At 43.2% G+C, this 72,089-nt stretch overlaps 2 protein-coding genes across 6 annotated transcripts in view; both read right to left on the bottom strand.

Moving 5' to 3' along the window:
- Positions 1–11,756, bottom strand: part of GORASP2 (golgi reassembly stacking protein 2) — a 15,679-nt gene extending 3,923 nt beyond the window's left edge. For both annotated transcript variants that reach the window (XM_086465431.1, XM_086465432.1), the window contains exons 1-8: positions 11,693–11,756; positions 3,499–3,579; positions 2,519–2,722; positions 2,020–2,106; positions 1,429–1,559; positions 701–833; positions 454–577; positions 1–87 (exon numbers count right to left, since the gene is read on the bottom strand). In XM_086465431.1, the coding sequence (XP_086321557.1) occupies positions 1–87; positions 454–577; positions 701–833; positions 1,429–1,559; positions 2,020–2,106; positions 2,519–2,722; positions 3,499–3,579; positions 11,693–11,755 (910 nt within the window). In that variant the 5' untranslated portion in view covers position 11,756. The remainder of the gene's footprint in view (positions 88–453; positions 578–700; positions 834–1,428; positions 1,560–2,019; positions 2,107–2,518; positions 2,723–3,498; positions 3,580–11,692) is intronic.
- Positions 11,757–32,139: 20,383 nt separating this feature from the next.
- On the bottom strand, positions 32,140–61,722 carry GAD1 (glutamate decarboxylase 1). Of its 4 annotated transcripts, XM_086466257.1 has the most exons (16): positions 61,653–61,722; positions 59,702–59,764; positions 54,262–54,420; positions 53,240–53,482; positions 50,399–50,489; positions 45,774–45,886; positions 44,319–44,434; positions 44,152–44,231; positions 43,897–43,951; positions 42,716–42,832; positions 42,491–42,555; positions 39,007–39,085; positions 37,255–37,404; positions 34,784–34,891; positions 33,973–34,062; positions 32,140–32,313 (listed from the first exon to the last, which is right to left on the bottom strand). In XM_086466257.1, exons 1-16 carry the CDS (start codon positions 61,720–61,722, stop codon positions 32,140–32,142), a joined length of 1,773 nt encoding a protein of 590 aa, XP_086322383.1. The 4 variants fall into 4 exon arrangements, with proteins under 4 accessions (XP_086322383.1, XP_086322385.1, XP_086322386.1 ...); XM_086466259.1 differs by lacking the exon at positions 34,784–34,891; XM_086466260.1 differs by lacking the exon at positions 42,716–42,832.
- Between the last annotated feature and the right edge of the window lie 10,367 nt (positions 61,723–72,089).

The following is a 72,089-nucleotide window of genomic DNA, read 5'->3' as shown; positions in this document are numbered from 1 at the left end:
CTGGCAATGTAGTTGCTGGGTTAACTGGTGGCACAGAGGTAAGGGACTGACTGACTTGTGGCGGTAATAACGGAACTGTTGGAACACCTGGTGGAACACACAGGAAAACAACCTTGGTTTTAAGCAGACACCACTTCAGCTCCCATCCTCAAGGAGTACAAATAAATAATGGCTTACAGGAGAATTACAATTTGCCTCAACCATAAAATGTCAATGAAGAAAAATAGTATTCTAAATAATACACACCGTATTTCTGACAGGGGTTGTTTGCAATTACTTTGTAAGCAAGTAGGGCACAACTACAGTACCCTAGTCTTTGCTGTTGAGAAAAGTCTGGGGAAGAGAAAATTTTATTGTCTCCTCTGCCTTCTATTAAATTGACAGAAACATCTGTGAATGCAAAACAAGTCATAAATCCCATCCATTTCAGAAGGCAGCTACTTCCATACTAACCTGTACTGAGAACATTACTGACAGTAGTTGAGGGTGAACTAATAGAAAGTCCTGAAAGACTCTGTTCAAGGCCTGCTGACCCAGGGGGTAACGTGACTGAGGGATTAACTGATGACAGCTGAACCTTATTGAAAGGAAAAAAAGAAAGTTACATCATTAGGGTTTGTTTCCACAGGAACCGATAGAAGCAGAAAGGCGATATAATATCATAATCCATTTTTACCAAGCCAAAGAAGTGACAACTCACCTCTGTGAAGCCATCTTTGAGGGGACTGAGAGATGGACTAGGCAACTGTCCCGGGAGAGAAATTTTTTTTCCTTCTTCAAACGGGCGTGTAGGTATCCTATGTAAATATCCATAACCAATGCCACATCCTAGGCTTTTAAAATACGAACATTTAGAAGTCAGCAAAGTGACTTTACAACTACAGACTCCACAGCAACCAACGCTTGAACGACTCAAGATGCCAACAAGTTTCAAGGTAAGTTCTGTACATCTTTCCCCTCCCCCCTCAAATGTTGCCTCATTTTCTGTGGAGAAATAATCAATACGAGACAACTGAAAGGAAATTCTGTAGCTCTTAGCAATAAACATTTAGCACAAAATAAATTTCATTGTTATTTAAACCAAGCAGTGCTATCAGCTACATAGCTTGGAATTCAACTCACAGCTGTTACCCGCGGCCACTGCGCCGTGCTTCAGGAGCACAGTACAGCCCAATGACTATCCGAAGCCGAATTCAGAAAGAGACTGTTGCACTTTGTGCATTTTTGCACTAGGTAATTTACTGGGTAAACACACACCCCCCATCAGCAAGTAAACCTGAGTTTCAAGTAAATATGTAATTTATTATAGCAGAAACACCTTTGACATAACAACTCTCTTCCTGTTTTTGCAGAAAACTTAAGCAAGCAGCTCTTGGGCTAGTGCTTAAGAAAGTTGTCCCATGCTCCTGTAACACATTGTGTCCTTACCTGCCTTCTCCACCCCAGGCAGAATTTGGAGTAATAACCACTTCTCGACAATTATCTGTGTCTGTGTTGTACACAAAAAGTTTTAATGGCTTTGCTTCATGCGTTTCAATAAGGGAAAAGAGGTCTTCAGACTGCAAAAAGATAAAAATGAATAAGGGCTTTCTTGTCCTTATTTTAGCATTTGACATTAGAATTATTATCTTCCTAGTCCTAACTTTCTGTAACAGAACCTGGTAACTGCTACATGATGCAGTGCTGCTCTTTTATCACAAGGTTGACTTTAAAACGTGCTTTGCTAGCACAACTCAGAAGACATGTGGCATAACCCAGATTTCAAATCTGCTACTTGAAATACTAATATTAAGAGTACAAAAAAGTTTTTATCTGACTTCACGAAGGTATTTAAGAGCAGTTTTTATTTCCACAAAGAAAAGGGACCATGTCAGAGCTCCTTCCTCTGCATTAACTCACTTCCATTAGCACTGAACACAGACAGAACTGTGCATGTTTCAAACTGCCCTGGTACAATCGTTTGGTTTGTTTTTTTTTTTTAGTTTAAGAAATATAAAAATCTTATTTTTATATACTTACCTCATTCATGACAGCATCTGCTCCAATGATATAGTCACTATGAGGTCTAAGTCCAGCTAGTGCAGCAGGTGAATTTGGTTCCACCTCCTAGTTTTAAGATAGAAAGTTACAAAACACTACGTAACTGCCAGGGTGTACCACAACAGTTAGATGGGCACTTCACACACGTTTTCAGTCAGACAGACAAACTGGTCAAGTTTTCAACTCAATTAGTAGAACAGTCACTGAACTATTGAAACAGTCGCCAGGTGACATTCTCTTTGACACTGTTACAAGGAGCTCTAAGTATTGTACAAACCCACTGCTTTAAATACAAGATTTGATAATATACTCAGACACACAGTTCTAGTCTAAAAGTCCTTCCAAGCCCAAAATCAATGAAGAGAAAACACACCAATTTTATCTCATGGCTTGTGTACCCCCTTGCAAGTTACTTTTCAGTAAAAAGGTAAGTTTTAAAAAGCAACAGCAAGAAAAACACTGCGAAGTCCGTACGTACCAAAACATGCCACACATTTTCATTGGCCCCATCAAAGCTGCAGAAACGAATGCTGACGCCCAGCAGGCCCTGCCCACCCCACATGTTGCTGGGGGTCACTGACGTTTCTCTCAGTTCCAGTGTTTTGCTACTGTACACCAGCATTTTTACAGGCTTTTCAACATTTGCTTTCAACAGGTCCTTGAGGGTGTCATTGTCTTTATTCTGTGAATGTTCAAACAAGACCTTGGTTTAGCGTTTAACACAGCAAGCATCCAGTCCTATAGCACTACTTTTGCATTTCAAAGGTCCTATAAACGCTGTCCATCATCAGAATATGTACCCACAGCTATTTTACAGCAAGCTTTCAGTCCCTTCACAATTCCAGAATACAGCTCTAGCGAAAACCTGGGGCTTCAGAGCAACAGGTCATGCCTTCCAAACACAAAAGGACTTTAATTAAACCTGTGGTACGATGCACCTTGCAGCTTTTCAGAGGCTTTCCTGAATCCAGCTGTACTGGTGGTAGAGCTTGCCCACAGCTGTTCTTTTCCACTGCTACGATGTCTTGTTGTCTCACTACAGCTCTGCATGAAAATGTTCTCCCGTGATTCCTGCCCAGCTAACAGCTTTGACAACAGCTCTTCCCATCAGCCTGTTTTGTCCAAAATGAGTTTGCAGGTTCTCACACAAGCAGTTTTATGGACAGAACGAGGGGGGCACTAACGCGAGCAGCTAGCGGTGGATCAGTGGGTAGTACTATCCTCTGCTGGCGCAGGTGTCTGCAGAGAGCATGCCTGTCTGTCTGCATCCTTATTCTCTGGCTAAATTTTTGATAGAGATGAAGGAAATTAATTTCTGATGCAGTTAGTCTTTCTCATTTTAAACTAAGGATAAATACATTATATACTTTTAAATAAAACAAATGCATTGGTCTACCTATAAAAATAAGATTCTCAACATATCGTTTATATTCAGAGTTATAAAACAGCAACACTTACCAATCTTGAACCGTTAATGGACACGATAAAATCAAAGAACGGCTCCAATCCAGCTCTATGCCCCGGTGAGTTTTCTTGTACCTAACAAAGTTAAACAAGAATTTAGCAAAAGCGTACCAATGCCGATTCATAGATTAGACCTATATTTCTACTTGTGTAAACTGTAGTTCTAAAAGCTACTGATGTTTATATGTATGATTTTTAATGTTCAAATAGAAACTTTTAGAACAAAAAAAATATCTCCCTTGGGAAAAAAAAAAAAAAAAGAAACCTTTAAAAAGAATCAGTAATTTATAAATTATTGAGGAAGACACACCAGTAGCCACTCCCTGGGACAAGCACTGCTCAACAGTTGCAGCAGACAAATTGTAGATATTTATTTCAATACAGGAGATTATGGTCAAAGGACAAGCTTAAATTCTGAAAAATTTGGTTAAAACGCAGTATCTTTCCACAGAAGTACCAACGTTAGACCTTGCTATTTATCTTACACTTACTAGAGGAAAAGAAGAGTCACATCTGTGTAAACATGGGGTGCTCTCTCATGATTAAACATCACCTGTTGACATTCATGAGACATAGAGGGCATCTGTACAACCAATGACTCACTAACATATCAACAAGCTGCAAGAAGAGGGACACAGTGTGATTTTGCAGCCATGACAGCTCAAATAATTCAAGCACTCCACTAGGACAAGGCCTAAGTATTGGATACGTATTGCTCCCAGAAGCTTAAAGCATGCTTTTAATTCCAAATTAAACTGTAATTTGTAACTGAGAGACATTTTGCCAGCGTTGTTTTTTCACTATTACACACGTTGTTGACAGACAAAAGTAACTCCAATATGGCTACCAGATTTTTCCTACAGCCTTTGTAGTAACGACTACCTACCTTTATTTGCAAGTTGATTCATTTTACCCACTGGCTTTTTCTTTTATGTGCTACATTCATCTTCCAAAAAGATCTAGAAAGCATTACCCTTTACAGTGTGGCTTCTTACATGACGTGTTATTCCATCTGACAGAACTGGTACAAATCTGCCAGTTTATTCAATACTTGTCTGATTCTGCAGGAATTGAGTTTTCTTAATATGACTCATCTAGAACAAAATATTCTAATATGGAAAAAAATAATCTTTATTACTACTAAAACTGTCCTCTTAGAGTCTACTTATCTCTGACCAATACACTCACAAAATCAGAGCTTGGAAAAAATTCAGATTACTTGTGGGCAGCTTTCTCTAATAGATGCCAGTAGCTTGGAACATTAGTGTCACATAACCTAAACATTCATTAAAGAAAAAATAATCTGGAATCAGTAATTCCAGAGTCACATCACACACAGAGATTGCTGTCCAAGATTTGTGAAGCACTAAAAAAGTATGAAACCACCATCATCCCAAAGTAACAGAAAACAGAGGCAGCAATAACATCCCCAAATGCCACATTTATCATTTCCAACTAGAACTGGAAGTGTGTCTCCAGAAGTGTCTCTTCAAGATGCCTGCATGCTCCTTGGAAACAATTTCCTACAACTGTGGGTACAGACACTTGGCAGAGAGGGAGAGTATTAACTGCACAGAACCACAGCTCCCAGTCACCAAAGTAACCTGCAGTCCCACTAACTAGACCCAAACTACTGCCTCTGTGTTACTTACTCAATCTGTCAGTTCAAGATGCCTCTCGCCAAGAATAACTAGAGATCAGACAGCAAGCTGCGCACCAGGTAATGGGGCAGAAGGACAAGCTAAGCTCCACGTACCAGACCCTCTGACACTAGCCGCACAGGAACTCCGGGATACGTCGTGGATGCTGCTTTGACATTAGTGGACTGTCCCTAGAGCTCATTTTCAACTGCAGGTATTAAAACTTTCAATAATGTAGAGCCACCTCAGAACAGCCTCCACAAACAGAAAGTTTAGCTTATGAGAAAAGCCAAAGAGAGGCTGAAATGCACTATATGAATTATTCTTCTCACAGGTAGAAAGCATTTACTTACTAGGTTGGGTACTTGGGGCCTTCCTGCCAAAGAAAGGTTAAACAAAGCTTCATGAAAGCAGAATTAAAGAACTCTGGTTTCCTATAGATATGCTTCATAATTGCACTCTCAGGCTTGAAATTTCTCTTGTAATTAAGTCATTCAAAACATCCTCTCCTCTGATGTGGTTTTTCTAGTAGCAAACATAGGATGAGCTTGTGCTGTTTGTTGCTCTGCCCTCTAGGGAGGTGACATGAAAAGACTTTAATAGCCTCTCTCTCTCATTCCACCACCTATTGCATGTGACATATAAGAACTTTTATTCTGTGTTTTTAATGAGCACAACATAAAGGCTTTGTACCAAAATGAAATCAGCAGATGGTTTCAGAAGTTATGGGGAAAACAAGAATTTTAAAGACAACGCACCTTTCTAAACCTCATCACTAAATATCAGTAAATCCAGCAAACTGATAGATTTATTTGGATAACACAACAGATTGTTAGGACTGGATATATGTCATGGCCTTGAATTTATGAAAGGCCAGGCTTCATTCCGCCAGTAGGACAGCTGCAAAAGCAGTCCTGACATGGTCCACTTCAGAGATTTTCCTCCATTTCCAAACAAACTTATTAAAAAAACCTCACAAACAACAAAACCCCTGCACCCTGACACAATATACCTCCCCCACGACCTTCAATAGATTACATCCTGAACACTGTGAACCAATAGTGATCAGTATTTAATACGGTAATCTTTTCAAATGAGAATAAGCACCTACAATAAATGAGAATTACATGTGTTCAGCATCCACCAATGTCATGCTTGCTGACACCTGGGATGTATAGATTTGGTATTCTAAGTAAATTATTTAGAGTCTGCCCCAAACTGATGAAAGGACTGTAAGTTTCCAAGTTTCAAATGACTAGTTTGCAGAAAGTATCTTCAGATGTTGCACACCTTTCCCCAAATCCATCACAACCCTGAACATCTCTGCATGGTTCGTTTCTAAGCGGGCATGTAAAAACTACCAGGAAGCTGTATCTAAAAGAAATCAAGCTCTTACAGTTGCATCTATCATGCACACACATCAGAAGCATGCAGCTGCACCTCTTCTGTCATCATGTTTCCCCAAGCTGCCATGCACAGGTTCAGTCACAAAAAGGTTCCTATTTCCCCAGCTTGTTTGTCCCAGTGTCACTGACGGAAAAGCATTTTTATGCCTGGCATCCCAGAAATGCAAAACAGAAGTTCTGAGTTGATCCCAGATTAAAAGTCTCCTCTCTTAGCGAAGCGACACACTCAGCCCTGCACCACAATCACACTGACCCCACACAGTTTTTATGTCACACCACCTTATTTTCAGCCAGCTACCTGCACAACTCATCACCATCACACAGCGCCAAATGCACAAGACAGCGCTCTGCTCAAAGCTCCGTGGCCATGGCTCTCTTCCGGGAACTACAGCAACAAAGGGTAACCGAGGACCTTAGGAAATACAAAGGCACAAAAACCTTCTCATTAATGATGGAAATAAAGATTCCCTGTATATGTACATAAACTTCAGGCCTCCTGAGCAATCTGTCACTGTGCAGCTTTGCCATATGCCCCAAGTAGGTATCCAGTAACTTGCCTCTGTAATTGAATACGGACTCAGAAATAATCAAGTAACACCATTTACAACAGATGCCACTACAGGCAAGATACCATCCATGGCAGCTTGGGAAGCCTAATTCTCAAAGCCAGCTGTTACTTCAGCCATCTAAGTTACAGACACCTGTGGGTAAATGCCATGACTTGCCAACAGTAGAGAAAAACAGCGGGACAGACTACCCAGAAAAGCTGTAGGACTGCCACCACTGGAGCTTTTTAGGAGCAAGCAAAGAAAACGTCTATCAAGAATGATGAATGTCAGGAGGCAGAAAAGGGCTGTATGACTCTTTCAGCCTCGTACAGTGCTGCAGGACTTCAGTTTCTCACAGAGATGACAGCAGGGCTGCTGAGTACATAGATTACACACTAATTATTTCACTTTTAATTCACTGTCAAGAATTAAACAGGGAAAAGGTTTCAAGGTCAAGACAATAATTTTAATCTGCATTACTAAAAAGACTTTTTCAGTAAATATATAAACTTTCTCTTTGCTGAACACCTTTCCCAACACTATCACCATGCCTACACATTATAATAAGGCTGCTCAGCAACACAATGGTCACAAATTTAAGCCCCAAGTGAGCAGTGCTACCGTAAATGGAATTAGCCATGGAAACCCTGATGTCCTGAGGCAGATGAAGGCTCTCACCACTTTTCAAAGTCAGATAACATACTAGCATCCACTTAAACACCCAGAAGCTTAGCTTCAAGCACTAAACACACAGCTTCAAGGAGCAGAAGTTCTGCAGCTTTTTTTCTTTCCTCACATAAAGTAAATATTAGGAAGCGTTTCTTATTACCAACAAAGTGCTGAAAGAAGCTTTTTTGTAGTTCTTCCACCCACTCTGTAATTGGCAATAATATTTCATTATGTATCACATATAAGCAATTCCTGTTAGGTCTGACAGAAACTATTTTATTTCTGTCAGCTATTAACGCATTACACTGTAACTATATTGAATTTCCTTATGAAACACCCAGTTTTCAAGAGAAAAAGCTTTATAAGCTTTTTGTAAGAAAATAGATGCCCTATACATAGCATCAAATTTTATTTTAGCACAGAGAATTTAACTCAGGCTTTTAAAACGTGAGCCTGCCTTAAAAATAAGTCATCTCTTTACGGCAATGTGTTTGTATCTCTACTACAACAAACCGAAGCACTCAAGTAAAAGTTAGAAATTTAAAGTTTGGGCACTGCTGTTCAGTATCTTTTAAGGAGAACAGCATATAACACACTAGCATACACATCTCTTGTAGATAAAAATTCTTACATAGAATCGTTTAGGTTGCAAAAGACCTTTAAGATCATTGAGTCCAACCATTAACCTCGCACTGCCAAATGCAACACTAAACCATCTCCCTAAGCACCACATCTACACCTCTTTTAAATACCTGCAACGCTGGTGACTCCAAAAGCACGTATGATGAATAAAAATGTATTCCAAAGAATTGTTTCAAACAAATGACTAATTATCAGGCCTACCTATGAAGAGACTAGGGCAACAAAAGTTTGTAACTTTCTCTCCCTCTTAAAAAAATAAAGGCTAGATTTCAAAGTCTAGAAACCCCAACAGTGAAAACCACAGCAACTTTCCCTGTCAAGTATGCACATGACAAAATCACTTTCCTTCCACGGCGCTTCTGGAGCATTCCTATTTCCTGTTACAAGTGCACTGATAATAAAGCTCACAATGAAAGCAATATTGCACTGAGTGTTATCAGAAGTAGCCAAAAAGGTTTAAGTAATCTGCAAAAATTATGTCAGAAATTAATGATGGTATTGTTCACTTGTTGTATATACTTCTGCTCCTGTTTCAAGCGAGCAGAGCAAGAAACTCACTATCAGTTTTGCAGGAAGACAATGTGTACAGTCTAAAAGTCACTGTAAGACACCCGTGACTTGCAACAGTCTCAGTTTGTGCACCGCTCTGCAACTTGTACTTGGCTCCTACCATCATTCTGAACAGCGTTAACTTGTTTGTTTCATGGCCTTCTAATACATATTTTTCATTTATCTGCCCTACCCAAACAAATTCTTCCAATAATTGAGAAGATTTTCTGACATTTCTCTAGTTTTCCAACAACTAATGAAATCTTAAAAATGACCACTATATACTATTTACAGAAGTTTGGCATTATAAAGAAATCTTACCTTATCTGAATCAGATCTGTAACACAAAGACTATTGCAGTTTTCCTTTCACCATTCTCATTTATCTAAAACACTGAGCTCAGAAAGTCTTCTTGAGAATAAATCAGAACAAAACACCAGCATTGCTCGACCCCAAGTTCTACCAAAGGTCAGTCCATGTAGAGAGAGCATTTGTGGAGAGCTCCTCTAACAGCGCGAGCCGAACACGCCTGTCTGTAACAAATACTACAGAATACCAACCGGAAAATTCCACCAAGTGGAAAAAATACAGAGGAAAATTCTAGTCACTTGTATGCCACATGCATTTCAATATAAACATCCCAAATTGTAACTGTAAAACTTCAGAATTTTTCTCTACTCTGAATCTACACTCCCAACCACATATAAGCACAGGTCTAATTCCTGTTAGACTGGGATCACGATGCTATTTAAGACGCCTGTTCACATAAAAAAAAATAAAATTGCTAATTGTTGTGGCATCTAAAGATACCAGCAAGAAGGTAAGGCAGTGAAAAATAGACACATCAGTCTGTTCAGGACAACAGGCAGGTCCTTTCCTGCATTTAATGTAAACATCGCTGTCCTCTCAGAAATCAACTTCCTTAATGTGCACCTACCAATTACATTTACAAGGACTGGTACTCAAACGCTGCCACTTCCAGTGAGAGCAAAAACATTACAACCAAATGATGCCTAAATGGAAACAAAAGGTGCTATTTTCAAGTGAGATTACAAAAAAAAACCCCGAGTAGACTATACTTCATAGAAGAGATGCATCTCAGTTTACTAACATGCTTTAATCAAACGGTATAAACTAACAAATTTGACATAACTGATATTCTAACTCCATAGTACTTCCTGATTTTACAACCCTCAAAAGTAAAAACCACATAATATTTACACTATAGCAGGCTAAGAAAAAGTCTGTCACTTCTACCAAACTGCAAAACTGTTTTTTTGGGGGGTAGGGGAAGGAAAAGACAAAATAGATTGTCATGTATTAGTAACATTAAAAGGGAGAAACAAAGACCACTATGACTTCAGCCTATATGTAAATTTTATCAGACGATCGTTTGGATTTTATCAGTGTCAACATTTGCTTCTCAAAAGCATTACAGCAGCATTTTTTAACACTTGAAAGATGATCTCATCTTTTTTCACCACGGTATTCTACACATAGTTGTAGCTCACTGCTAGCAAGCTAGACCAACTAAGGAAGTACTACTTCATTCGAGTTGAGGTCTTGTGCTCTTTCGCAGGTTTAAAACGCGGGGCTAGCTCTAGATAGAGAGCTGATCCAAGGAGGTCTGATGCCAACAAAAAACTAGCCTGGCACGGTGTCTGCAGTAAGCGTACCCATGCTCTAGCTACTGTGGCAAAAGTGCTATGGTGTGGGCAAGGCTCTTAGTAACTCCAGCAAAGTTACTTGTACCACCCAGTGCGTCAGATTCAAGGACACAACCAGGCACCATTCTGCTCACTGAACGTGAAACACACGCTAAAGAAAGGACTTCCAAAAGGCTGCTCACAAGACCTTTATGCAGCCTACCAAAACATTTTGCTGCACACAAAACCAAGTTTTTGTGGCCGCAGCGTGAACAAAAAGCTAGGTAACTACGAAAAATAGCAGCATTGCCTTCACTATGAATGCAGCTCTAGCAGGCATGACGCCTGTCATTTAAATACCTTGATCCAACACCCCTGGAACCACTGTCGAGGGGTGAAGCAGCTGTAGTTCAGACCATGATGCAACGACCGAGACCGAGCCTGACACGTTACCCAAGGCAGGCACCGGCAGGGTTGCAGCGCTTACCCTGCAGCTCGGTCGGACGGGCGCAAGCCAGCGTGCCGACCGCGCTTCCCAGAGGAGAAGCAGCCTTGCCCTCAAAGGCTGCGCGAACAGCAGCATCACCTCCCACGCACCGTCCCTCCCGGCCTGCCTACACACCGAGGCGCAGACAGCGCAACCTCACGGCACAGCCCAGGCCGCCCGGAGCCCTCCAGGCGGGGAGAGGCGGCCGGGAGCCCGCCCGCGCTGCCGCCGCCGGGACCGGGCGCAGGCCGCGGGCAGCCCCGGGCGGCGAGGCCGAGCCCCGGGCGGCGGCGGCAGCGCGGAGCCCAGCCCGACTGGCGGGGCGCCCGACGAGCCCCAAGCGGAGGGCAGCGCGGCAGCCCGCCTCCCCGCTCCGCCAGGAAAAGCAGCCCGCACCGCGGACCCCGCCGTGGATTTCACCGCTGCCACGAGCCGCCCCGGCGGCCAGGACGCGGGCAACGGGAGCCCCGGCCGCCGCCGGCCCGGGGAGCTCCTCGGGCCACTCAAGCGCGGACCCACGGAGGGAGAGGCCGCCGGGCCCGAGGGCCGCTGCCGACCTTATGGCCACCGGGGCAGACGCCCGCCTCCCCGCCGCCCTTACCCGCAGGACGTGGTAGCCCTCGGTGCCCCCGCCGGGGATCTCGACGCTCTGCGAGGCGCCCATGGCTGGGGCGGGCGGCGGCGGCGCTGTTCCCGCACAAAGCCCCACACACCAGGGACGTGGCACTCGCCCTCCCCCTCCCGCCCGGCTCGGGAAGGGCGGGCGAAAGCCGCGCGCGGGGCATGCCGGGAGGCCGCGCCGCAGCGCCCCCTGCCGGGCACCCCCCGACGCCGGGAGGAGGCGAGATCGTACGGTGGCCGCCGTGGCCCACGAGCCTCCCGCTCGTCTCTGGCGCGGCGGCGCCCCCTGGCGGCTGAGGGCGTGCGTCTGCCCGCCCCGGCTCCCCGGCCCGGGAAGCGGCGGCGGTGCTAGAGAGGAACAGCTAATTAACGTGTGTTAGTGTTAATTATATTAATAACGTACAGTACATGGGTGCACAGAACAGGAAGGAGGGCAGGCTGGGGCAGGTCATACCTTCTGCTGGCCTCCCTAATGCTACCGCTCCCCGTGGAGCGCCAGGTAAACCGAAATTTCGGCCAGCCCCGAACGCCGGGCTTGTCCGTGCGACGGAGCTGATCAGGTGCTTCCAACCCAGACAGAAGCTTCGGGATTGCCGAGGGCGCGGGAAACCCCCCGGCAGCCGCAGCTGAAGCGAGAGGCTTCGCGCGCCGGTGCGGAGCAGCCCGGGGGGCGTTAGGAGCTCACCCGTTTCGCGGCGTGCGCCCCCTCGCGGGCGTTAGAAGGATAGCGGGGTCGGTTCTCACTGCGGATGCGCCGCCTGTCGGGACAGATGTCCGTTCTCGGGATTGTTCCTGCGGGGAGAGCCTCCAGCTGGGGAAACGCTCCACACACCCAGCGCTAAAAGCCAGCCCGGAGCCAACCTGACGCCGCGGCGTAGCTGGAGGAAGGTGGACGGTGGTTTATCAGGGAGCGTTATGGATCTGAGGTTTAGACAATCTCTTTCTCCCTGAGAGTCCTTTGTGCCCGGAAGGCTCCGCGTGAAGCTTTTGGGCAGCCTGCCCGTGCGAACCTGTGGCTCCTGGTTCTGGTACCACAGGTCTCAGAGAGGGGTGACCTCTTTGACGAGTGCTGCCGTCGTTGGCCGCTTCCGGCAACACAGGAACGCCGTTTGTTACTGAACTGGAGCACAGCGTTAAAGACCCTCAGCTGAGCACAGAGAGGAAATTCAGATTAGCGTACCTCACTTCTTTTGGACTCATTTCCCTCTGTCTTATCACAGTGTCCTAGTGTTAAAATTAAAATAATGCACTGTGCTTGGGATATACCCCAGCGCTGCCTGCAGAGACAACTGACCCCTCCCGTCCTTGGCCACCCCTCTGTGCCCAGATGTTTCCACCAAAGCAGACAGCCAGTGTTCCTCCAGGCACTCTGGTCAGGCGTGGTCAGTTATGGATCATGCCTGCACACCAGTTCAGGTGTGCTCACACCACTGCTCACCTGCAGTGCCTCTGCTCATCATTACAAGAAGAAATCAACTCCCAGAGGCAGCAATACAAAGTAATCAGGCAAAGTGAATAATACATAAGCAAAATATACCTTACAAGAATTTCTCTGCTCTTAATACAGTACAAGAAACTTGTTACAGTGAGCTGATAAAGTAAAAGTCACACAAAAAAGGCTAAAAGCTATGCCAGCTTGAGCAGATCTTATGCTTCCATGCACATGCCATTTAGATTTGGGAAGAAAATCCCAGCCATATTCACCTCTCTCCTGCTATTAGAGGTTAGTGATAGACAGCAGTATAACACAGTGTGACCCAGGGACAGCAGCTGTGATTCACCACCCTGCATCCAAAGCTTCCTAAAGAATCCATAGCTGATGGCAAACTACCATCCACAGCCATTCTTTTGCTCTCTTCTGGGAGAGTGGCTCCTGCATGACACCACTCCTGCTGCTGCTAGGTAGGTGCTGTCAGTTTTGTGGATTGCTTGTAGGTTTTCTGTGGCCATGAGGCAGATGCTAGCCAGATGTTGTCCTGCTGGCTGACTGGCTCTGTGATGCCAGCCCCTCCTTTGTTGAGAACAGATCTATGGGTGAAAACCTTCATTTGGTCAAGACTTCTCCATGGTATATTCAGTTTCATTACCTTGCCTCCGGACTAGAAGACTCTTGAATTACTATTCTTATGTTAAGAAATAACCCACGACTCCAGCAACACTGCAACAGGTTGCTTCTCTCCCCAGCCAAAGCCCCATAAATTCCAGAGCATTTTTAGACCACACAGTAAATTTCAGTGACAATTCTGTTTCCCCACAGATTATGAAGAGGTGGGTGGCTCTGGAGCTGATAAACATGTCATTAATGGTAGGCATTTCCTACTCAGACTTTATGTTGCATCAGGTGTAATAATGGCTTGTGTGCCACATTGAAGATACTAAATCCTCACTTCAGCGTGTTGCATACCTCATCCTTAACAAGTTATCTCTCAGCAGAAGTTACCGTAACATGAGTACTATATGACAGTGAAACACCCTGTAAAATACCTCTTAAAGGCTCTTTCCCATGTCATTAAAGATTGTAAGGAAAATACCTGAACTTTGGTTTCATTGTGAAAAAAAGGTGACTGTTACCCCAAATTTGATACTTCTGTCCACCACCACTGGAAACAAAGAGTAACTGTGTTTTGCTGTTTTGATGAATATGTGCTTGAAAATCCCTGATGTGAATACCAGTCTTTCACACAATTCCATCTGGCCTCTAAACATGTAAACAGCCTTAAAGCTGGGATTGGCCAAATTGCACAGTGCTGATTTTATGAGTCTAACTTCTAATTGTCCAGTTCCCGGTAGAGTCAAAGCCAAAACCACCATGTACAAAGTAGAAGGTGAAGAAAACCTGTGTCACTGGCAGTAACATTTCTGTGTCTGAATTCCGCTCCTGTGACCACTGAGAGGCATGTGAGGGGCCAAAGAGGAGGCAGAAGTACCCTGGCAATTTGCAGCAGCTATTGCATCCAGCTGTTTGTGAAAGGGAATATGAATTATATCTATTCTGACTGCGGTTGCAAGAGCGAAACGTTATCAAAGGAGGAATGCTCTTCATGTTTCCTCAAGGTGCTAGTGGGGAAACAGGGTGACAGAGATTTTGCAACTCCACGAGTCTGCTCAGGCACTACACCCTCTGAGAGGCAGTCAGTACCATTGCATCAGTAGTCAGTTTGTCTTATTCTCACAGAACCAAAGAAATCCTTTTCCCTCTTCCTCAGGAAATGTGTAAAACTTTCATGCCTGTGTGTGGTGAATCCAGAAATGGGTAGTCATATTTTGTTCTTCTTGATCACTCAATTCAACCCCTCCAGAGAAACATAAACCTGACCCCTCTCTGGTGGTATAAACTACATGCACTGCTGCAAGACCTGAGGTGCTTTCTATTAGGAACATTTACCTTACCACAGCATCTCAGCTTTCCATCAAAATGCTGTCACTCTTTTTGGGCTGGTTCCACCTCAGTGAAGAAAGCTGTTCTCTGCCAATGTCCACCAATTCCCATTAAGGGCTGAACGAAAACACCAGGTTTGTCTGAGGAAATATCTTTGAACTTGGTCCAATGTTCTATAGCAAAAGGCTAGTCTGTAAAGAAAATGAAACATTTAGAGAACCCTCTTAAGTGAAAAAGACACAAAACTTACCTGGGAAATAGGGAACAAGATTGCCTGGAAGTATCACTTAAGACCTAATGACAACAAACTCCATTTGCAGAAATTAACTAACAAATATAACCTACCTGTTCCCTTCTGTGTGTATCTCAGCAGCTGCATTTCAAAAGTAATTAAAGTTAACAAGCTGTGCTTTGTGGTAGAATCATGAAAACTTAATTCGCATAATTAGTTGTGAGATAGCAAGTGCATCTTCTTGGATAACAACATGTCACCATTTGATAAGAATAATAGTGAATTTAATAAATAAATCAGGGCCCTTCTAATATGTTAATAAAATAATGAAGTAGAAGGCACACATGTGCAAATGATGAATTATTAGTTTGGAGACTGCACACAATTGTCTGAGCAAGATGGATGGGGAAGTGGCCTTCTTGAAACTGTCAGCTATGGCTGTTGGCTAAAATCCAGTTTGCAATAGATGAAACAGCCACACTGCCCTTCGCAGAGAAAGTGCTGCAAACGCTTTCAGCAGGGACCAGCATCCCTCCGCACAACAGGATATACAGTGGCTGAAGAAAAGCAGCTGCTTTCCCCCACTCCCTGCCCCTCCTTAAACCCTTCTGTATTGTTGGTATTGGGCAAACAGGAATAAAGACGGGCAGAGAAACCCAGGCATGTGTAGCAGGAAGGGAGCTACTGAGATAGTGTACAAACCTGTTTGAGTCAAATCATTTAGAGGCTAAGACAGGCAGAAAATGATGATTTATTGCAGAAACAACCTTAAGCTCAAACATAGACAAATACACCAGAACAAAAGCTTCTGAGGCATTATTAAGAATCAGTAAATAGAATCATTTTAATTAATGGGTGCCTTTAAAATTTGATTAAGCGAATTCTGCCAGAGTTAAGGGAAGGCCTGCATCTCCAGTAGGTAAAGTAATAAAAGGGATTTCCCAGTAAGCAAACACTGAAGGAGATAGTTTTAGGCAGAAAGAGAGCAACAGTATCCAGTGACTGAGAAAAGGATGGGTCATAAGATAGCTCTTGATCGTAACATTTTTTATCCCCTAATCAATGTATAACCTCATTCATTCCTGCTCTTAATATATGGCCCAAGATGAGGAGTTGCAGGTCAGCATATCTACCTACTGAGTCTGGTCCCAGCAGAGCAGGACTGTGGTTGGAAGGACCCATAAAGTGTCTGATGTATGTCTAAGAACAACTCATCTGTTAGCGCTGCCCAAGGAGATTTTCTCTCCTTTGCAAGCATACAGGGAACAAACTACAGCAACTTGGAAGGCATCCACCTGGCTGTGCACCCTCCTCAATACTTACAACTCCACATTAGTAGAAGGCATAAAGCACAGATCCTTCAGCTCTACAAAAAAAGTAGCTATAACTTGCCAAATGGCTGGTAAAAGCCTGCTGACACAGAAGAGCCTTACACCCATCCATCAGGTTGTAGGAGTACTCACATATATGCCCCAGAGCCTGTTTAGGAGCAGTTGGTGTTTTGGATCTGAGGTTGTCTAATAAAAAAAGGTAGCAATGGCCAGCATGTGTGCAGATGTGAGACGTGTGAGACTGAACCTGTTCTTGACCTGCTGCTGGGAACAGCTGTGGAAAGACCACACCATGTCTGAAATGTAAAGAGAAGTTAACAGTGAAGCACTTTGAATGGAAGCCAAGCATTAGTGAGCCTCAGACCAAATAACCCCCCCCGAAACTCGGCAGGCTGTGATTGAATACTATGGTCTGATGCTCTACAAGTTAATTAAGTACAGGAGTAATGTGGGGCTTTTGTAAAGCTGGTTTTATGGCCATTAGTTGCTATGCAGCTGAAAAGGGAATTAAATGCAAGGGAGGAAGGTGCTAGCTGGGCAGGTTGCTCTCAGGCATAGTCTTCCCAGTGAGAATGCTGCAGGGCTGGTTCTCCCCTTGTGCTCCACAAGGCACAAAAAGACCCTGCCGCACTCAGAAAGCCTAGTCTTGACCGCTTGCCAATTTTTACCACTATAAAAATCCATCAATTTTCATTGCATTGTCACTGATTTACACTAATGCACAAGGGAGGGGAAGCAGCTCCAGGGGGATAATTAGGAGTGACTTGTATCCAGCAGAGAAACAGCCGGGCTAATAAGCCTTTGGATTTAAAACTCTAACCTGATAACATTACGACACGCAGCAGCTTCCTTATATCAGAGAGAGGGAAGGGCCACGGTGTCAGCAGGATCAGACCTAGCACACCGTATCTCTGTAAGGGGAACGCTCAAGTGGCAGGTAGCTGGCAGAATCGCTCTCTGCTCCTCCCCCAGAGCTCCTAGCATGGGCACATGTTAGAGATGTAGTCAGTGTTGCCATGCTCTGCTTATTATCAGGAACAGTTCCTCTGGCTGCTGTAATTTGCACTGAGGACTGCAGATGCCATCAACAGATCAGAGGGAGGGGAATTGTGAAAGTAATCTACTACCCTCTTCCCCAAGTGAGTTGAGACCAGAATCACAGCTTTTGTTTCAGAAACCAGAAACTCAACAAAACTAATTTGTGGAGGTGCTATTAATAGAGCACAGGAAATTAACTAAAGCTTTCATTACTTTAACTCATAGAAACGATTGACTTGGCTGTAATAGAGGTTAACTCTGTCTGTCTTCCCAAAGCTCCTGAAGACTCAGTATCTCTGTTTGACACGGGTAAGTAGTCTTCACACAAGTCTGTAAGGGGCACAGGTTTGACAGTTAAAGGTATTATAGCCATAGGTTTCTGACAGAATAGCTTTTTATACAATTTTTACTTGTTTCCTATGGCCACAGTGGTTTCACCTGAGACTCTAGAACTGTAGATGAAGCTCCAAAATATCTTTGAAACTGTGCTGAAACAAAGCTTTGGAAATGTGTGCCTGAATATTGGAATGGGCTTAGTGAAATCAATGTCCCCACTCCTCTGCCTCCAGAAGTTATTATTTTAAACTTGCAATCCTTACTCTGGCTTGTTGTCCCATTTTGTATAGTCATCAGACCCCAATTTCTGTCCTGAAGGATAATGTTAAGCATTTTTACAGAGCGTATGACTAAGAGCAGGCATAGTAGAGGAGAATAACCTTTAAGTACATGTATTCACAATAAAAGATGCATTGGTGAACGATTAAGAGAGGGCACAGAATTAAAGACAAATGTCAGAACATTTCAAAGATTTGCTTGATTATTAACTAGGAAATAACACAATGTACATAAAATCACAGACAATAGGTTTGCTTCACTGTTAAAAAAGAAGAGAAGCCTCTTTAAATTATATTGGGCTGAAAACAGCATGCATAATAGAAACACTGATAGAATCTTAATTATAGAAGCAATTGCACAGTCTAAGGTTCTGGCCACCCAATTTAGGAATTAGAATTCAAGTATTTAAGAGGCTCAATAGGCCTGCTACTATTCAGCTGTAGATAGCAGCTGGCTTTGGGACTACCGTAGCTAGGGATGCTGCAGAAGAAGGGTTCATAATGGAGAATAAATTAAGTAATTTCCGACCACTTCATTACATGAGACTTACATGCATTGTCAGTCATTTTTGACCCAAGTGGTTAGCCTGAAATCTGGAGTTTTAGAAACTGCTTACAGTAAGAGACTTTGGTAATAGTCCAGGATTTGCTGCTGCAATCCTTTTTATTTATCACAGACACATTAAATCCTGTTTTCTTAAACATAATAAATCAAACAAGAGAAATGTTTTTGCTCACAGAATACCTTCTGTGGTGTGTCTTGGGTGTCCAGTACTTTGTATAGTGGTATGTACTATGTCAGGTATGGTTCTATAAAGCACTTTGAATTCTTTTATCTTAAATTAAGAAATCAGCTACACTGTGCTTTACATAGAGTTTTTCTAGAGCCCTTTATCTAGCTGTTAACACAGATGACAGATGTCAATATACATAAACAAAAGCAAAGGCCTACTTCTGTTTTACCCAACTCAGTTGTTACGCTTTAAGATAACAGCTGTTGATGAAGACTCCTGGAAGAATACAGTACTGGAGAAAGGCTTATGCAAAAAAGACCTGTATTTAAAAATAGATCATATATTAAATCCTTTAGTGTCCCATCCTGAATAGTGCTCCATATATTGTACCTGCCACAAATGTTAAAAACATGGCCCTTCTTGGCAGAAAGTCCAGACCTTTTCTATAGGCCTTACAGAGTTATTGCAAACATGTTGAACATTAAGAAAAGAAATTGCGCTTGGCTTGACAGACTTGACCAGGCAGAAATGCCAAATATAATTCTTGAGTATCGGGGATAAAAGAAATCCCTGTGATGGTTTCATCTCCAATATTTCATTTCATAGCTTTGGCCTTCATGGATTTGGCTGTCAGAGTACAGAAGCAGTTCTAAAAGCTGTAAGAAACAGGAGCTGCCTATGTACCAAGACACAATGACGAGAGAGCTACCTCTCCCAGAAGCCCTGGCATTTTCTTCTGTATCCCTAAATACAGAACAGCGACCTTCTGAATCCAGCCAGTCTACAGACTCTGTTGTATGCTACAGATGTGCTATTCCTGGGCTTCTACCGCTTTGTCTTGCCTGTGACACATGAATAGGGTGAGAGAAGAAATACAAAGGTCCTAGAAGGTCCCTCTTCACAGAAAGAAGGAATAAAACAAATGTTATCATGGGGAATTTGAGATAAACAGGACAAATACTGCACTCAGACTCTGACACAGGGATGATCTGACCCCATAGGCTACACATGTTGTTCACAATACTCCCCTGCTCACAGAGCTCCAGCTCTGACAGCTCTCCTACGTGCATTCATTAGTCACAGGAGGGCACATTCCTCCGTCTTCTAGGCAGCTACAAACTAAACACCATTAGCCTCTTTCCAGCCATGCTTGAAACAATACATTACTAGCTCAGAGAAAGCAATCTGCTTTAGCCTCAGGAAAGGATCTTTTCAGTCTGTGTTATATTTTGAGTTGTTTCCATCCCTGACATGTTCTATGAAAGCTTCCACAACTGTGTATTTCTTAAGCTATTTTCAATCCCCCTTTCAAAAAAAAAAAACCAAAACAAACAAAAAAAACCCCACAAAACCAAAACCCTGAACATTCAACTGCCTCTCCTTTATCTTTTCTTGCCCTGAGAAGTCTTTCATGATGTATTTTCTTCTGCCTCAATAGCTGATAACTTCTTTTCCTTCAAGCCTCAAGGAGAAGGATTCTTTTATCTTCCACAACAAGGAAATGTATTTTTTGAGCAAAAGTAGGATCTAGGCTTCTGCTGTTATTTATCACATCACTGAGACAGCAGGATGCCTCTGCTGGGACCTTGTGAACATACTTTGTTTTGAGATTAGATTTCGAAGTCTGAATACAATCAAACAAACATAACATAATACATGCCCTGGAGTGGCAATCCTCTGTTCTGGCAATCCTCAAATAACCACCTTAAAATCCTAGTTAGAATGCTACTTGATAGCATTATGCTGTAGGTAGAGTTCATTAAAAACAGAGGACGTTTTTCTTAAAACGTTGTCACTGGAGGGAGCAAACAAAATTGGTTATTAAGAGAGGGAAAGCTTGGGATATAATCAGATCCTGTGACCCTAGCCATAAAGCATTACCCTACCTTTCTCCCCCAAAATTTGACTTTGTGTTCTCTCACATGTATTAATCAGAGCAGCTAGAGGCTGGAGCTGAGTTTAATCCTTCCTTCACTGGCTGAGTGCTCTTGGCACCATTTCCGAGGAGGAAATGCTACAGGACTTCCTGGGTGAATTAGCAAAACCAATGAGTTTTAGAAAGAGAAAACGGGTCAGAAGTTACTTCCACGGCTACCTAGATAAGTTAAGCTAAATTAAAGTATAGCTCATGACGAGGTGCACCGTCCCTCAATAGGCATCTATTTCACGTGGGTTTCCATTTCACTGCAGGCAGATGGAGCTCTCTCTACTTTCTGCAGCGTCCCGAAGGCAGCAGCAGAGGATGTCAACCCTGTGTTGAGCTTAAGAATCAAATGAGCAGTTTGTCATCTGAAATCACCCCACTGAAAGCCAAATAACACAGAACAATAACACTTTCCAGTGGTGCTGACAGGAATGATTCAATGGTCCTTGCTAATGCCACCTGCTTGAATGCTTTTCTCAGAAAGCACAAAGTTTGGGAAAAAGGAGCGGGTGGGCTCAGCTGGGTCCCACTGGGATATGCTGGAATATGTGTAATTTATTTTGAGATGAGATTTGCAGGTGCCAATGCGACCAACAGGACTGGTGATTTAGTGTAATGTATCAGCTGGAAAGACCCAGCCAGTTTCTGGAGCTGCCCCTTTGTTGCTGCTGTCGCTGGCTCCCCTCTTGCTGTTCTGAGCAGATAGATCACTATTAGAGCCGAGCAGCTTGAGCTCTGCGAGGACCAGAGCACCTCTTTGAATGCAGGAACTAACTTTTATATTATAACACACTGTTAAGAGTATGGTGTTATTCATAACTATGATTGAATCTTAAACATTAGAGGGCTCCTTCCTTCCTACTTGTAGGGGCAGCATTTTGCCATGTGTTAGAGAGAACTGATGAACAAAGCATTAACTAGGGCTTCCAAAGATGTTTCTGGAAGATGTTTTATCTCTTTTCAGGAAGACAGACATGACCTACCAAGTGTATTTCTTTGAATATCTTGTCTTGATATGGTGTCAGTGAGCTGTAGGATGTTTCACGTGGCTTTTAAATCCCATCACAAACTTGGATGTTGTCCTAAGCCCAGGCACTGCTGGAACAGGGGTTCAGGCTGAGAAGCTGCTAAGAAAGATGTGGCAGAGCAACATCAAGGATAGAAAGATTTAAATGGCTGAAGACAATTGAGTACAGGTGATCATCTGGCATTTTTCCTACTTAGGTCAGCACAAAGAGGGAAAATGCAGTCACCATAAAGAGTCAAATAGAAACACAGAGGAAATTGCTGTGAACAGGAAACAAGCAGGGGAAAGGCAGTTTACCCACTGGTTTCAACGGAAGCCACAGAACTGCTTCAAAAAGGAACAGAGTGCTGCGAGAGTCAGAAATTGCAGGCTAAGGCCCAGATCCAGCAGGAGCTGGAGGAGTCACAGGCTCACAGTCACAGGCCTACCTGGGAGCAGTTCTCAGATCCAGATCTCTATGCGAGCTCTGTCCTCACCCAGACGCCTGTGTGCACAGTTTTCCTCCCCTGGCCTTCCCTCCAACTACTGCTTCTCTTCAATGACTACTGAAAGCCTAACAGGAAAACACAAAATCTACTGACCGGGGGTTATACACAAACTTTAGTTTGTATTTTTTCATACTAAAATATCAAAGGCAGTGGGAATATTTGCACTCCAAATCCCCATTTTGTGTGAGCCAATTTGCCCGTAGGGCAAGAGTTTGTAGGGGTTTTCTAGCTCATTTCAGTTTTACATCGTTTTTTTTTCCTCCTTACACCCTCCTCGGTAAAACTGGCTACTTCCTTTTCCTCAGGCTTTAAAATGTCCCCCATGCAGAAACTTAGCTGGGAAAATGAGAACTGGAAAGAAGAAACTTCAAAATCTGATCAGTCCAGAATGCAGTTACACAGACATCTTGGAAAGGTGATTCTGATTTGCCATAGGTTGGGGGTTTTTAATACACAACTCATTAACTTAACTATCATAATGAGAAACAGTGATATTGGAGAGCTTTTAAAATAATTACTGTAATATTCGCTACACTTTAGAAAATCCTACTCAGAAGAAATACAGGTTACTTTCTAGTTCCCTTAAAAAGTTATGATTTGCAAAGTGTTTAGTGCAAAGTGTTAGCAAAGCTGTTGAAACAGATGAAACCCCACCAACTTTAAAAACAGCAACACAATTTTAAAAGACTGCCTTAGTCAATACCAGTCACTCATGAAGTAGCCCAAGCACATCAGCCTCAGAGGACCCTATCTCTTTAACATTTTCTCTGTTCTTAGGGAAACCTCTGACTCAGTGTGTTCTAATATTTAACACCCATCAAAGATATTAAGATGATTGAGAGAGTAGTTTTATTTCTCCATTGTAAATAAGACCCAGGGCTAAACTGTAACAGTCGCTCTATCACCTGACAACCCCTCACCAGCCAGGGAGGGGCATCACGAAAAATGAGAGCAGACCCATGGGGAGAAGTGAAACAGATTTAATGGGACACCACCAATACCAACAGAGATATACAGTTACACACAGCCAAATTTGTCATCACAACCAGAGAGCAGTCCTCAGGAGCAGGCAGAACCTCAAAAGGAAACCCACAAAGGCTCCCCCTCCCCAGCCAACCTCCTGCCTTTCTAATGACCATGACATTATGGGATGGGCTACACCTGTAGCTGACTCAGGGCAGCTGCCCTGGCTGAGTCGAAACTGCTAATGGCCTGGCTATCATGGCTGGGCTGGGATTCTGTCCCAGCCAAACCAGGACAATACACAATACGATCCTTTGTCACGTGTGAGATATTTCCAGCATGTTTAATACCATATTTGTCCAGGCCAAATAAATATAAATCATTACTAGAGCTAGATCTTTAAATTTGACTCTTCTGACATCTGGTAAGGGCATGGAAATATTTCATTTTGGCTCCTCCCTTTCTACTGCATCTCTGCTTATTTGTTTGGGTTTTGTTGTTGTTGTTTTGGTTGTTTGTAGATTTCTATTTAAGACTTTACTAGCCATGTCTTCCTCCCAGCCCCAAGTGGAATAATCTGCTCCCACTTCCAGGTATGTGCTAAGGCTTCCCCATCACACACAAAAGGAAAACAGGAGAAAACAGGGATCAGGTTCATTCTCATTCTTCATCCTTGGAGACATTCAAAGGCAATCTGGACATGGTCCTGGGCAATCTGCTCTGAGTGGCCCCATTTGAGTAGAGGGCTTGGACAATATAACCAGTTCATTTGCAGAGGAAGTACAGTGCTCACCATCCTTATACCGTTATATGCAGCTGTACCACAGCAGCAAAGTTTGGCACATTGAAGTTGTTGGATATTCAGCCATGAAATATGAACCTGAAGCTGTAGCTGAAAACCCAGGTGCAGGCTGATAACAGGGATGCAGAGCTGAGGACACTGATCCAAGTAAGGGCCATTTGTTTGTTGAAGCTTTTTTAACTAATTGTGTTTGCTAATATGTGAGAGGGGAAGAGGCATTCCTGTTGTAAATTCAAGTCACATACATTTTTCTGAGTACCCAACCAAGTCTCTATGCTGTAAACCAGTGATTTCAGCTTCTTTTTTTGATCACTTTGCCAGCTTAATGGAAACAGCTCTGGACTGAGCTACAGAGTAAATGAAAGAGTCTTCAAATTTCCCTGAGAACCTCCATTCCACCTCTGGACTGCTTCCAGTACACCAGTGATTGTACAATTATAGCAGCATTATATATAGAAAATCAACATGAGTTCTGAAGTCGTTCAACAATAGCTAAGCATAATTATTTACATTACAGTCACAGAATTTCTAGGAGGGAAAAAAAAAAAACAAACAACCTAAAATTAGGCTTTTGAGGAAGGCAAATTGAGCAATTACTGGCCTAGTAGCTCTTTTTAAAGTAATATTGATGTATTCAAAAGGAAGAAATTTTGTTGGGTTTCTTTCAACTGCAACGCTAGCTCTAATGCTGCAATCAGTCTGTGTGTACTCAAGAAAGCAGAGGGATCTGTCTGATGGCAATTACAATTCTCACTGCTAGGGAGCCAGGTCACAGATTAGCAATCTGTGACTTCTCATCATATCTTGCAAAAAGATAGGCCTTATATCCTTGGGAAGACAAGAGAATATGCATTGCATTATACTGTCAGATAGAACTGGTAATTAATTTATACCTGCGGAACAGCTACATTTCACTAGGACTGATTAAAACCGATAAAAACTACTCACTGATATGGGGTATTTACAGCAGGGAAACTAAACCTGGCTCTTTTTTAGTGGGAAAAAAAATCCCACATCTTCTTGAAAAATATGTAGAATGCTTGAAGAACCATGACGATGCGAAACAGTCTAAAGAAATATAATAACCCCGAAACATAACATAATCAGGCACAAGTAATACACCTTTTAAAGTGTGACCAAGATAAGTGAACACAGCAAATTATTGCAGCAGCATACCTACACATATACATACACACACACACACATACTTTCAAAGGTAAGGGAAAATAATTTACTGTCTCCTTTATGATATACTTGTTTAATGTTATACTGCAAGAATCTTCGCAGATGTCCTGAAAAGTCCTACACAAAATGGTCAACATCATGGAAGACTTCATTTTTTCTGGTACACACTGAGTATGAACATACATGTGTACTTGTGTTTTATGTCAAGAAATATAAATTATACTTATCCAATCTGAAATAACTATATTCAGATACTGAACAGATTACTTAATAAATATCAGAAATAAATCAAGGTGTGTAATATTTATCTTCACTTTTTTCTGTTATCATCACTACTAAACAATGCTCCACTTTTCCTCGGTAGATAGATCTATTAAAACAGAGAACCAGAATTTTTTTTTTTATTTACCAGGTCTACTTAAAAAATTCTGCTTGCGTCTTATCTTCTATTCTAACCATAATTTTAATTCTACTTTGTCCAGAAGTCTGATTCTTCCAAATGCTCTAATGAAACCCAAATACTTCCATGTTGGCAGCCATCCTTTCTTTTAAACTTTTCTTTCAGGCAATGCTTGCGTCTTCTCATTTCCTCTTCACTAGCCTAGCAGCAATTCTTGATTGAGTAGTACTCCTGATTCACATGTCATCACCCAAAGCATAACCATCGCAATTTGCAAATTGTAAACCACTAAAGAAGAAATTCAGGCAGATGTAATTCTGTTGACCACAGAGAGCTGTACCTAACTACAAACAGTCTCACGTGGTCCTAAGATTTTATTGAAGAGTCTGTATGTAAGCTGGACATTCCTGATGCTTACACATGATACAATCATCTTCCATAATTTTTAGTGCTTTACATTATGGTGTTTGCATGCTACACTAATGGACTTAATAAGTTTCTTTGCAACATGCATTTTCCTCATGCCTGGTTTGCTGCATAAAATTCTTTAACTTGTGAAGAAAACTGTTCTTAAGAAAACTCATCCTATTTGAAGGATGCTTATCCTACCCTAAAGCAATCAAAATCAAATTTGTTACATACTGTTGAAATCAATGACAATTCAATGGATAATGCATAAAGCAGTAATTAATCTGAGTTTGTCTGTATAATAAAAACATCACTTTATACTTTTATGAATTCAAAATGTACTGTTATTTTTCAATATATTTGGTATCTATTAAAAAAAAAAGAACTAAAAGTATTTTAACTCCCATAACAGAATGGCAGGTTACTCAAAAATATGATCTAGAATCCAAAGGGGGGGGGGGTGTTGCCTTTTTCATGTTATACGTGATATATATAAAAAAATTTTGCCACAAAAACTTCAATTCCTACTGTATTTACACAGAGAAACACTTGTATTTTGTAATTACTATGCTTCACTCAAGTCCAATTAAGAAAAAAAGTATTTCCCTGAAGTTATGGCATTCTTCTAAATTCTACATTTTAACTATTTTATATTCAAACTCAGTTTCTGGTGTATTTTAAAACATCTGTGATTCTATACGAAATGTATTGTATTTATTTCATGTTACTGCATTATGCATAGCCTTTTTTTAGACAATATAAGAATTTCAGTACTTTTCCTACCTCAGACTTAGGGTCTCAATAGGTTGGTTTTTTAGGAAATGGTCTTTCATTTCCAAGACTGGGAAAGATTGCTTCGTACAATCAGCAACATTTCTCCCGTTGACTTCTGCGCTGGCAAGATTAGGCTTCCCTGTACCCCTTTACAAAATCATTCTTACAAAACACATTTGCTTTACTCACAAAATAAAGCTGCCAATATCTCATTTATTTGTGTCTCAAGGAAACATTTTTCTTGTAAAAGACTGTGCATTATAATGCTTAATACAAAAGTGGCTGAACAAAGAAACTCAGTTTGAACCGACTCGGACAAGAATACTTACAGATTTTCTGCTATGCAAACTTTAAGTTCTTTTGCAATCAGGCACCCAGTATCCCGTAGTACTGTTTCCACAGTGCATTGTGGTGTGACCGCGAGGGCTCCTCTTGCCATCTCTGTAGCACTTCTTGCCAGACAAGCGCAGAAGTGCTGAAACGTAACACTATTTAAAACCCCTTTAGGCCTGCTCCTGTCCTGCATTCTTTTACATGCAAAAATGTATTCTTTCAGTCAAGTAGATTTTTGATTGCATAAAAATTCCTAGTTCTGTTTGTGTGCAGATTTAAATGTGATTAAACAAACACTGAGATCAAACAGTAGCATTGCAAAGTGTGCAATGTTAAGCATGTATTCAGGTCTTCCTGGGAGTTAGACCTGCATTACAAAGAAGTTTTATAAATATATCCACAGCTTAAATAGCAGGGCTTTTACCACAAGCGCTGGATCTTATTATTTTTACCCATTCCAAAGTTCCTGTTTGCTTTCTTGGGTCCTTTGTAGGAGTTGAATGAGGATTTCAGAAACCACACAAAACACCATGCAGAAAGATTTTTAGATTATTTGTTAGCATTTCTACACAGTACTAATGTCTCAACAACCCTTTTCAAACTGATCAAGGTTCAGAGCTTGCAGTTCTTCCTCAGTCTGTGTTGGTACAAGCTCACATTCAATTCACAATTAAAACTAAATAGTAGCCTTAATATCTGCCTTACTGTTTTTGATATGAGTTATAATGTTGTATGGCTTTTGTCTCATATTCTTAAGGAAACAAAAGAGCTCACAAAAATTATATAAGACAAACAGTTTTAAGATCAACTTTTATTGAAAAATTAAAACTGCGTTGCATATCTTCTTTATAATTTTGACATTTCTTAAACCACAAAACAGAGATTCTGTTTAAAAAATCTCTTTGTCACCGTTCAAAAAACAGATTAGGAACTAAGTTGACAATTTTAAAATCCTGGGTTATTCCCAAGGCCCCTGGTTGTGTCTGTCTGCTGTGAATGATATAATTTCTCTTCTCTAAAAAGTACCTTTAACAATACCATCAGAATTTTTCTCATTCAAAATCAACAGCTGCTGTTGATCTTTATCCAATGGTCAGTCTTTTCCAAACAAATCACAACAGTTAATAAGCATGCAGCTACATGTTCAGCTAAGACCTTGACTATTGTTTATTTGATCTGAATTCACCCACACAAAATTACAGTGACTGTCTGAGTGATATTAAAGGCAAAATTGCTACCTTAGAGTATATTTTAAACCTCAGCAAAACAAAGTTACTCACCTGGAATTGCTATGCTTTGAATTAGTCAACATTTCTGTATATCCATACTTCCTGAACTCTCAATAGTGTATGGACTAACAAGCAGGAAAATTCCAGGTAAGCTTTTGTCTGAGGACATGTAACATATTACTCAGATGAAAATTACCTACTGAGAAGAAAACACAGATGAGTTTTTTCACTGATGACAGTAACTGCTCTGTTAAAATCGGCTAAGTCAGAAATTAATATGAGCCCTGTGCCTGTGGAAGCAGGTACATGTAATAGGGAAACACTCCCGAGTCTGATATTAGAATTAAAAGCTTTGCAAAAATCTAATTGTGGGTATCATCTGTGTCAAGACACAACACTGCAGAAAGGCAAGACGAAATGCAGAGTGTAGAAAGACAAAGTTAAACCCCCTGTCTTTAGAGAAAACACCTCTGTGTTAACTGTCTCACTTCTGAAACAGGAAGGAGGAGCTCCATTATTCCCACCTAGCTGCAAACCGTCGATGGCAATAGTTAGAACCTCTGACGCTTTTGACCTTCAAAACACAAGATACTGAAGGAGAAGTTTTAGCGAGCAAATCATTGTATATGTGCCAAAGAGATCTAGATCTATTTCTGACTATGTCGCAGGGCTGTCCAAGGCTTGCTGTATGAATGCCCATAAGCTGTATTGTGGTCTTCCCTATAGTTTCATATTAATTTACATGAGGATGATTACCTAGTTTTTATGCTTCAAGGAGATATAACATTTAAAATACAATAAATTATTATTAGAATATTGAGATGATGATCTGGATACAAGGTCCATGAGATTAAAATATTGCGGTTAGAGGATTAAAGGTAAATTGGGATCTTTAGTAATACTGTTGCTGAAATATCTTGACTAGGGAGGTGGAGGAAGTCAGAAATTCCCACCTAAGAACTGTCTGAAGAAATCACAGGGGCCATGGTGCTGTTTGTTTGGAACATGTAAAATCCCCTACTATGTCGGCAGTTATATATCTTTGCATTTTATGCTAGTTCATATTGTTTCTCATAAACAAGAAGGAGTGAGGGAAATCTTTCAATCTGCTGTAGCTGCCCTTTGAATAAAGTAAAACTGTGACAAGGACCAGATTTCAGGCAGAAGCCTGGAAATTGAAATGTGACATGTACTTCCTCTTCAAAACAAACTTCTTTCTGTACTCTAAAACCAGGTCTCAATGAAAGGCCCTCTAGTTTTGATGAATAGCTGATATCTAAGAAGGGCATTTAATATTATGGAAATTGGCACAGAAGTCAATGTTCAGGCTGACTAGTTCTGTATTGCAGGCCTCAGGTCATACAGCATGGATGTTTACATCAAGAAATGTTAAGAATTGAAGACATGGCAAGATATCAGGGTTATAATGAAGGAAGATTGAGGTTTAAGATCAAGAAGGCAAGAAACCAACTACACAGTCTTGAGGAAAATAACCTAATGAAATAAGTACTGTTCTGGTGAGATTTCAGAGGGGGGTTCATGGCATAAAAATAACAATGTAGATAATCTCTTGAAAGTCATACTCATAAATCTAAAAGACAGTGACAAATTTATAATAATTTTTAGATTCAACTCAAACATTTTTAAGAAGAAGTTTTACAGAAGGTTATGGAAGAGGGAGAAGCAATAGTCCTATGAAAAGCTGGAAAGGCTGTGCTATATGATACAGCATTTACCATGACAGCTTCTTCCTTCTCTGACGCAACCAAAGACGTAAGACAGCATCTTCAGAAGACAATCAGTGGAACCTGCAGGACGGACATCTCTCCTGGCTGTAGCTGTCCTTCTACAGGACCGAAGGGAGAAAGAGACGCTGCGAAAACCACATAGCATGACTGCATTTCACTGAATGTTTCTAAAATAATTTAATTTTATTATCGATTTTGGAAGAAAAAAATTACTGACTTGCATAGGAGATAGCTATAGAATCATGTATGAAAATATTTGAGATTAGCATATTCCATTTATCACCATGACAGTAACTCTGTAGACAGAGGATTATTGAATCTTCATTTTGTTCCATTACTCTGCTTCCAGTATGGACTTTTCCACTCGGTAGTATTGATTATCTAATGATTAAAACTGAACAAGCTGCAGATGACTCTGGTGTCTATACTTTGACAAGTCTAGCCAGTTGTAATTGTTGTGACAAGCCAGCTGTATTTAAAAATTCTGAGATTATTTTTGGTTTTATTTATTTTATAAGCTCCAAACACATAGAGAATTCCATTTCACCAGAAGAATGATGCTGGTTAAAGCATCCACAAAATTTAGTTAAAATTGTCATAGAGATTAGTCTTGAAATATAACTCAAAAACAGGGGCCTTAGTTAGCAACCAACATTCACTAGAAAAGCATTCAGAACACTGAACAGACAGTCTGACATTACAATAAATAAAACTGGAAATTCTAATAGATTAAAGGGAGCTCATCATTTGACGGTCTATACACAATGTTAGAATTCCTTATATTCAGTAGAATTATCTGTAAGTTATTATTTTAAGGGCACCAGGACCTAAATGAAAGTGTCAATTAATATTTTTGTATTTTTTCTTTGGCTCACAAAGACACTAAAATACCATAAACATTATTTAGAACTTCAATAATATATAAATAGGATACATTACAAACGGAAGAAAATACAAGACGACTCTTCAGCATGGTAAATCTCTGCATATAAATAAGCAAGTATTTCATATACCTACAATTCAACAGTTATCTTGCTGTAAAACTATTACATTTAAATCCTTTTACACAAAGTCATTTAACAATAATATACACAATCTACACAAATTAACCTCTAAAAATACGGCAATAATATACCTGTTACAATGACTTTGCTACTGTTATCCCCTGATGTGACACTAAAGGGGAAATACAACTATTTTACTTGAAGGTGCTGTTAGAGATTGCTGTTCTGTATGTGAGAGAAGCACCAACAATAAGATTTAATGCTGTTATACATTTTCTTTAGCTCCTAAGAACCTACATTTTAGAAATGTTTCTATATGTCTATTTTTACCTGGCAGAAAAATCTGTAGCACATTATCCACATCATTAGTTGTTGAAGGAAAAATTAATTGTCTTAAAGTGGAAAACATGCTGTGGCTTAGATCTAAGTTTATAACCACTTTATATATATATATATATATATGTATATATATATATAATTATATATGTATTTATTTATACTGTACATATATACTGTGCAGAGTTCTTAATTTGCTATTTTAGTACTTATTAATTTCCTGCTGACTACAATAAACAAGACCAATGTAAGAGTCAATAGTACTTCAACTTCAAGATAATACGTTTTCCCTCAGTAGTATGATCTATCAATACATATATGTTTCAGTAGCCTATAGTTGTTTTGTTTAAGGATGTCTTAGAGGAGGCTGGAACTTACAGAAAGAATTTCCTTAAAACATGTTCTGCAGAACTGGGTTAAAAAAATAGCCAGTGCTGGAAAACAGTGAATTAGAGAAACAAGTAATTCAACCACTGTACTACAGCTCCTGCCCCAGTCTCTCTATTTCCTCAATGAGGAAGTCAATGTCAGACTTAGTTGCTGCTGGGTTTGAGATGACCATTCGGAAAAAGTTGACTTTATCGCCCTGAGGCTGATATCCAACCATGGTAGTACCTGACTCCATCATCAGTGCTTTGATTTTCGGTGCCACCTTTATCATTTAATAAAAAAGAGAAGAGAAAGAGAGAAAGAGAGAGAGAGAGAGAGAAGAGTAATTAAAATTTCTTATCCTTTCTTTGTATGTCACAACATTGCTTAATTTGGAAAAAAAAAAATTAACAGATCAGAAAGGCGCTAGTTTTTATAAAAATATCTATAACAAAAAGCTTGAAAAACTAAATAGGCAGGATTGAATATTTAAAGGAAATTGACAACAATAATATCCATCTTTTTGATTAATAGACTAATAGCATCCTAGAGTATTCGCTATGTAATAATTTTATATATTAAATGTACATGTAATTTCTTTGTGCTGAAGATTTTGTAATAAATAAATGTTTTCTGTCTTTTTATGAAAACCTACTCCAGAATCACCTTTCTGAGGGTAACTGATATTTTCCATGGGAATATCATGTATTCTCAAAGTCATTTTCTTGTGATGGGGGGGAGGGGGAACAACGATGGAAATTTTTCAAAAGTGCCTATGTCATAAAGAGTATTTTCTGTCAGCATAGGCCATGGAAACCTTCCAGTAGTTTCCAGTTCCAGTGCAGTACTGTGCATTAACTGCAGTCTCACTTCCTCACTTTAATTTACAAGGAATAATGTTCTGACAGTCTTAATATTTGGTATTGACTGAGCCCAGTTTCTCCATCCAGACCTTCTTTCTCCTGCTCTACTCTCTGCCAGCCAAGGTCAGATGTCTGGCTTTTTTACTGTTTTGTAGGATGCTTTATAATGTCCTCTAACATTTAACAGGGTCAAGTCAAACATTTCATCCTTCTTATCAGTCTTATCTGTCTTCCTCTTTTCTCTTTTTTTGCAATTTCTTTATCTAACCTGACAGTGGGTTGACCCAGGAGTTTCTGTTCTCTTCTCTTTCCCCAGTGTGATGCAGACATAAAATCCTCTACAAAACCTCCCAAGTTCGCCCGTTCTTCTCCCTTCTCAAACATAAAAACCCCTACAATTCATTTTGACAACTATAAAATCATTCTTTTGTCTCCTGAATATATTTAATTCCACTTATGTCTGTCTAAAATGATACTACAAAATTAAATTAATGTATTTCACCTCCCTCATGTCCTAAGTAACACGTTACTTTCACTGGTGGTGCCTCTGCAATGCCTTCACTTCCTTCTATCATTTCTTTAACTAAATTTATCCCAAAGTCCTCCAAAGGATATTCATTTTCAGTAAAATGCATTAATGCATGACTAACCAAGTACATTTAAAATAAAAGTAAAGACTTGAGAAGATATACAGGTTTCCATGTCCTTTACCTGTCCCAGCATTTTCAAGTAATTACCCTTCTGTTTCTCCTGCTGATACACTGTCCTATTCAAACGGGACTGGGATGTCTTTGGGCCTAACTACTTTTTAAAGATTCATAACACTTTTGGGAGCACAGAAGTGATACAAAATAAATGAACGTGGTCTGTATCTGCTTCTATAGGAGAAACGTGACTTCAACCTCAGTATACATAGGAGCTGAAGGTGAACCAATATCAAGGCCATAATAATCAATTGGAGAACTGATGTCCCAAAATTTGGAACATGTGTCAACACACAGATATGTTATTTTTAATAAACAGAATACTTTGGGTTCAAAGAACAGACTATAGTTTCACATTTAACAAAAAACACATACCCTGTGTAGCTTTTCTCTTCTTTCATCACAATCTGGCATGCCCCTGAGACTTGGCGGAATATACCAAAAACATACATTTGTATGCTCTGGCTGCAAAAAAGAACCAAAGACATACATCAACAAACAAAATAATACAGATCAGTCACACGCTAAAGGATAACCAGTAGCATATTTTAGCACAGACATGAAAGACGAAATATAGTACTGACTTTCCTGGTTCTGCATGTTAAAACAAAATAAATGTATTACAGTACTGCTGGTTTCATCTGCTGTCTTAGGTGCCCTATACATTGTCCTGTTTACAATGTTTTAGGGCACTAATAAGAGCAAATGCTTTTCACCTTCATTCAGTTTTATGAGGAACTGTTTTCCAGGATCACAGCAAGGGCAACCCAATTTTCCTTTTCTTAGTAAATGGAGAGACAAAGCGTATTTGTTATCCTATCAACCGAGAGCTTATGCAATGGCACTAGCAACAGATCATACTGCAAAAATAGTAGATTCTCAGTTATGTATGTTATAATGTGGAATCTCAGAATGAGTAGACTATATTAAGGTAGTCTTCATGCCCTAAGTGGAGTAGTCCTCTGTAGAAGAGGAGAGAATTATTTATTTAAATCTGACATTTATAGTACAAAATCACATGCATTTGGCCAATAAAACACCCAGAGGCTAATAGTCATGCCATTCTTTAGAAAATAAGAGCAATTTTGCATAGCTGGTTTGAAGAACTGTGAGAAGTGCGAAGACTGTTTTCAAAATTCCATACAGTTTTGGGTCCTACACACAGCTTAAATGAAAGAAAACTTACCTCCCCTTCAAAAACCATCTCAAATTCTTCTCTGTTTTTTATTTTAGTGTAGAGATATTCTGCCAGCTCTAAGCATTTGTTGATCTGATTTTCAAATCCTACTGTACCCTGTTTTAAAAAGAAAGTTAGTATTAATTATATGGTCATTTTCCCTCCTCTGATGAAATCACCTTTTCATACAGCCTTCACTCTTAAACATTTTCAGTCAGAAAATATATAGCAGTATTATTTCTTGTAATTTAAAAGTAAAGTTAACCAACAATACAAAAGTGGCTAAACATGGCCAACTGTAATCACTATTTGGTTTTGGTTTCATTTTAAGATAATTTATTATGATAATAACATGGGCTTTTTGTATTTTAATAGATTATTTTTAGCTCTTTTTTTTTTTTTTTTTCAGTTTCCAAAAATATTAGGAGCATTAAGTCTTGGCTTCCCAGCTCTTGCTAAAGACTAGGAACATGGAATGGGAACTCAGTTGAAAGGGTAAGAGTTGGGAAGTAATTTATTTCCTCTGACCCATTTGCTAGAAATTTGCATTTAAAAAAAGTCAGCAAGCAAAGCCTGCAATATATTTGTTAAAAGCGATTTGCCTACCCACTGATCTTTTCTCATGTCTAGTTTGTTTTTAAAGATAATAATCCAAGAAAAAGTGGGTAAATGTTCATAACAAAATAAGAAAAAAACAAGTTCTGGATTTTTTTTGTAAACTACATTTTGTACACGAATGAAGAAGTATGAAAGGCAAGTACACTCTTACATTATTGCATATTTAGGGTAAGTTCTTTGTACTGAATAAAATGACTGAAGGTAAAGTCACAAGAATACTTCTGGACCTAGGATGTATATTTCTAATGAGGAAAAGAATATGATCACTCATGGTGGCTAATGCTCAAGGAAAAGTTTCCATAGCTCCTAATATTTTGTTTTCTTAACATTTTTGTAACACAATCATGCAATCCGCTAGAAACAAGTTCTGTCCAACACCTCAGAGAACTCAGGTTCAAGAAACCTCAATTTGTCTCAAGACCAAACAGAAATCCAAAGTAACAAATTTCTGGAGAAATGTAAATTCTAGATATACAGATCAATTTAGCAACTTTAATCTATATTATTTTTAAAGAATCACATCCACAAATACCCTACTTCTAAATTTTAAATATGACCCACATCCATTATGGGTGGGGGGTTTTTTTCTTTGTTGTGAAGTGCTCTACTACTTTAGTGAGGTCAGTTTAACAGGTGACTATAGCAGCAGAGGTAGAATCAGCATGCTGGTTTTAACAAAATGTATTTGGTTGGTATTTAGAAAGACATTCGGTGAACGCTTTGATGGTGTCTGTAGTCAGCACTTGTAATTAGAACCACAAACAATATACTTCAAAGTTGCTAATCACAGTCCGATTCTAATGTGTCATAACCAGTTTCACATTGCTGGATTACAGTGCCAAAATGATTTATTTTACAGGAAAAATTGAGTCTGAACCAAAATATATTTAGCCTTGTAATCAACTTATGCTGATTAATAAAGTAATTGTTGTAAGTATTTTGTGTCAAAGTGTTGTGTTTCTTCTTCTGAATTACTTTTTGAAATAAACAATGACAATTCTACAATCTGTTAAAAGTAACTGTATATCTAAAGTTCTGTTACTTTCTTCCCTCAGTCTTCAATATTGAGGAAATCTGCATGAAAACATCTTTTATCATCACAGGTTATTTACTATTGCTGTTTAGCTCTTACCCAAAGTGAAAATTGTTTAATGATTTTTCATTTTACCATCAGATTTGACTTCAGTTTTATTAAAAAAAGATTAGTCTGTGGACAGGTTACCCAACTGAATTCCCATTTTGTCAGCAGAAAATCAAGAAGAATAGAATAAGACAACTGCAGATAAAGAAATAAAAATGAAATGTATTTTCTTGGCTACATGGACCCCCATCTAACGAACACATAAGATTGTATGTGAGCCCATGCTTAAATTCAGCCATCCAGGCATACCACAGTAGTACCAAGGAACCAACTGTTAAATCACCAGTTGGACAAATCTTCTTAAGAAAAAGGCTTTGTTTTCGAAGTTGCTTATAAAATCTATGCATTGGAACATGATGCTCAAAGGACCCTTGTAAGTCATCAAGTCTACTCTGCTGCTACTGCAAGTAATCTGTCATAAAATACATATGTAAGTGTATAGAATCACAACAAAAGACCATTTCAGTGTCCTGCTCTCACCGATTTTACCGCAGGACTCATCTAGTGACTTAAATCTTTCTTCTAATTTCCAGCTGAATTTATTGATGCTAACATTGTTCTACGACTGAAATGACTCTCTTCTGACTTAATACTCAGATACCTGTGTGTTTAGAGATCATAATTACACAAATATTTGTTAAAAAAAAAGTGTTCCATTACATGAGTCTTATAAATTAAATAAATACATTTCTGATTTTTGAGCTGAACTTTTATTGTTTACCTTTGCCTTCCACATCAACCAGAATTTGAAAATGTCCACATGTCGACCACACTGTATTGCCTTATCTCCAGTGTCATAGGATACATCATACTGTTTGTCTTGCTGGAAGAGATAGCCTGCACACATTTGATTGCAGCCTTGAAGTATACCCTGCAATGAAAAACAGGAACTTGTGATTGATATGGCATATGTGCATACGAAACTGTATGCGTTTATAATATATTACAAATGTATTTCAAATATATACAAAAGAATTGTTCTTTAATGGGCCAAATTATAAAATACTGACCTTGTTTTGTAAACCTGAGCCACAAAAATAATTTCACAACCTAAGGAGGTTCTCTTAGAAGTCCCTGAATAGTCATATGGTTTTACACACTCACACACACACACCTGAAAAAACATTCTCAGATTAATTTGGATTCTTAGTGTTTGATACTAATTTTGTCCTCTTCATTTTGTAAGGCTATGTTCTTAAGACTTAAAATTTTATGTGTGAAATTACACACTGGAATAAAGCTGTGGTCTCCTAGTGCAGCAGATAGTACAGAAAATGAAGGGAAAAAGAAAAGTAATTGAAGGCTTCAACTTTACATATTGTTCAGTTTTATGGCAGTTAACTTCAGTGATAAATATAAGTACAGATTACCTTTTTTGCTTACAAATAACTATGGTCCACAGACCAATGAAAACCTACAGATTACTGGTAAACATCTCTGAAGGAAACAGAGGAGCAAATTCTTTTATGTTACACAGAAGTCTTACACATGTGACATTTCTGAAACAGTTTGTGTCTCCTTTAGAGTTTATTAGTGGTTCTCTGAAGAGGCTCAAAGACAGTGGGGTATTTGATAACTGCAAAAACATCTATCAAAGTTCTCACATAGAGAATTAAAAAAATTGCCAATCCTGCAATAGTTAGTACAGTAAGCATGCATGCCACTGAACAGTGGCTAGTGCTTCCCTCCAATAGATGTCAAAGTGTTTTATAAATGGAAATAAATGCTGCAGTCTTCAGTTTAGATGTGGGTCACCTGGAAGAGCAATGACAGACCTAGGACTGGAACACACATCTCCTTCATCCCAGTTCTATGCACAGGGACCACTTTTTCAGCTAACCTTTTCCAGTGGCAAGTGACATGCCAGAGATTAGTAGACAACAGTGTTAGTCCTACCCACAGATGATATGACTTTTTTTATCATCTCAGGAAAATACATATTGCTTAAAAGATTTTAAGACACTGGCCTTGCTTTCATTGATGACAATGAAGAATCTAGAAGAAAGCCCTGAAAATATATATGCAGTCATAATAAAAGCAGCATGTTTTCTTTTCAACAGAATTGAGAAACTTTTAAACCACTGTGTAAGGTAAAAAACTTGCTTTTTATTTAAGCAGTTTAGACTGTGACCAATTACTAAGACCAAGGGTGTATGTCCAGTATATAACAGAATCAACGGGGCAGATGCTCAGATGGATTATATGAGCATGGCTCTGGTGCTGTTATTAGCATACACAAAGATTCAACAGCTAAAGATCTGACCCGTATTGTCTGCAGCTTTAACAAAAAACAAACAAACAAAAAGCCAGAAAAGAAAAAACAACTTCCTAAACACAATGTAAATCCACACAACTATTCCTTCCAAAAGAAGTTTTGAAATTAAACGGATTCTGCACTACCCTCTTAAAAAGTAGGGCTTGCTATTTACTTGGGGTTTTTTTCAAGTGTTTAATTATTAAATATAAGGCAGACCTTCTCCCGGACGAGAATGGCAGAACATTGTAACAACACTCCCATCATCTTGTGTGGATTCCAAGTGACTGAGTTGGCTCTGCAAAAAAATTACACATTCAGATAGGTCTGAAAAACAGAAACTTAACCTGAAGCAGTCACCTTTGTTTTCTGCTTTCAGCTGGAAATGCATGGAGTTTTGACCATGATGATTTCACTATGGAGATTATTACTCTCTCAACTGTCTTCTTTCCCAGCTATACCATCCAGGAAAGGAATTTTTCTTTAACATTGCGCTGTCAGACTCCTGATTAGTTTATATTATTACTAATACCAGCTAATTAGTGTCAGACTATGCTGATTAGCTGATATAGTAACTTCATCCCCAGAAGACTGCACTTCTAGAAACAGCACTAATAAAATTAACATAAATGGTTTGACTGGTTATATTGATTCAAGGTACTGATTGCGTGAGGGGGTGTCACAGAATTAAGAGAATAATATGAATTCTGGGAGAATACAGTTATTTACTGAAAAGCTGCTGGAAAAGTAGAAAGCAAAGGAAAAGACATACCTCATGCTTATCTGCTTTTCCAGTTAGAGCCACAAGAGGCCTTTTCTGTACTACCTTGTCAAGCCCATGGGCTATCAAAAGGCCATAAAACTTCACATCACAATCCTACCATTCTGTATGTAAAACTTAAAACTTTTTACGTGTAAACATAGGCGGATGCACAAAATCATCATTTACTAGCCAAACAGATGAGATGTGCTGTATTTTTAACATACTGTCCTACACAGTTTAATGATGACACTAAAATAGATGTGCCAACATTGCACATCCATTGACCTCTTCACCCTAAGTAGTTAATTACCAAATGTCCCCTTGATTCACTGCGTGTTCCAGAGAAGGAAAGTGTACAATCATATTTTGCAGACAATGCATGTGTTCTTACAATGTGGTTGAAGCAAAATTCAAAGATATTTCCTCCTTTTCTACACAGGAAAAGACACAGAGGACACAGACACAGTTCCTCTATTTTGAGCAACATGACGACTCCTCCGCCTCAGTCTGAGTACCACTAACTCCATGAAGATTCCAAATAGGACTCCAGCCTTTGTCTGTGCTAGGTTAGACTGTAGCACCCCTCAGACAAAAGAACAGTGCAGCCTGTGCTATACCTGGGGAGCTGCACATCCCTCTAAAATCTCCTGCTTAGGCAGTGCAAACCAGCAGATACATAGCTCAGACTTAGGAGGCAGTTACCTTTTAAAAAACTTCAAGACTAGTTCAAATGGAGTAGTCAAGAAACAGGAATTTATATAACAGCTCATTTCCTTTTGAGAGTGCTATGGTTTCAGTTTAGCACATTTATTTAATTTTCAGGTTTCCAAACAAGTACAATTTCAAGTCATTTTCACAAGGAGCATTAGGTTTATTTTAACACGAAGATGTCACTCCACCCTGTGCAGCCAGCCAGACGGAGGCTATCCTACCACAGGCAATCCCAGCCCTATACCGTGGCAGCACGCCAGTCCTTACACGCCCGTGTCCCTAAGGAAGCCAAGGCTGGCCTGAGTGTTAGCAATAGACCCCAGCTGGGGCCTGTGACAGGCAATTACGCAGTACTCATGGCCCCATCCCATGTTTGAAGACTCATACAGCTGAGTAGGAAAGAAGCAATATCATGCTTCGTGGCCTGCTGCTTTTTGTATTTGCAGATTAATTGAGGGTGTTAATTAGTACCTCTGGGTTGACCCCAGGTCAAAAGAGGTGTGCCAAACTACTGTGACCAAACCTGTGCAACTTAAGAAAATTACTTTACAATGCTGACCTCGTATTAGACCTGTTGCCATAACATGAGTGAATAGCAATTTGGACTGCGCAGAGGCTGGTACAATTCTGCTGCTTCATAGTACTTCTGCCACACCACACACTGCTGTCCTTGGGACAGAAAGGTCCACATGGTTTTCCTACCAGTCCTTCTGTACATCATGCTTTGTCTTGTACTTGTTCTTCACTTACTGTATGACATGCCCACTACTAGGAAAGTTTGTTTTTCCTAAGGAAGAGCATTGCTCACTACTCTTATTTTACACCTTTACACAGTGCCCACATTCAGCACAGTTGACTCAAGGAAGCAATTTGGTGCTAATTTGAGAGTACATGGGTAGAATTTGTTTCAAATCTTTTTTGCTTCCCTGGAAGCTGATATCTGCAATGATGGGAAAGATCTTATGTTTCTGCTTCTTCATTGCTTTTCTGCTTTTTTTTTTTCAGATGGGCAGGCTTTTATGGTAGCGTAGTTTCAAAGGAAATCTAGAGACAAACACACCCATGGGTTTATAAACATAGCATCTTCTACAGACTACAGCCTTGTCATCATTTGATACAGGAACAACTGTGCCAAACTGCACATGGGAATCCTCCTGAGTCTGAATTGTAAGGGCTGGGGAGAGGGTCACACTCTCACTCTGCTACCACTTCCAACACAAATGCTTTGTCTTTCTAAATTTGGTTCAATTAATTTAACAAAGGCTGGCTTCTGGTCTCAGTGGGCATCTTGGTAACCTGGCTTATGTGCTTGGGGGCACACATGTACTGTTTTCTGCAGACTTCCCTCTGGCCTTTACAAAAGCTGCCTGCTTGTTTCATGTAATCCCCACATGGCACCGACTCTTAGGCTCCTGTGCCCTGAGATGTGACAAGTATCTGTGACTCACTCTGGCCTCCCTGTAAGTTCCCTCAGTCTTCTGCCTGGCACAGTAGAACTGTACCAGCCCTGGGTTATTATAGTCCTTTCTAGCTTTACAGGTACTGAAATTTGCCCCTAAAATTGCTGCTAATTCAGTCTCTACCATGTGTTCCTCTCTTTGTTGTATACACATATATATTTTTGTGTGTGTATATATATAAGCGATATAAAAGCAAGCATATAGATATATATTTATAAACTTTTGTTTACAGAACATTTTCAGGCAGAACATATACTCTGTATTTTCTGGAAATAACTGCAAACATCTTTCAGAAGAGAATCTCTACAAATTCCCACCATGACATGGCTTCCCATCATACGTGTTTATGCTCAAACACCTTCTCTGGATTCCTTATTTCTCACTGCTATTCTCAAAGTCCTACATTTTAGAGGTTGCCTAGCTCTCACACATTGTTTGTATCTCAAATCCTCCTTTACCCATTCCCAGACTTAGGGTCCCTTCAAAGCTATGCATCAAGCAATTTTCCTTCCTTTTTGCCAAGCAATATCCTCATCCTCCTTCAAATCTGCTGAAAACTTACCTTTTACTCAGCTGTACATCACCATTTTCCTCTATAGCATTGTTTCAATCTTCCTACTGCGAACCTTTTCTGTCTTGCTTGCTTTTGTTTAATTTAGTGTTTAAACTTCTTAAAGCAGCAAATTCATCTTTTTGTGAATTTGTGAAGTGTCACATACCCTATGAAAGTACTTTAATAACAGTATTACAAATAAGCACCATGTAGTACCTTTCTATTCCATTCAATTTATGACGATGCTTGCGGGACATTAAGAGTCCGCCTCCCCAGGCAGCCTGGAAGAGATAGAAAAGAGAGGAGATTCATCGTCTGGGAAAAGGCTAACATATTTTAATTTACTCAGGATCTACTAATAAATATTTTAATTCAAGACAAAATGTGTGTAAACAAAAATCCTCTTTTGCCTGAATAACAGCACTTCATTTAGTTACTTACATCTACATGGAGCCAGAGGTTATATTTTTCACATATGTCTGCAATCTCCTGTATTGGATCAAAGGCTCCATATACTGTTGTGCCTGCAGTTGCATTTACAAAAAGAGGAATGTATCCCTACAATAAAACCAAAAATATTAAATATAAAATCCAACCTCTTTTGGAAAAAAAGAAATATGTGAAAATCATTTTAGAAATGTTTTTTCTTACCATGTGAAAGGTGCATACAAGCAACAGTAGAAACTAACAAATAGTACACACAGCAGGAACAAACTCTGGTTTTATTGTACTGTAACTTCACGAAAGTAACTAGTCAGAAGTTAAGAATATTACTTTGTCTAATCTCTTGCGGTGAGGAGATTCAAGCATTCTAGTAGAAGACTGGCAATAGTCAAGTAAACTTGGGACTTTTTCAGCAGTATAAAGGAAAATTAATTAAATGTGATTTGTAAGTTGTGATTTGAAAGCTTGAAGTTGTTCCTTTAGTCTTTATCTACTAATAAACAGAACAAAGCAGAACAAAGCAATCGAAACCAAAAGCAATAAATGTGGAACTATCAGATCAAAGTGAGACAATTTTGAATCACATAAAATAAATGTGAACTGCAATTTCATAGACTGTCCAAATGTAAAGAAGTTAAGAAATAAAAAATTAATAATCTTGATCGCTTTAACTTTGATGCTTTTACGCAAAATTAATGGATTCTTCATCGCATTGATTCAAGAAATAACAGTGAACGCCTCAAAAAATTTAACTTACTGGCTGTATTTACTAAACCTGCAGCCTTACAAATTGAAATCTGTGGGAATTTTTAGGATTTCAATAGAATATTTGATCATTTTGGCTAAACTTTAGAGTTTCAATAAAAGTAGGTTCAGTTTCACATTTTTGTACTTTTTTCTGTATATTTCCAAACAGAAAGTTATTTTTAAAAGCATAAAATACGATGTAAACACAAGAGTCGGAAATACAATGGTTTTAAGCGGTAAATGGAAAACTTAGCAAGACATATAGATAATTCCCTAAACAGTAAATGAATGTATAATTAAGCAGATGAAAATATTATTATAATATTTATGTCACTATAATGTTCTCTTTTAATGTTAAACTTCAGCTTTCAAAGGAAGAGGTAATTTTACTAAGCCAAACATTTAAGCACTCATTTTTTAAAAATACAAACCTTTTGTTTTGCTTCCAAAATTTTTGCCTCCAAATCAGCTGGTATTATTTTGCCTCTGTAATAATTGTAGAAACAGAAAGATAAAGAAAATTAAAGAGTGCATATGGAAACACCAGCTACAGCTGAAATAATTCAATAGGATTTTCTCAACAGGCCATTAGCAACTTGACGCACTGTACTGAACCAGTCCTCAAGCACAATACAACAAATTTAACAGATTAACACATTTAATCAAGACCTTAGCATTCATCTCACCTTTCATTGCATTTTATCAAAATCACATTGTCTGTTCCAAATCCAAGTGCAGCTCCAGCTTTCTTTATTGAGTAGTGACTCTGCAGCAAAACGTATGGTTTTTTAATGATGAGGTATCTTCACAACATACATCAATAAATTAAGAATTAGCAGTGTATTAAGCTCACATGTTCTGAGGTAAAAAGAACCAGTTTAGGGACTGCAGCCATGCCTCTGGTTTTGACTTCAGGGAAATACTTGTAGCGTGCAGCCATTATGCTGTACATGTTGGAGATAGCTCCTCCTGTGAATGAACAAATGAATGAATAATAAGATAGTGATAAAGAGAAAAAAAGCATGTTAGACTAAAGACATACAAGGCTCATTTGCATTATGCAGTGGAAGTGGCAGTGAACTATGAAAAAATAAATCTCTGAAATGCATGGTCATCTGTCTAAACATCATAGAGACAGGCCCGCTAGAAAGTCATACTGATAGTCAGAACTTCCTATCCATCACCTCTTTCAATTGCCTGCATTTCTAACATATTCCTAAAAAGTTTAGCTTTCACCATGCTGCTTTTGCATGACATCTTCTTGTTAGCAAGAATAACGGGAACTTATCAAACTGTCTGAAACTGAAGAAATGTCGCATCCTGGATGGATTTATCTCATCTCGCTGTAGATATAGAAGTAGATGCCTTAAAGGTAGATTTGTACAAGCTAGTTATTCTAAGCTTCCTCATAGTCAGTTAAGGGAAAGAGGCACTTTGCAGGCTATGATTCAGCTAATCTATTTTGACACTTACTTTTGAAGAATGTGAACCTATTTCTCTTGGTTTACTGCTAGAAAGAGCCCATGACAATTAGCTCAGTTCTACGACACAGACTTCAAGATTTAGTAAGATGAATCTCATCCATAAAGTCTAGGATAATTTCTTTCTCTAATATTTCTTCATCAACAAGTATGCTGAGAAAGAGCTGTATTTTTCTAGCAGATGGGACTGGAGACCAAGCAAGTGTGCATTCCTGGTTTTATGTGGGCTGCTCCAAAAGGCAGTGGGATTGTCCTTCATTCTCTGAAACGGCATGGCATCCCCCCCCCAAACCCAAACCCAGATATCTGGAGTTCCACTGGGCAATGTTGTCCACACATGGGCCCAGGACCTCCACACCATTTACCAGTCTTTTCTGTCACTGCTGACTACCTTTATATCACCTTCATGGGAAGACACTTTGTCTTGGTCTTCATACTGGAATTATACTTTTGAATCCAGTCCGATTATGTCCTAGGTAAGTGACAGGCAGTCACAGTCTTTTTCTGACTGCGAGCTCAAACCCTCACTGACCATCAAAGAAGTCAGTACATGATTCTAAGAGCTATTGGTCAGCAGGAATGGTGGTCGTTCAGCACCTCCAGAAATTAAGCTCGAAAGTAGGGTGTTTAAATGCCTAGCTATATACCAGAGCTCATAGTCAAGTTTTAAAATGTTGACCAACCATGATACACATAGCTATGCTCAAACTTTTTTTTTTCCCCGACATTTTTGTATTGCAGATATTGTGAGCGTTCATACTCAGTTTATGTTTATTTTAACTTTTGAAGTTTTAGTCAAACCACCGAAACAGAGAGCAAAAACTCACCAGGTGAGAATATTCCATCGCCATCTTTATTTGACCATCCAATAATCTCTCTCATCTTTCGAAGTGTTATTTGTTCCATGAGGACAAAAACAGGGGCAATTTCATAGGTAAACCTGCATGAATAAAGCAAAAAAACTCAACCAAACAAAATCAAAAACAGATTCTAAAAACACACAATAAATTCCCAGTCTATGATTCTTTGTGAAAATGCTTAAAATTCCTAAAAGTTTTCCTATAAATTGAGGTTCTGATATTGCAACCTTTACCCAAGAAAATGTCCTCAGGAAGACAATACTGGAAATACTGGTCAATAAAAAACCTGCAGTATTAGCTCTTTTGCAACTTTCTATATAACCAACATAAGACCTAATGCTCACCATCATAGCGCTGCTGACTGCTGCACATAATGGTACTGTAAAACATTTGTTTCCCAAAGTGCCAATTCCACACTTGTAAAATAACATATTGCTAAATCCTTATGAAAACAGTGAACTTCACTGAGCTAAACACAAGCATAATTAGAAGTATTGAGCTAGGGCTTCAGCATCTAAATACAATTAATTATGTGGATTTATTCTGTTGATGGTCTCCAAGGACAACTTATTTCTACAATACCATGTGATCAATAGCTGTCAAGAGTAATTATAAATGATGATTTTGTAATTACGAATTACCAAAAACAAGTCAGCAGTCAACTATTGTATCCACTTAATGAGGGCAAAAAATGTTGCATAGTCCAGTATGCCTCGATGTCACAGACAGATATGCAAATGGAAAGTGACAGCCATACAACCACTTTTGGTGACCATTGTACACGGATAAATTGCTACTGCTGTAAACAAACTCTGCTTGATGTGTATGCCAAAAAAAAAAAAAAAAAAAAGGCAAAAAAAGAGGTGGGGGAAAGGGAACAGAGAGAAACTAAACAATCAACCCATGAATTCCAAAAGAATCTACAAGAATATGACACCCTGACACTTTGGCTCCAACGGATGTCTTCCACTTGAATAATTTCACCAAAATATATGTGTTATCTCTCTAATACTAAAATGACATTTTGAGAATAGGTATGGCAAACTTCAGAGAGACACATGATATGAAGAAGGGAACGCGTGTCTGAAAAGTTTGTCTTTTATTTACAGCTACACTGGTTAGTTAAAATATTAATTTTTTCTTCAATGCTTACATGTCCTTAGTCCATCAGAGAAACACCACTACTATTTTTAAAATGTTCCTTTAAGATTAAGGCAAAATAATACTTATTTTGCTTTAATTATCATTAGAACTGTCAGAGACAGACAGGTGAACACTGATCTGAAGTTTGGGTGCTGACAATAATTGCAGAGAGAGACAAAATTAATAAACCAGTTGGTGTCTACTAACAGTGGGTGGGGGTGTTTTATTTTTAAGCACTGCAAGTCCAGGATATATTCCAGTCTTTATTTAGGCAGAATGATCAACTGAAGCCAATGGGAACTCGGTGGTGTATAAATCACTGGAGCCTAATACAACATACATTTAAGTCAATGTGATTTTTTTTTGTATACAAAATATCAAGTGTTCACGTGGGGAATTTTGAATATACTTAAATCCAAGTAAAATAGCATTTATTTGTTTTATTATGTAATTATTTTTTTAATCTCCAAAGACTGACAAAGAAAAAAAAGAAGACTGCAGATTATTATAAATTATAAGGCAAATGCAGCTATATTACATCTTGGTTATGATTTTAAAAAGCACATCTCACTAAAGTTCACTCCAACTTACTTGTTTTAAACATAAATGATTTTGAAAAATTCAGTTAAATGCAGAAAGGGTGTTTGGCTTTGAAGGAACTGTCCAACTATAGAACCAACCTCCTGACTAAGAAACGCTGATTAGATTTTTCATACAGTTACAAGTTTTACAGGTATTTCTGTGAATTAACTAAAAAAGTCATGATCCTCAGCTCTTCACTAACAGAATAAATTAATGGATTTTTTGGTAGTGGCTAGTGCTGGCTTAATTCTGCTCTCACCTAAAGGCCACACCATTTTATCAAGCCAAATCATTCTAGCTGCCTGTTGTCCTGTTTGCCAGTATGTAAAACGCGCTCTGAGAAGAGACGTAAAGAATTTTACAACATTTTTATAGGTCATATTTTCATAGGCATAAATGCATAATAATGAAACCACCGATATAATTCTCTCATCTTGGCATAAAGAGAACTTCCAGATAGTATTATTGCTTTCTAACCTCAGCTGGCTGTTGCATGGTGAGCGAATGCCCTGTACTGCATATCCCTAGAGCTGGATGAGTAATGACAACTTCTGAAATTTTCACCTGAAGGTCTTACAATTAGCGACTGAGCCATGAATAGCATATTGATACATTGTTTCCAAATCAATGTGTGACGTTTATGATGTTTAATTTAATGTATTCCCTTCACAGTGACATTTAAGTAATATTTTCTAAAGATAATTTAAAATTTTGAGTGAGCACAGATGTTTTGATCACTCAAAACTCATTTACAAAAGAAAACAAATATTTTTTAATTGTTCACAAATATTGTAAGTGTTGTTTACAGGTAGAAAAGAAATAATGGCAAATGGGGAACATTCCCTACCATAACCCAGTGTTACTCTCATTTGTATGTTACATGGTTGTGTAGCTGAAATAGATTAGAACAGTCTCTAAGTAAAGATCAGAACCTGCTCTTCTGGGCTGAAACACTGCTCAAAACAAGCAATATGTTCCCCAGAGCTCGCAGAGATGATTTGGCTATTTTTAATAACCTTCTCTGTCAGTTCTTTGACTCATATTTTACAAACATCTTGCTTTAACCTTACTTGCAATTACTGTGTTATTTGAAAGCATATCATGTTGACCTTGGTTTGCTGAAAAACAGAGAGCAATATATTATTTGCATTTGCTAAACCTCATACGAGCAAACAGATGCTCAACTTTCATGCTCACAGGGAAGTATTTTCAAGATATGTTCTTGCTTGAATAAGTGGATCAGAAACTAGCTTTACGGAACTAGCTATTTTACTTTTAAAACCAAACAAAGGAAAAAGCAACCTCATTTAAAATGAAAGAGTTACTCTTTCAGAAGTGAGTGTGATGGTCTTAATAATGTGGCAATATTCCGTAATACTATCACAGTGTGACACAGAACTGAATTCTATTATGTCCTATCAATTTGTGCAATTTCACTGATTACAAAAGGATAACTGAGCTAGGATAACTAAGTTAGACAAAGGAAAAGGGGCTTGCAAAAAGTGACACTCTCTGAAATATGTTTTTGTCAAAGAGGAACAATATTTAAGCCAAGTTTTCTTTTAGAAGCGCAAACAGATTTGTTTTCACCAAACAACAAGAAAAATGGTGTAAAAAAACCAAAAAGGCACTTTAAAGTGTTTTGCAATACTTGTTTCACAATTAAAATATATGTTGCTGGGTTTTCTTCCCTATCAGCTTTCAAATCCAAATGCCTCATACCAATTTTTAGCAAACAGACTAATTGAGAAGATGATTATTACAAAGAGCAGGCTGGTTTTGGCTGGAGCACCTTATGTGTTTTTCTTTATTGCTTTATCACAAGACAGGCACAGCTCGTAATCTACATAGAGCTGCCAGTAATCACCTATACTTTATGAACCATATACTCCTGGATAGGCTAGTGAAAATATTGTTCATTTTCCAATCTGCAGCTACATTTCCTGTGTTCTGCCAGTGAGCAACAAACTACCCAAAGCAGAGGTAGCTTTAGAGTCAAAACACATCCTATACAGAACTAAAACAGAGCAGTCCGTTACCTGTCAAGTATTTGGACTCCCATCGCATTTCTGAGCACATACAAATCAATATACAAATAAAAACTGCCTAGAAGGGGGTTTTTTTGTTTGTTTGGTGGGTTGGGTTATTTTTTTCATTAATTACACTCTTTGTTGCAACATAATGCCTTACATTTACACCTAGCTTTCGTTGATTTTGAGGTCAAGAAAAACTGATACGTTCTAGACGTAAAATTTTACTTTTTTATACTTCCATTTATTTATTTACACACAACTTTAATAAATCTTAGGCTAATTCCTTCATTATAATCAAATTAAGTTTCAGTGTTACATTTTCAATCATTTTGAAACTGCTTCTTTACCAGCACATGAACAGGAAAAGGTGTTGCTCCAAGCCTGCTGTCTCTGGAGTCAACAGGAGAAAAGGCAATAAACTTTTACAGATTTTGTATTCTAGTGTTAATGTATGGATAACTGCAGAATTATTCCGTGTGGAGACAAAGCTTAAAAAAAAAAAAAAAAAAATCAGGAAAATACAAAGAAGATTGGTCCAAGAGAAGAAAAATAATTTCATGTTATTATATTGAAATCATCATGTTCTACTTACCGTGTGCTCTGGGATATTCACATTTCTATTTATCAGAAATGCAAAACTGTTCAGTTTATATATAACTGTTTTCACTGTATTACTGCTACATTAAGAAAAATATGAGACGCTTTTAATGAAGACGCAGCAACAGTAATTTAAAGAAGAAAATTACACACATCTGTGACAATGCATGTCTACCACAATAGATGGCAGCCCCCGTAAGCACCAGTCACAGACGCTGACGACAAGGCACTGCTTACATGTTTGTATTAGCGGTTGATGTCAGCCACTCCCCAGCCAAGCCAATGATGTCCAGCCCCGTGGACAGCTGATTGAAAAAGCGAGGATGACCTGGAAAGAGAATTGAGAGCAACTTAGAACACCTCCACCGGTGTCTCTCAGGTTTGATTTTGAATCGTCCGACCGTTCTGACACAAACGATGGTTTTGAGCCCGTAACACCCGTGCAGAGAAGTTTTCAAAGAAAGTCCTGCTTATGGGGAGACCGCCACCCAACACTCACGGATGCCTTGTTACAAACTTGAAAAACCACGTTGGAGGGAGCTCCTGTACGGAATCATTAGCGTTTAAATTAAAAGGGAGAACCTCAGAGCCGACTGAGCCTGTAAAAGACCCCCGGAGCCTGTGGGAGGGCTGGGGCTTGCCCGTCTCCAGAGTCACCGCCGTCCCCGCCCGCCGCCGCGCTCAGCTCGGGCCGGGGGGCACTCGGCATCAGCAACCTGCAGGTGCTGGGGCCATTTGCATTTGAATGGAGAAAGAGAGGAAGCCTCGTCCACCAGTGCGGAGGCTGCGGGGACACGGGCGGGGTGCGGAGCCGGTCGCTTGCCGGGTGCGCGGCCGCGGCTGCGGCGTTCGCGGGGTCTCGGCGGGGAATAGTGCGTGTGCGGCGGGACCCGCTGCAGCGGGGCGCCGGGAGCCCCCCGGGAGCCCCTCCTGGTTTAAAAGCTGGGACTCACCTCGTAAACAAAGGCTTTGCCATCAAACCGATGTCAACCATACTCCTGTGTTTCAGCCAAAGTTGCTTTAACAGCCCTTACAAGCAAGAAGCCCGGCTACCGGGGGTCTGCTTTCCTAGCATGAAGAGATTAAATTCCTAATAAACGACGACGGGCTTTGAGGGGAGAGGGAAGGTGCCGTGATTTAGCCCATATCTCTGCTCTCCTGGGAAAGGACACGCAGATAACACACTGGAGACAGCCCAGCCCGAGAGGTCAGCGCTCGATGCCCGGAGGGACCCTGTCACGTCGCATTTGGCTCAACACTCAGAACATCAGCATCTTTTGACATAAAGAAATAAATGCGATTCCGCTCCGAGCGGTGTCAGCGGGAACCTTTTGGAGGCGTAAGCCTGCCAGCACTGCCACGTCCCGGCACATCCTGGAGAGGAGGCTGCCGCGGAAATTGGGGGGACACGGAGGCGAAGCCACCGGGCTGCTCCCGCCCCGGGGAGCCAAGCGGCTCCGGGCTAAAGCCAGAAATATCACCATGGCTTAGCTATATGCTTTGCAAATCAGTGCCTCTCTCCCTTGCCATGACATGCAGTTGGGGAAGTTATTTTAAGAGCCTTGTCGCTGACCTCCCAAAACTCTTAGCGAGCCTGCGGTCTCCTGAGGGGCTGCAGATTCACCCCCGCCGGCTTTAAAGGGTGCTTCGCCTGGAGCGACAACGTGAACCCTCGGGGCCCGGGGAGCCAGGACGTGCGTCCTGGGTGGTCACACGGGCCGAGCAGCTCTTTTTTAAAGCTGCACCACGTACTGCTCTGAATAGAGCTTGTCTGATGGGATACCTGCATCTCAGCTCCCGGGTACAGGTCCTGCCGGTCCCGCAAAAGTTCCAGGGGAGGTCGGGGTGAGGGGAAGAGCTTGGTCGACATCCCGGAGCAATCGATAGCGGAATAACGGTGCAAGCACACAAACCGCGGTGACGCTCTTGTCACCTGTTCAACAACCCAGGTTGACTGCCCTTCGACTAAGGGCACAAAAATTAAAATAAGCCCCTGACACTCTTGAATAAACCAAACCACCATGTAAATGGGAAAAGACAGAAAGCTAACCACCACGTTTGTTGTCAAGATCTTGTTCCTCAAATGTACTGCGTTGGGTTTTCACAGCCGCCTAACTGAGCAGCGCAGAAAGCAGCGCCCCGTCCCTCGGGAGCCACTACTCACCGCTGCCTAGCGAGAGACTGGCAGACAAAAGCCTTGCCGGCGAGCTCCCCCCGCCCCGCCGCTTCAGCTCCGCGGGGAGACCGCCGCCCGCTGGGCCGGGCCGGGCCGGGCCGAGGCGGGCTGTGCCGAGCCGAGCCGCCCCGTGCCCAGCCAGGCCGAGGAGGGCAGCTCGCCGGGCAGAGCTCGGCAGCCCTGAACCGCTGGAGCCAGGCTGGGGAGGGGAGGCAAGGCCTCCGCGCCGTTATCCCTCCAGCTCCTGACCTGCTCGGGTACGTACGGCGGTCAGGGCTTGTTGCCAGCCGAGCGTTCTGCTGATAGGGATGTTAAACATTTCAGGCCAAACAGCCTGAAAGAGCACAGCCTTCGCTCTAGAGCCTGGGTACAGCTTACCCAGTAAAAGAATTGATTATAAACGGGCATTTCTATCTGATTCAGAAGGACCTGGACAGGCGGGGCTCCTGGGTAATGGGCTGGAATCCACAGGGTTCCTTTACTGATGATTCCTAGGATTTCGGTCTCCTTTTCATTAAACGTCTGGTGAACATAAAGAAGAAAAACTGCAAATTCAGTGTCGTTTATGCCCTCATTTACCTAATGATATTGCTCCCCGGAGATACAGACAGCTCGCATTTAATCAAGTGAAAGAGATTACGTCTGAAAAACTTGTTTCTGGGCTCTGCAAACAGCACCGAGCCCTGCCCGCTGGGGACAGATAGAGCATCAATAACTGAAGTTTCTGAGCAGAGACATTTCCAGCGCCCGCAGACAGACCTGGAGCTGAGCCTCCAGGGGGGCAAAATCGAGGGCGTGGAGAGGGTATGGGCTTACCTTCGGGGGGCCAAGCCTGCTCCCTTCACCGTGGGCCAGAGACAAGCCCCAGGAGGGACTCTCCAGAACACTATGAAAGAACCTACCTGTCCTCACTCCGTATTTCAGCGTGTCCCGGCAGTCCACCAGGATCTGCTCCAGGGACTCGGGGTTGTCCGAGAGCTCCAGGTTGAAGCCCTCCATCCCCTCCAGGAGCTGGTGCGGGTGGTGGAAGTCTAGCACTTTGGTGGATCTGTCAAACGTCTTCCTCACATAGTTGAGGAGGATGTCCACGACCTCCAGCAGGAACTGCATGGTCTGCTCCTCGCCATTCTTGGCGGGCAGCAAATCTGCGGGGTAAACCAGCTGTCAGCGCTTGCTTTGGGAGCGAGAGGCGGAGATGAACCAGCCTCGGCTGACCGCAGCGCTCCCAGGACCTGGAAGCCGCGGCCCCCGGCGCAGCCTGGCTGTAGCGGGTTGGGCGCCCGGCCCCGGGCCGCCCCGCTCGCTCCCCGACGAGTGAAACCCGCCGCAGCCCCCGGGGGTCCCGGCCCCTCTCGGCCGGTGGAGAAAGGGTTGCCCAGGACGCCCACGGGAACAGCGGGGCCACTTCCGAGGCACCCCGGCCAAAAGCGCGCGCCGCAAAGCTAAGCCGGTGCAGTCCGGGGCATTCATCTCCCGGGGCCCAAAAGCACCTCAAACCCGCACCCGTCCTACTCCTGGACGCTCACCCCAACGCTTCCCCCCGACCCGGCCCTGCAAAGGGATTGGTTTCCCTTCCCCACTCTCCTGGTCCACGGCCCCGTACCAGCAACCACAGAGCGTTTCATCGCTCTTTTATTGAGGAGGAAAGAAAACGTAAAATTACTTTCCTCCAGGAGGTCGGATCTGGAGTGATGCTGGAGGAACCACTGGAGCTGAGCTGCAGAGGATCAGCCCAAAGTACCCAAAATTGCATTTCAGGAAACTTGTACACATCTCAGCAAACACACACACACACACACCTTCCTTCAAAATCAACCAGGCAAAAGAACGGTCTGAACGTGGCTGTACTTCCAAGGCAGGCGAGGGCAGACTGCTAAGGGACGTGCCTGAGCTGGAGCAAGCAGAAGCTGTAAAGAGTGTTTACCTCTGGCATACAAATTGGAGAAGTCTGTCTCGGTGCGCCGGAACCTGGATTCCTTCTCGCTGTTCTCGCACGCCAGCAGGCTCTTGGAGGACTGCCTTTCTTTCAGGGAGCTGACGATCCGGCCCTTGTCTTCCAGGCTGTTGGTCCTTTGCAGGAACCCTACATTGTTATTGCAAGGTGCACAGGTCATAGTTTTCTCACTTCCCAACATGTTTAGAAATACCTAAAGCAGCTCTCTAGACAACAGTTCAAAGTGGTGTTGGCTCTGGATCTGACTAATGAGGTCAGGAATAAGAGTATTTATGGGGATTATTTGCCTCCAGGAGGGAGAGCTCAAAATGCCATCAACTGCAAAAACGCAGCCATGCAAAAAACCAAATTTTCGTCATTTAGTGCAGTGGTAAATTCTTATTAAGTCGATCAGACAGATTCCACTTCAGTAATCAGCCACTGGAAGAGAGTTCTGGATGAGTCAATGCTATTTCAGCCTGCAGGCGAAGTTTATGGACCTAGCAGACAGGGGCAATGATGTATGATTAAAATCAGGGCCACTTTCAGCTCTCCTCGTGGTGCTCTCACGCACAAAAGGCATGAGACAAGCAGCCATTCTGGAGCATCCGTCCTGACAGCTCCAGAGCAATAAGGACACCGTAGCACTTATCACCCCCACCTTCCTGTTATCAGTATGTACCAGCACATGTCCAGGAGATGTGGATTTTCCACCTGAAAAGATGCTTTGATACTAACACTAATCGTCCCCGGGGTCTCCAGAGCTCCGCTGTGACCGGAGAAGCAGCTCAGGATCCGGCCACAACTGCTGTTGTTATGTGCAGGGGCAATGATAAATCCCCTCACCCCAAGAATTACGACGGTGGGCACCACGCAGTGCCCGTGGCGATTAACGAGACCCGTCCACTATAATAAGGCAGGGAGGAAAATTAAATTTTAGGATTTGAGCCATTAAATCCACGCCCGCTAAAACACGCATAGTATTGGGCTTTTCGTTATCAACGAAGGCAACGGATTTTTGACCTCCCAGGCTGTAGCGAGCATGCCCATGTTTGGAGGAGGAGACAGTACGGCAGCAACGGCTTGCTTGCTTCCTTCCTTCTTTTATTTTAATTTCTTTTCTTTTAAAACGAGTAACAATTTAAACCAACGCTCGCCGCAACAGGGAATATCCGCCAGAGAGGACTTCGCAAGGAGGAAAAACAACACCGTAACTACCTTCACCCACGTCCCCCGACGCCGCTTCTCTCCAGCGCACTCCGCTTGCTGGCCATGTGTCCCCGTTCTCCGAAGCCCCGATGGCGAATCGGGACTGCGGGCTCCTCCGGCCGAGCGCCCACCGCCGGCCCGCCCGCCCCCCCGACAGCTTGGGCAGGCCCCGGGGGCTGCATCTCCGTGCGGAGACAAGGGAGCGACACTGAGCCCCTCGCTGGGCGAATGACTCTCGGCACTGTACCTGCGCCTTGGCCCCTGCTGCCAGCCTGACAGTCGCGTAGGAGCTACCGACAACGGAGCCCCCGGCCGGCAGCCTCTTCTGCATCAGTCGGGCACCCAAACGATTCTCCAAGAGGGCTGTTCGCAGACAGGTTTGTCAAACCCATCCGCTCAGTGAACACGTTTTGCCTCTTCATGTTGATCTTCTACTAATTAGTTTGTTTCTATGATGTTTTTAGAAATACGAGTTATACGAGAAAAAAACTAGTTAAGGGAAACTCTCTTCGTGCAGAAGTAAAGAGTACCCGTCCAGGATCGATGATGTTTTATTACTTTTTTTTTCCTTTAGTTTTGTTGCTACTGCTTTTAAGGGTCCTTACAGCGACCACTAGCTCCTCCAATAGCTAGTGCTGTTCGCCTGTTCATCAGGTGGGGCCGCTGATACCGAAGCAGGTGCAGTCTAGACTGAATTCCGGAGCGATCCGCTTTCCCCAGGTCCTGTGGCTTCATTTTGCTTTATTTTCCCACTTGGCTTTTTTCTAGGCCCTCAGCGACGATGTTCACTGGGAAGAGTTACGCGAGAAGAGAGTCCGCAAGAACAGCAGCGCTCCCGCCGAGTGCCGCGCTCCCCGCCGCACAACCGGCGCTCTTCTCGGCGTGCGGACACACATCCCTCGGGGGCTCCGGTGCGAAAGGAGGGGCAGCCCTTCGGTAACCGAGAAAGGCTGTGGTTGTCTCCGGTTCGGCTCTCATCGGGTTCAGAGAGGCCGGGGCATCGCTGAAGGGTCTGGCCTAACTAGAGCTGCGCCAGGGAGGCGGCGGTGACAGCACGCTGGGGGCACGGATCTCACCCCTCGCCCAAACGACTTGGCGGCGGTTCCTCCCTGCGGGGGCTCCCCGGCCCCGTTGTTTTGTACCGAAGCCGGCGGCGGGGATCAGCCGGGGCTTGGAGCGGCTCCGCACGGGGCGGAGGGCGGAGGTTAGAAAAAAAAAAAGCGAACCAAAATGCCCGACGGGAGAAGGTGCTGCCGCTCGGCATCAGCTCGTTCGGCTGTGGATAACGTGGCATTCGTCCAGCTCCCTCGGCAGTGTGTCAAGGAGGGTCCGGTGCGTGGGGGAGCCCAGCGGGCAGGGGCAGCCCCTGCTCGGGGGCCGCCGGACCCCCTTGTTCCCAGCGCCCCGCCAGGCGCCGTCCGCGCCCGGCGGTCGCGCCCGGCCGGAGCAGCCCCTCCGCCTGTATCCCATGCGAAAGGCGAGGCCGGCGCTGGAGCCATCCGGAAAGAAGTGGCGTCCGCGCCGCTCCCCTGACGCAGCGGAGAGCGCAGCCTTTCCCAGCGGCAGCGGCTGCCCCCGCAGGTGCTCCCCTGACGGGGCTTTTCACCGGTGCGCTTCCAGAGACCGAGGTTTTAAAAGCCGAGAGAGACCAGGCTGGCAAGGGAGTCCCTCGGTCCCCAACGAATCCGGCGTGATGTCACGTCAGGCCCCGCGCAAGGCAGGCGTGTGGACGCCCCCCTCGGCCTCGCCGCCCTGCGGGACTTCGGCTTCCGAGGCGGCGACAGACCTGCGGGGCCCCGGCCTGTGCCGCTGCCGCCGGTCGGCGCACGTCGGTGGCGGCTGCAGGAGATCGCGATTCCCTCCGCGGCCGGGGGCTTCGGCACCGCCTGCGCGACTTGGCAGCACAAATCGCACTCGCTCCGGAGACGGGCTCAATTTCTAATTCACGTGGCTGCTTTTGAAATCCCACTCTCCTGCCCTGCTCGCTGGGCTGGGAATCCTCGGTTGGCCAGGGCCACGCAGCTGGAGACGGACCTGAGCGATTTCACTACGTCGAGCATTTCCGCGGATGCCAAGAGGACGTTAGCAGGATCGGTCCCAGCAGCAACAGTAACTGCCGAGGTGGGAGTGAAAGGTGCAGCACGCAAGTCCAAACATGGGGGAAAATCGGCCCATACTTTGCCCGCCGTAACAGGTCATTAAACCGCTTTGAAATACGTTCTCTCTCTCTCTCTCTTTTTTTTTTTTTTTTTTTTTTTTTTTTTTTTTTTTTTTTTTTTTTTTTTAAGCGGGTATGTGCAGAGACGAAGAGCGTGGGGGTGTGGCAGCGGCGGGCTGTCTTCAGGCGGCAGCTTTCAACCAGAAAGGAAAGGAGCTAATCCTTAAATCGGTCAGTTGTTTGGGAAGAAATTACATACATCTCGGATACGTAATTAATGAAAATGTCGAACACATAATATACAACGCAAGTGGAAGAACCGACTCATTGTTCAAGAGCTGCCTTTTCTCTGAGCTCGACCCTTATTTAAAGTTCGCGTTCAAAATTAATCGATTTCTGTGTGATACACAAAGAAAGAACAATTCCGAGATGCTTGGTTTACTATAGTTTTGTGACTGCACAATATTTAGGGTCTGGAATGACGTCTTGTGAAAGGCAAGGACGAGGGGATATCATCTATAATAGTCAAACGTCAACTTGTTTAGCATGTTTAATTAGGATTCTTGGCAACTTAAATACTTCACCCCATATATTTGCCAAAGGCAACCTTCACTCCCTGCCTTTGTGAAGGTGTTAGATTCAAGTGGGAGGGCTCATACGAGCAAAAACAGTGGTCGCGATCGAATCCGATTATTCCGAGATACCGTCACTATTCAGGGTATGTTTTTCGTATAAAGCAGAAGAGAGCCAGAAAAGAAAAACCAAGCACCAATCCCAAGCCAAAAATACAACAGTCCTGCTTGTTTTGAGCTCCCTTCACAAAACCTCTACCATACTCTCTTTCGCCTTTCTCAAATCCAAAATGGTGGGATATTTCATTTTCAGTGCATTTGATCTCATTGAGAGAAGCTGCCATGTCCCTCTGTAACCCCGGTAGTCTAGCAACGCGGAACCAGCCTAACGGTGCATTACTTTATCAGTTCTGCTTGCCGGGCTAAATTAAAATGATGATGAAAAAGCCCATCGCTCCAGCCACTGAAAGGACTGGTAGGGAAACGGTCCATTAAACCCAGATCAGGAGCTATTTATAGAACTAAGCGACAACTCGTTAATGTCGCCTGCGGGTACCAATGAAATTTCCAGTAGACACAGGGCTAAACATTCGCACCCTGATTCCTTTCCAGTCCAAACTTCCAGGTAACGAAACGTTTAGCGAATGAGTTTCGACACGGGCAAGCAGGGCAAGAGGTTTAAATAAATATTTGCTTTGAAAAAACGTCCGTTTCTCTCACGAAATAATTTCCCATCCCCCAAAAAGAGGTAGCTGGGGGAAATGGGAAATAATTTCTATTCATAAGGGGCACGGGCTAAGCTGAACGATTCTCCCCATCAGAAAATGAAGATTTGACTGTTCGTCTCCGAAAGCGAAGGCGCTACTGAGAGATCTGGAGAAGGCAGACAGCTTGTTATCTGCAAATGAATCTCTTGCTATAACGTTGCGATCTGATTGTGCGTTTGTTTCCCTTCCTGCATTTCATGTGCCTGCGCGCTGACTGGCTGCCAGCGCTATCTTACCAGTACAGCAAGCTGACGAATTGCTCTTTAATAAGACTCTCGTTAATCTTTTTCCCCCAGGAGATCCGTATTTTCTAGTCAGATAAGGCTGAAAAATTTCAGACAGTGAGAGGCGGCCAAATCCCCGCTCGTTCCCCGCCGCCGGCCTCCCTGGCGGGCCCCGCGCTCCCCGCGCCGCACAGCCCCCCGTTTACCGCAGGAGGGCCGGCGGGGGACGCAGCCGTCCCTCCCGCGGCGGGCAGGGCTTCGGCCGACACAAACCCACGGGAGGGCACAGCGGACGGTGTCACCGCCGGGGCCGCGGCGAGGAGCCGCCGTGCGGCCGGCAGGGGGCGCCCGAGGCCACAGCCCGGGGGGGGCCGCGGGGCGATCGGCCGGCGCTGCCGGTGGCGACCCGTCGCGGGAGGGCCCCGGGCCCCGGCGGAGGCAGGGCGCGCCGCCAAGCCTGGGTGTGTGGGGTGTCGCAGGGCGAGGCGTGGGCGGACTTACCGCATATCTTCAGCCCGATCTTCCTGGTACACCCGTGAGCCACGCCGCACCACGAGTCGTAAGCTGGAAGAGAGGACAGAGTCGTTGCCCTGGGGCGGCGGGCCTGCCCGGCCGCCGTGCCGCCCTCCCGGCCCCCTGCACAGCCCTCCGCCGCCCCCTCGCCGGGAGGAACGGCTGCTTCCCAAGCCCGGCGAGGTGACACGCTGGCACGCCGAGAGGAGAGGGAAAAGCACCTGGGACCCGAACATCTAATAATTTACTGGCGGGGCTCCAGGGAAGTGGCAGCTTAAAATAAAGTGGCGTGAAATGGGGTCACAAAAGAGTTCAGGAATTAATTGGGTGAAAAATAGTATTTGACTAGATGATCGGACTTGCATGACTAAACCTCGGCCGGACTGACGAGCCGCCGGCGCCCCCGCTATAGGGGCGCTCCCGGCCCGGCCCCGGCGCACGCCTGTGGCCCGCGGCTCGGCCGGGCCGGGCTGGCGCACTGTACGGCGGCCCCGGGGCCGCAGCCCTTCGCCCGCCGGCCCTGCAAGCCCGAGGAAACGCCGCCGAGAGGCTCCTGAGGGGGGGCAGCCTCGGGGGCGCGACTGCACCGACGGCGGGGACAGGCTCCGTCCCAGCCCCCGTGAGCCGCGGCCCGGCCACGCCCCGGTCGGCCCCAGCTGAGCCCGGGGGAAGCGAAGCCCGGGGCCGAGGTGGAGGGGGCGCCGGCCTCGGCCCAGGGCCCAGTCGAGCCTCTCCGGCCCCTCGCCCGCAGCCCCGGGGCAGCCGCAGGGCCGGCAGCAGCCGCGGCGCGCCCCAGGGGGCGACCGGGGGGGCGTGGGGCCGCCACTCCTGACGGGGCGTTGGGGTGCGAGGGGGGAAGGCGGCCGAGGGTCTGGGGCGGGGGTGGCCCACTTGGGCGGCGAGGGCACCGGCCGGGCCCCCGGGGAGGGAGAAGCGGGGCGGAGGAGCCCCTCGGCGGGGGCGCTGCCCGTGTGGGCAGGCGGGGAGCCCCCGGCGGGCAGGGCGGGATGCTGCTGTCAAAGGTTATCTCATGTTTAGCCACGCTGCCAGTTAATTTGATTTCCGCGTGTGACCCCCTCAGCCGAAGGCAGCAGCGCCTGCCACCCCCGCCTGGAACAAGCCCGGGTGCTGCCATTGGCCCCCTCCCCCGTTCCTTCCAGTTGCAGAATAAGGACAATAATGACTCCAATGCTCGTGCCTCATAGCCTTTTCAGGGTAAAAGCTATTCCCCGCTTTGCCGTGCCTGACAACCTTTCATTTCTTACTGTTGCCCGCTCTTTGTCTCTGATGCTTTATAGCATCGAGTCTTTTTTTTTTTTTTTTTTAATTTATTTTCGGTAGGCGACGGTCTGAATTGCCTGGCAGGGCTATAAACTGATTCTCTATCCACCTGCAGCAGCCTCTGCTTCCCACTCACACCTCAATAACTCTAGGCGAATTCAGAGCAATTAGGAATACAAGGCTTTGAAAAGATACAATTAGCATCCAAATTTCTCTTGATTACAGGCTTCAGCGTAGGCTGAAAGGAAGCTGCAGCATTAGCATTTATAAAATGGGGGGGGGGGCACCCGCTTTAAGCCACTGGTGTTAACTTTGCCTTTTAACTGATCAATTTTCTCCACACCCCTTACAACATCCCGATTTCCTAGCCATCTGGGGGTTCAGTTTATTGTCTAAATCCCTGAAATGTGGCTATAAGATAAAGGCAGCGCTGGCCGCTGAGGTGGGCTTTTCCTCCCAGTGTTTTATTCGCCACGGACCAACCTCTCCCACTCCCACCAGGAAGATGGTTTCTTTGTGTAGAGCACTTTCCGCACCTTGCTTAACGGCGCGGAACAGGGCTTCACGGATTTATCGTTTTGTTTCGAAATTGGTCTTTCCGAGCCTAGGTAGAGAAAGCCTCTAAAACACTATAAACGAGAAAAATATTAAAACCTACTTGTGGGTCGTAAATTAGTCGGGGTGGGGTCCGGAGCGTCGTTGGAGGACGAGGGAGCGGAGGAAGCCATCCCTTCAGAAAAGCCCCAGTCCCCGGAGCCCGGGTTTCCTCCGTTATTCCTCTGAAGGGTGGGCAGCAAGGAATTTGCTGGAAGGAAGAAAAGGCGGTTTTAGCAGTCTGCTCTCCTGGCGAACCGCACCGGAGTCCCGTCCGGAGGCCGGCGGGTGGCAGCCTGCAGCCCAGCGCGAGCCGTGCAAGTCCCGGGGCGGCGGCAGGGCGGGCAGGGGCCGGGCGGGCAAGGGCTGGCCGCGCCGGGGCCGCGAGGCCGGGCGCAAGCGGTGCGCCTGGAAAACGCCTCGACAGGCTGAAGAGCGAAATCGTCCCTTCGCTGGACGCCGAGGCGCTACCCCCCGCGACTGAACGACGGATTTAGCAGAGCATGAAGTCTATCGCAATTATACCGGTGGCGGCTGAGCAGGGCAATTATGTGGCTCGCGTCAAATGGAAACCAACGTGCAAAGTGGGCTTCGAAATTACCAGCCCAAACGACCTACAGTCCCAAATGGAGCCCGCTTCTGTGCGTTATCATCTGAGCCCCAAACACACGCCAGGCTAAGCGTTCGGAAGAGACTGACAGATAAACCCCCGCCACCACGGAGGTGCATTTTGCCCAGGTCCAATGACAGGCGGCACACACATGGTGTGTTTGCACACACATGTTTCAGCAAATCGTGACCGGGACGTGCTCCAGCAATAACTAGCTCTCTCCCGTGCCCGCGCTCCTTCAGCGGCACAAAAGGCAGGAGAAGGCATGTCTGCCTGAGGAGGAAGGTGCTGGACCAGCCCTCGCTCCTCGCCAGATGTTCAGCTCCTTCCTGGCGGACACGGCGGTCCGATAGCCAATACAGGGTCGCTGATCGAGAATTGCCGGGTCAGTGCCCCGTTTGTCTCTTTGTCCTCACGGTTACCTGCGATTTATTTCATTCCCCTTGTAAAGAAAATGAAGGTCGCGGCAACGAACGAACGCTTTCTTTGTTAGGCGGCTTTTTTCGAGTCAGTAGCTACCGGTTCATTTCCACTGCTGGGCGGATTTACGCCCGCGTGTAAATGCAACGGATCAATGATTTCAATGGAAAACAGGTATTTCACTTTTTTAAGAGGAAAAAAAGAAAACAACTATAAAGCAGAAGAGATTCTCTAGACAATGCCTGGAAGTGAAGTAACAGGTTAAGACAACGTCTAAAGCGCTGGCTGTCTCAAAATACCCGTTATCCTTCTATAGGTACGACAGCAACCAAAACTGATTTTAGAGGAAAAATAAGCTCCAGATTCTGAAAGAGGTTCCCAAAGGTTTGAAAAAATAGGATGCTGTTTAGGGTAGACTTACCGCGGGGGCGAGCGGACAATCTTACTGCCGGAGTCCAGGCAGGCAGGGCGACTCCAGCCTGGGAGCGACCCGCCGCTTATAAACTCCGCCAGAAACGACGTCGGAATACCAATCGCGCCGCGGAATTTAATGCGAGATGACCTTTTTTTCCAGAAGTGCTCGGATTTGCTTTTTTGAAAGCGTGAATCGTCGGTTGATCTGCTTCGACGCAGGCATGAGTCACAGGGCTGCCGCCACCCCCTCCACGCCGCTCCGCACGGGGGCTGGGGACCGCCGGGGCACCCGGTTGGGGCGGGGAGGGGCGGCCCACCCGGCCCCGGCTGCCGTCTCCGATCTGCTTCGCTCCCGCGGCGGGTGGGGCGGCCCGGCAGCGGCGGGGGCGGCACCCCAGGCAGGGGAGTCCCTCGCTGGGTGCCTTGTGCGCCGGAGGCTTTCCCTAGGTCGCACTGGCTTGACCCGAGGTCGCCGGCCGCGTTAACAGGCGGCACAGCACCGCACACACCCGCGCACCGGCAGAGACGACAGGGCCGACCTCCCGCTCCAGCCGCCCCTGCGGCCCCGGCCCTCCCCTGCGCTCGGCGCGGGCCCCGAAGGAACCGGGCGGGGTCCGTGGGAGCTGTAGCGCCCACCCCCCCTTGGCCGTGCCGATGTTTGGTGAGCGCCGCCGTCTCACCCCGCGGTCCCCGGCGGCTGCCAGCAGCGCCCTCCGCCCCGCTCTCCGCCAGAGGGTGGCAGAGGCACAGGCACCGCCGCTCCTCTTGCCTTCGCGGCCGCAGGGGAGCACCGGGGCTCACGTGACTCGCCCCCAGTGCTGCCGCCAGGTTACGGGTTTGTACCAGACATCCTTTTGCTAACATGAGAAACGTTAGGACAACGTTTGTGGGGTTTTTTTGGCACCCTCGACAACCGCAGATACGTGTTTCTCCATCCCACACCCCAAACGTGCTCCGCCAACACTTTGCAGTGGTGACCGCGGTGCCACATTTCAGCATGCCGCGGTAGCTACGCAGATGCTTAAACCAAACCCTTCTAACAAAGATGGCACGTAAAGGGCTGGGAGGAATCCGCAGCGAGACAGGAGGAGGGGAAACAGCCTCGTGGAGCCAGAGAATTTCATCCCGTGCTGGGGGTGCTGGGCAGCGCAACGAGCAGCGGGGACGTGTCCTTCCTGAAGGACTCGAGGGACGAGCAAAAACTTGCAAGCCCTTTTTGGAAAGGAGACCAAGCTGACTGGCAGCACCGAGTAGCCAAGACGATTGCTTTCCCGAGCACGCCTACTGTCTAGGAACTGGACATGTAACGAGAACACCGACAGCACGAAAGCCAGCTTTTAAACATAGCTTTAAAGGCAGTAACAGTCCTAGCTGACATGACCTTTTTCCGTCTATTCCCGGCTATAATATTAAAGGCGACCTCAACCAATCGGGCAAAATGTTTGCTCGGTGCAGAGCGTAAGAAATACTGGTATAACTGTAGCTAATTGTCTTTGTAAACGTAAATAAACACTCATAGGAAATCGTGGCAGGGCTGCAGCGCAGAGTCAGCGAAGGACCGCGGAGAGCACTCCTAAGCCATCAGTCACTACAAGGCGCGACTCGGCGGGCTCTGTGCCCGGCGGACACGCAGCCCGTGCGCTCACCCCTTCCCTTCCGGCCCTCCAGAACCGCAAGCGCCTGGAGCAGACCGACAGCTCTAACACCAATGTTTACACCCCCGGAGCAGCCGGGGCCCGTCGGGGGACGGAGCCAGGCACTGCAGAGCAGCAGCCCGCCCGCGGCACGCTGGAGGCAAGAGTCGTTCTGGCACCTCCGAGCCGCCGGCGGCGCCTCCCGACCCTCCGCTCCCGCTCAGCACCGCGGACAGCGGCCGCCCCGCCCCACCGGGCCCCGCCCCGCCCCCGGCAAGGTCAGCGCGCGGCGCGGGGGGCGCGGCCAGGGCAGCAGCCCCGCGCGGTCCCGGCGGGGGGCAGCCCCCCGCTCCCGGGCGGCGGGAAAGCGTCCAAAGCCAGCCCGGCCGGGCCCGGCGCCGCCCCCCGCGCCGCGTCCCCTCTAGGCGGTGCTGTGTCTCAAGCGCAGGCCCTCAGCAAAGCCGGCCCGCACCGAGCCCGCCCGGGAGAGGCTGCAGCTGCTCGGAGCCTGTGCCGACGAGCGTCTCCGTCCTGGCTCCGGCGGCGACAGGAGGAGCGGGAGGCAGCAAACCCTGGGGCTCTGCGGGTCCGTTGCCCCCCACTCATCTACAGCGCGTCTGCACACCACGCACGGGAAGCCTGGATAACCCTAATTTACAACGGACCCCCTTAAAAAGTCCACCTAAAAGCAAACCGCGCCAGCTCTGGAGGCTTCATTCAGTACTCGCCCCACCAACTGAGGCCTTTGAAACACCCTTGCCAGAGGTACACGCCCGGGCGGGGCCACGCCGAGAGGTACCGGTTTCGGGGAGGGGGTTCAAAGTCTTCCCCCCGCAGCGGGCTGCCTGAGCTTTCGGCTCTGCCCTTCTTCGACACTTCCTCTTTCCTCATGCCCTCCCCTTCTCGCGGCTATCGCTCGAGTGCACTGTAGGCACAGGTTACAGACACTCCTTGCACGGTGCAGCCCCGGAAGACTTGGGTTTTGCCTTGAACCCAGGCATTTACTGAGGATGCGAAACACACCTGAAAAAACACTGACCCACAGTATCAGCAAGGCAGCAGGACACAGATGTATAATTCCCCTAGTTGAAGCTTGTAACCAGCGCAGCGGTTAGAACTCAAAAAAGCCAGATCGTGGGGTGTCTTAAATTCACCTCCACTCTCTAACTGCACATGCTAAAATATGAATCTTAAGTAGCTTGGGTGGGCACAGGAATGAAAGTGATGCAATAAATATCTTCAGCAACAAAGCCCAGCGAGTAAGTATAAGGTGTTTCTAATTGTAGGTGTATATAAAATAACTGTTGAACAGAGAAAAATTGTTTATTATTTGTATTGGGTTGGAAGAGTCGTTGTGTTAGTAGCTGCATATAGTATTTTAAGAGACAGCAGCGCCTCCTGCCTACATTGTAAGGAGTTCACTGTGTAGCTACATGCCAATGGAAAAGCAAACAGGGGAAAGACACTGTGCCATAATGTTTCCCGTTTCTTCATATTATGAACTATAGTCATGTTATAAATGCATTTATGCGAAGGCAGGGCAGTAAACTGGCCTTCTGGTGATTATGATGATTGTGGTTTTTCCCTCCATGATCGTTCTCTCTCTGTTGCCTTTTAATTGCCATTTTGTTTAGTTTGTGAATCTTTTAGCTGGTTGGAATCAGGCATGACCTTTCCTTAAAAAGCTACACAACAGTACACACTCTGAACAGCTGTGATGCTCCTGAAAGTGTGGTTTTGTATTTTTATCTTTGCAACCTCTGATTCTTTTTTTCTAGTCACGCAGTTATAATCATTTGTAATCCAGTACATTATTACAAAATATATTCATTGCATCAGGTGTCTTTTTCCACCATTTCTGGTACACAATTATGTCCCATTCACCTGGATCTTTGATGGAATGGAATAATTTAAATGATAAATTTCCTTAACTTTTGACAAAAAAATTTGAAAACTGTTCAAAACTAAGTATTTCAGACCGTGCCTGGCTATTATCTGCACTGCTAAAAAATACAGATTTTAATTACTGCATGTCTATAACCAAAAAAACGAACATGCCAAGAAAAGATAACAAACTACTGCTCTAATTATTTGGCCCTGTCCAGAAAATTCTACAAATGGAAATTTGGTGAAGACTATGGATTTATACTCCTATTCTACAGATAACTTTTGCTAATTTATGGCACTTCATAAAAATGTATCAAAGGTGAGCGATATATTTGCTTTGGGTTTTATGATCAGTCACTGATGTACCCAACTATCCCATATTTAAGGATCATGTCCATCACTTGAATTTCAAAGACAGCTCAAGACAAACTGCCAGCTAGATCATTCAGCACTGCTGTGATGAAGGGCATTTAGAAAAGTCTAATCTGAAGCACTTTTTTTTTTTTTTTTTACATACTTTGTGGCTTCTTGTTTCAGGATGTCCCCTTCCTGATCCATGCTGGCATGTGCTGCTGTACGTTTTGATCTGCTTCATCTGAAAAACATCCCAAAGAACAACCCACATCCTGAAACAATAGCAGCAGCAAATCCCAACTCTCAATTCGCCCAAGCGAACACTGAAGTAAGCTAAGAACTCCCTTACTTCCAAACTGTAACAAAGTAAAACCCAGCAGAATACCTTATCTAGATGGATCAAACAAAATTACTTAATTTGGGGAACTGCGATTGTAGCATGAAAAAAAAAAAAAGTGAAGTATATCCAGTAAGTCTGCTCTCTACCAGTTCTAGGGAATTGCAACGGTTTGGCCTGTGTTTGAAATAAAATTTATTTCCCGCCTCCCCCAATAACCTTGTCGAGCCAAGGCAGCTAATGCCTGGATTTTCCCCTTGTGATATGTTGTTATAATTGTTACATGTCTCACTGAATTATATCTTTTTATCCCATAGGAGGGCATCAGTTTACAATGAGAACATTCAGTAATTTCAGTAACGCTATGGCAGGAGATAATGCAGTTTGGCTTTCCATCTCAGAATGAATTTGGAGAGCTGGACTCTGGGATTTTTTTAATACATGATTTATTTAAATTAAGAGTATTTCATAAATAATCCTTAGGAAACAAGAAACACGGGCTTTTCTGCCACTTTTGAAAAACACTTCTCAAATTATAAATCACATCCTGGGCTGCATCAAAAGCAGTGTGGCCAGCAGGTCGAGGGAGGTGATTCTCCCCCTCTACTCTGCCCTGGTGAGACCCCACCTGCAGTACTGCATCCAGTTCTGGGACCTCCAGCATAAGACGGACATGGATGTACTTGAGTGGGTCAAGAGGAGGGCCACAAAGGTGCTCAGGTGGCTGGAGCGCCTCCCCTGTGAGGACAGGCTGAGAGAGTTTGGGTTGTTCAGCCTGGAGAAGGCTCTGGGAAGACCTTCTAGCGGTCTTCCAGCACTTAAAGGGGGGCTACAGGAAAGGTGGGGAGGGACTGTTAACCAGGGATTGTAGTGATAGGACAAGGGGTAATGGTTTCAAATGGAAAGAGGTGAGATTTAGATTAGATCTTAGGAAGAAATTCTTTACTGTGAGGGTGGTGAGGCCCTGGAAGAGGTTGCCCAGAGAAGCTGTGGCTGCCCCCTCCCTGGCAGTGTTCAAGGCCAGGCTGGGTGGGGCTTTGAGCAACCTGGTCTAGTGGAAGGTGTCCCTGCCTACGGCAAGGGTTGGAACTAGGTGATCTTTAAGGTCCCTTCCAACCCAAACCATTCTATGATTCTATAATCTCAGGTACCGGCTTTCCCAAGTCTCAAAAGTTTTCTGGTTCATTACAGTTGCGAGCTTAACTAGGCTTCTCCCGCCCGCCCCCGCCCCACGCCACTTTTCTCTGTGGTGGCTAAGTCAGGTTTTGTCTTGATGAGTTTGTCAGTTCACTCTGAATAGTCATCAGTACTAGTGAAATAGGCCTTCTGCAGCACTGTACTTGAAATCTTTCACTGTTCTGGTTTCTTTTTATTTACAATATTACAGAAATTGAAAGAAAAAACAAAAAGGAAGGTTAAGTGCACCTGATTGAAATGAAAGTGGTTTAAGCTGAAAACGAGTATGTATGTGTACAAGCCTTACCTGCGGTAGCACGGCTTAATCGAAGTATTTTTTCATAATTTCAAAGCAAGAGAGTTGCATTACCTGTTTAGTTAGATGCATACCTTTCTACAGGCATGCCAGCCAATTTATATCCAAACTTTTGAAAACATTTAACTTATTACCTATTTCTTTCAGCGTTGTAACATGGTTCACTTAGTCTTCACCCCGTGGGCATCAACTAATTTGAAGTAATACCTATGGCAGACATCCCACATAGATGCCTGCATTAAAAATGGCAGAAGATGTTAGCACAAAATGTAAACCATCTTGAGTTTATATATCCACTCTATTCTTGAGATACTCTACTAAAAGGGAATTTGACTCTCAAGTACATATATGAATCATCTTAAAGTTTTAAGGCAAGTCCAGAAAAATCAGCATATTTATAAAGTAGGAAGAGTGTCTCTCAGTCTATGATTTTTCCCTGTCATTTTTAATAGTCCAAAATTCATTTAAGGCTTGAGCAAATTGTTCTCTCTTAGAAAAATCTCCAAATTAAAAAACAAGCCCTAGGAGCTGAATGATGTGGACACTAAAATGAATATTAGTAATTCAGGAATCACAACCACAAAGAGGTTTCATTCCTTTCAATTTAAGTGAGAAGAGAGGTGTTCCACTTCTCTCTGGAAAGAGCTCGCTGCTACCTTTCATCCATTTCTAGAAACTAAACTTTTGTTCTTTCTACAGCCCAGCTGTGGCCAGAGAAACAGCTGAATATCTGCAGTAAACTTACTCATGAGTCTCAATCCTATAATCTCTTTATACAGACCAAACTCACTAGGAATGTGAATTCAAAACTTAGCCAGTTGAGTACGAATATTTCACACCACAGTGACAGCTACCATTGATACTGTAGTTCATGCCATCTCAGTCTATAACTTTTATAAATTTTAATAATAAATGAATACTAAATTGGCACAAGTCACAGTCTGAGCAGTTACGTAGATTTTCTGTTCAATTTTACAATGCACTTATTCAACAGTGCTATATGGCTTATCTCCCAATCTGGACAAGAAACTTCCACTGAAGCTATACATTTTCACAAAGACCTCAGGTAAGGCTTTTCAGCTGAAATATTCTTAACAGCTACTTCATTAATGTCAAGGCTGTAAAAATCACAACAATTTTCAGCAAGCAGTGTTTTAATTTTAAGGCAGCATTTCTGTCACTCAAAACTATATCACCGTTTTGCAGAATAGGGAGTTTCATATAATCATGCTGGAAGACTCCTTTTCCCCTGTTCAAGTAGTGCAAAGGAATGTAGCAAGTCTAATACTCCTAAAATACTATGTTTTGCTCAACTGATAATCTATATCACAGTTTCCATGTGACTTGCTGCTCAGTGGGAAAATACTTTATCAATCACTTCTGCATACATCAAGTTCGCACGTGTCATCAAGTTACAGAACAAGGTTATTTTTGCAGGTATAAGTTTGAAAATATTACAAGGACTACAAAAATTCTAAGACCTGATATCAACATTAGTAAAGACTACTAAAATTTCCAAGAAAAATCGTGATTAAACAGTATACCTCAACCTGCTGGAGAATCAAAATCATCAACAGAAATACTGTAGAATCTCCAAAATAATTTTTCTTGGAATCACCAGAACTTCATTTTCTTCATCATTGCTATTTGAACATCTAGTACTCCTTGTGTTGCTCACGTTGCTTTCATCACTTGTTTCTTCATCTTCACTCTCTGCACTAGCAAGTGTCTGTGCTGCTTCTGCTATAAAGATACACAAATCATTCATTGCTGTACTGCATTTTATATTAAAAAGAAGTTAAAAAGAAGCAAGTAGGGCAATTAGTTTCACCTATTTTCAATTAAATCATTAAATTCTGATTAATCCATTCTAGCAAGACAAGAAAGCACTGTAATGCTTGTGCAGCAGATTGCAGAATTAAAACTATGAAGTCAGCTTGTATCCTGAAATGTGCTGTGACCACTTTGCACTTGGATTTGGCTCAACATAGCTCTAAAACCAGCACAGCTGGTCACCAGAAAATCACTCGTTTATGGGAGAATGCTCAGATGAATTAAGCCACTGTTTAAGCTGCTTTGTTGTTCCTGTTTCCTGTAGCTACACAGCAGCAAGAGAACGGAAGATTCCCCCTCTCTCTACCCCCTGACCCAGGTATCTTTATATCCTAATTGACTAGGAAGTCTTGATCACAAGTAAGTGGTATAAGCTACAGTTAGTATGTGAGAGAAGAAAACATACAAATAAACCCGGCTTGGGAGTATCTAAAGATGGATTAAACTAATTTTTGTAATTCTTTTCTTCTCATATTACAGAATTCAGAGGGACTCCTTGAGGTTAACATCCTTCAGCCTAATACCCATTTTGTGGAAACATGGCTCACATTTTGGTACTATTCAATTGCCTTCATCACAGGTGATATCTCAGGGCATCATCAGTTGTCTTTTTGTGAATCTATCTGGGGTAGTTTAAAAACTGCTTTCCCTTACTGTTTTTTTACATGTTCTCTGCTGGAGGTTTCCTGCCCAAGTGCCAGAAGAGTTCCTCTTCCACTTCAGTGCAGAGCGAGCCAGATTAGTTTAAGGTCTTTATTGGTGCTTTGGACTAAGCTAATTGATAGCTGATGGGAGCTCACCCCGGTCCGTTCTACTTGTTCTGAGTTTAGAAGACTGTTTCTAAATTTGTAAGATTTCTGACTCTTTTCTTCCTCCCTTAATATACTGTAAAATGAATACTTGCATTTAAACATTAACTACTAGAGAATGCTGACATTTTATAGACCAAGGCAGCCTATTTAAGATGTAGAAAATCCAGATGTAATATAAGGGTTTTTTTCTCAATTACTGGCTTTTTAAACACAAAGTCAGGTTCCTATTAGTACAATAATTCTCAAAGTTTATCTGTGAAAGGCAAGAATGCCTCTACAATAAATATTGTAGTTGTGATTCTCAAACTTACCCTTCAACACATTGTCTCCAATAGGTGGAAAAAACTGCTTGGCCTCAGTATTTTCTGGTTCATAGATCAGAACTGCAATCTGACAACATAATATATTACAAACATGTATATGATGACAAAATAAACAGGGAAAAACCCCAGAAATAAGTCTGCCACTTACAGTTCATAAAAGTGCAACTATACCCATGAAAAACTTTATGTATACACATATCAGAAATGGATATTCATAACTCGAGGAGCATCAAGCTTACTGTTACAACCTGAGCTCTCGGGTAGTATCATAATTTTGAGTAAGTATCTGCAATGCAAAAAAAAAAAAAAAAAAAAAGAAGATTTCTCAGCTAATGCCATTAATAATTTCAGGCAAAACCTGAATTCTAGAATTAGGATGGAAAGA

Source organism: Leptosomus discolor, chromosome 5 (assembly GCF_034619465.1).
Source record: "Leptosomus discolor isolate bLepDis1 chromosome 5, bLepDis1.hap2, whole genome shotgun sequence".
In the NCBI taxonomy this organism is placed as follows: domain Eukaryota; kingdom Metazoa; phylum Chordata; class Aves; order Leptosomiformes; family Leptosomidae; genus Leptosomus; species Leptosomus discolor.
This window is presented reverse-complemented; position numbering and strand designations above follow the sequence as displayed.

Coding starts and splice junctions, on each gene's coding strand:
- GAD1 (XM_086466257.1), bottom strand. CDS start 61,722: ATGGCTTCCTCCGCTCCCTCGTCCTCCAACGACGCTCCGGACCCCACC. Junction 45,887..50,398: donor TCAACCGCTAATACAAACAT/GTAAGCAGTGCC, acceptor TTATTCATGCAG/GTTTACCTATGAAATTGCCC. Junction 44,435..45,773: donor CGATGGAATATTCTCACCTG/GTGAGTTTTTGC, acceptor GTTCATTCACAG/GAGGAGCTATCTCCAACATG.